Raw genomic sequence first — 72,089 nt, 5'->3', positions numbered from 1 at the left:
GAGAGGGAGTAGACTTTTCTTCTCTTCCAGATTCTTTATGTCAACGCATTCCTTTCAGATTGAAGGAAACATAGGTAGCAAAAGCCTATCAGTACTTCTCCCAAGAATTGTGGAGTACAACAGAAAAAAGACTAAACCTAAATTACACTAGAAACTGAAAAGCAGAACACTGTGAAAGTTCAGTAAAAAGGTCAATTCTTCATTTTGTTTAGTTGTTAGACAGATACAGATAATACCGCCAGATGCTTTAGTGTACTGAATTTCAATGTTTACATTGCAATTGCTTGCTATGAGATTGAAAATATTAATTCATCAAAGTAGGAGGTTTACTTTAATGTGTATCATGAAGTATGCTATATACATGCACATTTTGAAAAGAAGGGGAATTATAAAATTTGTTTTAAAAAATAAAATGGAGAGCTGTTGCATACTTGCTGAAAATTCAGAATTGCACAGGAAATTTGACAGCTGGAACTCTCATTAAGCTTCATTTATTATTTGTTTTAAGTAGGTTTTGTTAAGTAGTCAATAGAATGCCTCTTAGTATGCCACTTGAAATGACTGAGAATGACTTGTGTTGGAAGTCACTATTCCAAAGAAATTGTCTTGGAGATTAACTTCAAATGGAAAGATGATCTTTTCAAAAAGGTAAGTTTGCATTAATGGCATCATCTACTTCTCACTGCATCTTCAGGATAACAACAACAACAACAACAACAAAAACAAAAACAAACAAACAAACAAACAAACAAAACCAAAAAAAAACCCAAAAAGGAAATATCTGAGAAGTGGCGATGTTTCTCAATATTATATGGTAATGACACCTTCAGTAGCAGGTCCATTGTATTTATGTTATTAAAGTCTCTGACCTCAGTATTACATTTGCCAGCTGTTCCTTCTGACTGGGCAGTCCAACATGATGATTAAATGTAGCATCTAATACATGTACCTTTAAAACAGCCAATCTGGTGCATTTATTAGTTTAGTATTAGTGGTTCATTGTAAAATATACAGATTGCTGGTTACCCTCCCAAACCTTGACACCTTCCTTTTCAAGAGTGGTGTGGTGGGCTACAAAAGCATGAAGTATGGTGTTCCGTTCAATTCCCCATGTTGCGTGTTCCTTACCTATTCTTTTAAAAGAATTCATTGTAACATTTTCCATCTTGAGAAGTTCTGAATTTTTATTGAAACCAACTCAGCTCATCTGATATACCCATGACTAAGTGGGAAATCCTTGGACTTCTAGATCCTGTGCCAATATCCAAAACCTGCTTTGCTGTCTTTCAATTAGAGTATCTCAGTCCATCAGACATCAGTGGAAAAAGTGCAAGTCCCTGTGGAAAGTCAGAGTTTCCCCTTTAGATTAGTCACAAAATCTGACAAGTATGAGTGTCCTGAGGATATTACTTTTCCATTGCTATCCAGGATCTTAGCAGAAGGTTAACTTTCATGTTCACCCAGACACAGATTTTTTACTCTTCTTCCAGTACTGTCTGAATGCCCCAAAACCTGGACTAAACTACTAACAGTGATCAAATCAGAAATTTGCTGCTCCTTTGTGAATTTCTGTTGCTTGTATTTCTAATGAATAAATTCATCTCTAGGCATTGGAAAATCTCCTAATAGGTAATAATCTGATCTGAGTAGGATTTGAGTTATAGTCTTACAAGAAAGATAAATGTGCCATTCAATAGGTATTATATCAGTAAAGCTTTGATGATGAAAAGACCAATTCCAAGGTCTTCTGGAGCAGCTTGGGCTGGAAGGTTATTCTACACCCAAAGTCACTGCAACCACCTCTTAGTCCAAGGCCAAGAGCATTGGGTAGTGGCGTGATGAAGCATGCATGCAAAAAGCATGCTCCTCTGGGCTAGATAGTCACATCTGGAAGCATTTTCTTCTCTAGCATTTTCCAGTTAATCTTTTTGCTCCCCAATCATTCTAGCAATTAGACTCTCCAGGTTGTTTTTGACATTGCCTCTAAGCATATTTTTGAAATTCTTGTAACCTGAGGTAGCTGTTCAGCTTGTACTTGACATGTAAGTATACTTCAGAAACTTCTGACTTAGAGTACTAATGAAGAAAACAGCTATAATCTTCTACTCCAGCAGCAATGTTTCTGGAACTTTAAATCAGTGATCTCTTCTACACAGATAGTTCAGAGCTTAGCTGATTATATAAGGGAAGAACTGACTTTGGAAAAGCACCTTACCTTGGCCATGACAAACTACTGAATCCCCAGTCATGAGCTCAACTACTCTCTTAATTTGAAGCCCTCCCCTTTGTCCTATCACTACATGCTTTTGAAAAGATGCTCTCTTGTAGGACCCCTCCAGGTACTGGAGGGCTGCCATCTCTTCTTCAGGCTGAACAAGCCCAGTCCTCTTAGCCTTTCCTCACAGGAGACGTGCTCTATCCTTATGATAGCTTCATGACCCTAGGAGACAAGGGACAAAATAATCTCGTCCCTTCCATGTAATCATTGTTTAATTTCTCATGGTAGTTTGGCTTATTGATTTAAAAGAAGTTCAAAGCATTATTTCCATGTATGTAACACTCAGCTGCAGGATCATTGAAAGAAATTTCTCCCATTATATAAGGGGTATTGTCATGGACATACACGAAAAGAACTTCACACAGGTAATGCACTCAAACTAATATAAATTTGCAACCAAAAACCAATGGCTAAAACTGATAAATGGAAGGGTAACTATGGTTATATTGGTGCTAAAATGCCCGACATCTGGGAAGAATGATGTGCAGAAGTCCATTATATCAGAAGGCAAATTAATTACTTTATTATACTATATTATACTATAACTAAATTACAGAATATTACATTAACAAGAACTATCACTAATAACTAGAAAACACGTGACTCTCTGCTCCAGAGTCCCGACACACACATGTGGATCCAATTGGTCAATGAATCAAAACACCATCACCAGAATCCAGTCAAGAAACCACCTTGGGTAAACAATCTCCAGAACACATTCCGCATGGACACAAACACAGGAGCAGCAAATGAGATAAGAATTGTTTTGATCATTCTTTTCTCCTCTCACAGTTTCTCTCTGTCCAGAGGGCATGTGAATACCACATGGTTACACTCCATAGCAGTTATAAGTTCAGTGTTACCAGTCAGAGATGTTGTTCCTGTAAGGACAAGAAGGATGACCTAAAGTGCACTTGCACTCATACATGCTTGTGAGGCCTCTTCCTCAGGGTTACCCAGAAGGTGGGTTCACTTCATTGGAAAGGTCAAAGGATCACTCACAGATGCCCATTAGCTATAGCCACTCACCAGGCAAAGGGATGAAGGCCCTCTGTCCCTGGAAGTCTTCTTGAGTGCATCCCAGCCTCAAGGGGAGGTTTTGCACCACAGAACTGCTATTCCAAGGAAAACTGCCATGGTTTCTGTCAGAGGTCCCATCTATAACCTGGTTGGTTTGGAGCTCATTATTGTACACAGCATGGTCCGGAAACTTCTCTGGGCCAAGGCCTCTCATTAGGAGGAGGTACAACCTGCTGACTGAGGGTATTTGCACTTATTCCCCCCACTGTAGGAGGCAGGAAAGGGGAGGAAGAGAGGCAATTGTGTACCACCAGGTATCAGCCAAGGTGGGACAGGTATTCTTGCCATAGGGGTAGAAAAAATATTTTAAAAATTTAAAAGTATAGGACTTTATAGTTGAACTAACTTTTTTTTTTTTACCTTTCATTTTTGTGTATGTCAAGATAGCACAAGGCAATCTACAGGAAAACATTCAGTCAAATCAGCTTTGCCTTGAGCCAGCAAAAGTCTTTTGCAGTAGAACATTAAAAGCATGACCAATTATTCAGAGTAATATTCCAAATTTCTTGGTGTATCTTTCTTTCTAAATTTTGATTTGCTTAGCAATCTCTTGTTTGAGTCAAACTGTTGATATCTAAATGTTTGGTGGTTTTTTTTTTTTTTTTTTTTTTTTAATCTGCTTCTTATTGTGATACAGTGATTTTTCTATCAAAAATTAGGAAATTATAAAGTTAATAATATTCAGCATCTTCCTTGAGAATAGTCTTTCAAGTGGATGACCTAGGACAGACAGGAAGCACCTACAAATAACAAGGAATTGCATCAATTCATAATAAAAATTTACATCAGAGAAACTAACTAAAGAGTCAGGCAAGATTTAGGCTTATATTCAGAGCCATTCCCTAACATCCTTAGGTTGTTATACTTATAGATGGATTCTCAAGAAGAGCAAATCAATCTTGTTCCCCTGAGGTAAGCTAAACTATGCATATTTGTATTCATCATGATTTTGATAGAACTCGAGTAATAATCTTCCTGTAACTTAGTTTTGTGGTTATTAATATTTAATGGATAGGAGTATATTTACTTATCTTGCAATTGACACTCCAAAATTTCACAGTTGTCAGTATTTTTCCCCACATTTTTCTGCACTGCAAATCTTTTCTGTAATTGACACAGCACAGACACTGACTTTTTCAAAGAATCTTTCATGGAAATGTACTAGACATTGGTCTTTAAACATGTGATGGTAAGTGAAGATGTCAAAGGCAAACAAAACAGAGTTCTTAAAAGGTAGCTGAAAATCCTGTGCCTTTCAAATTGTTTGCATTTCATTTTCTTGAATGCTTTGATGTCAGTTTCACGGCTGTCACACTTCTAAGCTGGCCAATTCTAAATTTATCATACAAAATCCAAGCAGGAAAACCCCACAGTATTTTGTTGGTTTTGAAAAAAAAATCCATACTGATCTCATGCATAATGAGGCCACAAAAACCACAGGTAACATCAATAGCAATTTAGGTTGGCCTTCTCTGTCCATAGTGATAGAGCTCCTTCACAGGAAAATAAACAAGAGCTCATAAGAAAAGATGATTACCTCAAGTGAAGTTTCTTCCAACCCATTTCAGATGGTAATTATTTTGTGCTTTCAGAAGAAATTTGAAAAATAAATAATAGTATCATCTGTTGTAGTTTTGAATTATTGAATCCTTTTCTGTCTCACTACGATAGCAACCTCCTTAAATTTATCCAGTGCTGTGTAGCAGAACATACAGGTCGTTTTGATTGCACTTCCTCATACTGTTCTTTATAAACAGTAAAAAAGTGTTAAACAGTAAAATACTGTTCTTTATAAACGTAAAAAACATAAAAATGGGTGAGTCAGAGTGAGCAATTTCATGCCTGTGTTTCTTGTTTAGTCTCTCAGTGACAGATAAATAATAAGTAAGAGACACTGAGACAACCTTATCTTCTTGACAACTAGTGTTTCTTGCCTTTCATCTGAAACCTAATTTTTTTTGGTGACTTTTAGAAAAAGAAGGGTGGGGACTAGGAGGGAGCACAAGTTGATCTTATTCTTTAAAAACAATGAGTACCAAGAATGAGGTGTGAAGACTATGCAACCCAATTTTCTAAGATTTTTAACATAGGAAAAGCAAATGAAACCTGATTGTATGATTTTTATCCTGCTGGCTCTGAACTCAAAGTTGTCCAGCATAATTCTGAAATGTGGGTAGGCTTTTTCTTTTGCTAGGTGTGGAGTTCCCTTGTCCATGTAACTTTCTCATCAAGAGACCTATTAGAGTAAAGCAGTTGCATAACTTTGTAAGATAGTTTTCAGACAGTCTTACAGAAAAAAAATCTCAGCCCAGAAACTGACAATTTGAGAAGAACAGGAATTAAAAAGAAGAATTTTATCTATGCTGTAAGAATTCTAATTTGGTCTTATGAAGTTTTATCAGACCTTATGCCAGTCTGAATGGCTTTTTTTGACAGACAGGTGTTTTCTGCTGATATGACTGCATTACCTTTCCATGTGATGTGCACTAAGATGTCAAAACTTTTCTTCCTGGGAGGCTGTCTAGATCTGTTTGAGACCTATTTATTGATAGCGAGAGGCAATAGGGAGAGGAAAGAGGGAGAGGTTTTTTTGACTACCTTCTGGCAGTCTGCCTGCAGTACTTTGTGGTTCATATACGCTGCAACCATGAACACAAGCAAAGAAAAAACCTAAGTATTCTTAGTCATATTTACTCTTACTATTCATAGCAATAAATACGGGATGTTTATAGACACTGTGGAGGTTAAAAGATTCACTATATGATCCATTGTAATCTATTTTACATGGGATGGTTCTCAGACAGACTGGAGTAAGAGCCTTGATTTTTATGAGCTTACTTTGGATTTGTACCAGAATTACATGTTTCTCTTTTTTTTTTTTTTCTTTCTTTTTTTCACACCATATACGTCATCCCATTGTTCTCCAATGCTGCATTCCTGCTACTGTGTACCATTTTTTTGATGAAAGATTTATTGCCTGATGAAACTAATTGCTAGGGATTATGCAATGCTGAATGGCTGTTGGAGAAATCCAGCAGTTTTACATGACTATAAAATTAGCCTTTTACAATATAATTAAAATAATAATGTCTTTGTCCTAATTACTTTATAGGTTTACTGATATGCACACGTGCATACATAAAATTGTCAGCACATATAAAAATGAAAGCTGATCTGCCAGCCTTGGCCATCCAGAAATTACATACAGCGAGGGAAAAATCACATACAGTCTAGTGATTTAGAGAGAGGCAATTAAACAGCAGACAGAATTTACAGAGCTTAGCCCTTCTTATGGATGTAGCAGGGAATTTTTAAGCCACTCTGTTTTTTCTCCTGTGTGTAAACATATATAACAGAACAGTGATTTTTTTCTGTGACTGTTTGAAGATGGAAATTATGCCTTGGAGTGTAAATTTATCAACATTATGTAAGGTCTTTGCTCCAATGACATGGGTTACTGGAAAAATATAAGTATGTGTGTATATATATATATGTATATATATTTATGCAATAAATATATTTACAAATATGTATGTTTGTATATCAATGGATCTTCCTTTCATGGTCTTCCAGAGCTCTGATCAGCTGTGTTACAATGGAAGAGTTAAGACCAACTGAATTTCAGGCCAACAAGATGGCCTTCTTTTCTGGGTGTTATAGCTGCCTCTGAAGCAGAACCTACATTACTGACAGGTTTCCCCTTCCATTTGGCAAGAACAAAATCTTCTTCTGGCATAGGAGTACAAGTACCAGCGGTAGAAGGTGCTGATGGTAACCCCCTCCATTCATAGGATTGTCATGAAAGGGATAAACGTCCTCTTTAGAAAATACGAGCTGCTGCAATAACCACTGCTTTTCATGACTGCTTCCTTTTCTCTTCCTCCAGTCCCTGTCATCATCTTTGAGGTGCTTAAATAGGTTTATTCTTCCTACTGTTCACTTTTAAGAGGCTTTTGGGGATGTTTGTTTGTTTTTCTTGGGTTTATTTTTATTTTCTTCATCTCTGTCACATTTTCCAATTTCCTTTTAGGGAAGGAAGTGTCTTGTGCCATAATTTTCAGTGTTATCTTGTCTGGAATCAACGTGTATTGTGAGAAACTGCTTATATATTTGTTATTGAAACCCTCACCCTCAAGGTTGCTAAAGTAAATGCAATGCAGTGAGAAATTCCAAATTCCTTTATATTGGAGATATTTTACTTCATGCTAGTGTAACTTTTATTTTTTTTAATAACTTTTGGTGCCTGTAGTCTTAAGGTACAACTTTCATGAAACTACATCTTCTGGAGACAGAGAAAACCCAAAGCCCCACAAAGTAGTTTGAGCTCCTTAAAGAACACCTTGTTACTAAATTAATTGTGTTCGTAACTGAGGAGGCTCCAAATTGTAGTTTTGGGGGTTTTTTTTGTCTTAGACATTTTAGTCCAAGCTTTCAAAATCTAATGCTTTGAATTAATTTGAAACATGGAAGTGTCCTCTGAATGCCTATCAGTAGTGTGACAGTAAAAATCATTCTGTCTGAAGGGGGGAGCAGAAAGAGTGTTGCTTGTTTTTACTTCAACACAGATGAAATGGACCAGAGAGCAAAGACCTCATAGCGTGAGCTCAGAGCAGTAGGGGAGAAGTGAGTCAATGTGGCTGTCTTTTATGTTATGATGATCATAGCTAAAATAACTTTGGACAGATAACTGAATACTGTTGGGCTCTGTGGAGAGGTTTAAAAGCTATAATAGATTAGTGAGACTTACTTGGTTTTAAGCTTCACCAACAATTATTAAGATAGAGGAAAACAAACTAGTCACTCGGTAGATTTGAAGCAATTTTCTTGTTTTGTCTCTTCTAGGTTATGGGATGTCTTTTCCTGATAACTGCCCTAGACTTGTGAGGATTCTTCTATACTTTAATGTGTTGCTGCTCCAAAGAAATCTTATTAGTCAGAATAGCTGAAACAGCTCAGGAAATAGGAGAGGAGTTTCCTCTGAAGTGTACTCATCTGAAGTTCATCCGATATCAACCATATCTCACTATTCCAAAGTCCAGAAAGAAAGAAATCTATGACCCACATTTTCCTTCACTGTTTGAAAGTTGCATATGCACTTTTGTTTACACAGCCTATCATTCCTAGTTGTCTTTGAAAACTGAGGACTGAGCTCTTTGGTAGTAAATATAAAGCATGGATATGTTAATATTTTCACAATTAAAATAAAGCATAACATACCATTAAATTTTTGAACAGAATTGATAGCATTTAGACAATTTCAATCCCAGAATTTCTACTCAGCTTTTCTTTGAAACAGCTGTGGTGTGAATACTTGGTTGACTACCAGAATCATAATGCCAGAATGAGTTTAGAAGTATTACAAAATTCTTCTAGTTTTTTTTTTTATTTAGTAACCGCAGGGTTAAAAGTGCTTATAAAAAATACTTGGAGTTTCAGATAGGAAAATCTGCCAGTCTTTAATTCAGTCTGTTATAGGATGGAATAATTTTGTTCATAATCTTCATAATGATTTAAAAAGAAGTCATCAAAAAGCGGAGGGAAATAGGACAGGTACTGGGTAGTCTTTGTGTCCTTATTTTAGTTGATAAACACATGCATCATCTGTTAGTATCAGGTGGATCTGGAGTGGTTTGTTATGATTTAAATTGGGGCAGCTGTGAGTGAGAGATTGTCATCAGAGTGTTTGTTCATTTTGATATTTAGGTCAATGAACTTCAAAGAGAAAAAGGGTCATTAATTTTCTAGTTCTCAGCAATGTAAGTTTGAGCTTCCCCTTTCCTGTCAGAATGAAGGACTGCTCAGCTTTTTTTTTTCCTCTTCTTATGAGGAATATTCTATTTCTCTTCCTTCCAGTTTCCCCGATTAGTACAGAAATAAAAATAAGCTTCAGTTCTGTCTCTTGGAGACACACAAATGTGTCATAAAGAGACAAGGTGCCCAAGAAAGAAGGATGGAAACTGAAAATGTCCATTTGCATACAGTATGTAGGTCATAGCAAATCTCTTCTCAATTACTTTTGTTGCATAAAATTGCACAGATCTTAAAGTGGGAAGAGAAATAATTATTCAAGCCTTTTCCCAGTTGAATGTGAGCATGGAGTATGGTTCACTAGTTACCCAGGAAAGGAAGATCAGCTTATTTTGACACCTGCTGGAGGCTTAGCTTATACCTCAAAACTTATATTTACAACATGATTAGCTGCATGTGCCTGTGTAAACTTGGAAGTGTTGGTGTGTGTGGATTATTGCCATTCTGCCACTACACAAAGTAGATTGGATTTTTGACTGGATTGGATTGCGTTTTGTATGGAGCCACGTAGTACACATTTACGGGAGCATATATCAATATAAATGTGTGGAACAAAGATAGCTTCAACTCTATTGCTTCGCACATCATTTGAAAGCTAAACTCAAGGGTCATATTACTAGACTTTGTTGACATCTAGTGGCCACTCTAGCACTAGCAAGCTGTTTAATTTTATATATACAGAAAGGAAGATTGCAGGTAGAGCAAAAATATTATGGTCCTCTGTAATTTTTATTTCTTTTTTTTTTTCCCAATGTACAATAGTCTTGAAAATACTTCTGCTATTTTAACACTCCTTGTGATTGCTTGAGACCTTCTATTACACAGTTTGAATAGTTCTATTCTCCAAACTTGTAACATTTTGAGAACTGAAAGATGAATCTTTATGAATCAAAGCTTCTCTCAAACTGAATGCCCAGTAGTATTTCATCCTTCACTGTGTTTAGCTTTACTGAGATTTTTCATTGATATATTTTTCGCTTCAGAGAAGATTGCATTAAACCTCAGTTTTATTTTACCCCATTTCATTTTAATTATTCAACAAAAATTATTATCCAGAATTTTCATTAGATTACCTGCAAGGCCATTTGAAAGGATATACAGAGAAACTACAGTTTATTCGATGGCAGTCAGAGATGTTGAGGTGGTTTCTGTCAATAGCTCCGAAACTACACCTAAAATTTTGAATGGTGAGTGTGATGTAATTTTTCTCAAAAAATAACTACAATTGAAAATCCATATTGCCTCTTTTTTGCTTTGTTTTTTGGGTTTTGCTGCAGAAAGAACAGCTGACTTCCTATTTCTCCTATCAACAACTTATGCTGTTAAGCTCATCATGATTTCTAACCCTTAACAGTTTTAACCAGCTGTGATCTTAAAAACTACGCCTGAATTATCATCTCAATATCAATATTTACTGCAGGGTTATATGAGATTTATGTCAAGAACTTCTTTAAAAAATTCAGTTTTTTGTATCATGTGGACTCTCCATTCACTCTTTCATGCTTTCATTTTAAATTAACTTCATAAGAATAAGGGTTATGCTTCTATACTCTTCAATGAGATTGTAACAGCCACGGTAAAAAAGAAGGAAATTGTAAGTTGTTTCTTGTTATCCAACTCTCTTTGAAAAGCTGGGCAAAAATTCCAGTGTGGTTTATGTCTTGCTGTCCTTCTACCTCCATTAAAATGATAATTTATTTTATAATTAATTACTTCTTTTAGTTAAGACTACAGGAAAATCCGGCTTCTATGGGAAACAGCATGTAGCAACCCTTTGTGAGTTATATGTGCTTTTTACTTGAGCGAACAGTTTGATTATTCTGGCACTTCATATATTCATGTAAAACAGTGATGAAGAGTTATGCTCTTTACAGAAATAGAAGCTATAAAACTTCTGTTTATGTACCTCAACCATTTTTGGTTTTGTAACTTGCATTTATCTTAGCTACTATGCTTAGCTGGGTAGTTTACAGTTCCTGTTTATTAAACAATATTTAAATATAAGTAATATCTAAATATGAGTCAAGCAGATAAGTAATACTCGTTTTGTACTGGAAAGGGAGTGATAATACAACTGCATAGAATATTTTGGGGCAGAAAGGGTACTCTATAGTTTCATAAGAAACAATGCTTAAGCAATTAATTGCTAAAGGTTTCATGTTTTTTGTTAGAGTAAGTTAAGCTGTGGTTTCTTGAGTGCTGTTTAGAGGAGTCGATGCTTCTGTAAAGAGTTGAATGACAAAATCACAGAGCTAGTAAGAGAGTTGCTAGTATCAGAAATTGTATTGTTTATTTGCAAGCAATGTAAGGAATATTTGTGAGTGTTATATATTCTGAAAATGATGGTGGTGATGGCCTGGTTCAAAAGGACAAGCCAAGTAAGTACAGTAAAGTGCTCAAAGGTCTGTGCAAGCTACTATTGAAAATTCACAGTGTGTAGAACCTTTGAACTCACATTTTTAATATGCACTGCAAACTCCAGTTTCTATATTGTTTTATAATACAGCCTAAGTACAGCAGTACTTATGCATATTCATACTGAGGTACTAGCCTTCACTACACAAACAAACAAACAAACAACAACAACAACAAAAATCCTGATTTTTTTATGGCTCATAGACAATACTGCTCCAAGTAATCCAGAATGGAAATCCTTCCCACATGTGTCATGGGCTTGAAGAAAGATGAATGTGGTCCTGTTCTCTGGATTAATCTAAGTAATTTGCGTATAATAGCCAAGTTAGGAAATAAAAAAAAAAAAAATATGCATTTTAATAACATGTGCTTTAGTAGATACCAATGAATCATTTAATGACAGAACTCCACTAGTTCAGAAATTTAGAGATTAGTTCTTAGCTTGAAACTATTGAGATTTAATATATTATTTCTTAAGACTACTTAAATAAATCCTTTCTTGCCTAAATAACAATTTTTAAAAATCACATCTTTAGAGGCAATTTAGTAAACCACAGGACTACTCATATGTTTGATATTTTTTTCCTATTATTTTGGAGGAATTTTTTTTCCTATTCTTTTTTGGTCAGGGTTTTCTGAATCCTTGGATGTCTTTTGGAGCCTATAATCTCTGAACTGGAAGGCAAATACTTGAGTCTATTTATATTGTTTTCTGTCATTAAAAAATATATGTTGCTCTCTTGTTTTCTAATTCAGTTCATTTTATGCTTGGGATGTGCACCCACAGGCAACTAGGATCCTTCTCACAAGAAAATGACAGTGATCTAGAATGTTGTCTTAATTTGTATTACATTACAGGGGTTTTTTTTTAGTACATCAATGGACAGAATGCCCTCACCTCATCTAGTAACCACTCTGCCAGCCATTGCCTTTTTATGCTCTAAGGACCCCTCCCAAGCATTTTCTGTAAGAGAGTGGGCTGTGTGTTCTGAATCCAAAGTATTTCAAAATTCTTCAAGCTCAGCATAAACTTCTTTTTTGTTACTATTTCAGTTGCTGGGCTTGCTTTCTCTGTGACCCTCCAGTATTAATATGTTTCATGTGTGAATCACAAGTGGCTTTCTGCTCGTTACCTGCAATCATGCTGTACGAGCTGGCAGAAATTTGCTGCTGTGATGTCCTGGAAATTCAGATCTGGCTTCTGTCAGATAGGTTTTGGGTTTTTTTGTAAATTATCAATTTAATTTGGATCAGTAAACTGGTTTGCTGAACTTAAAACATTTGAAATTAGTTAACAGCATATCCTTTACCATAAGATCACACTTCTTGGTTACTGGGTTTTGGTGGTAAAATCTGATCTGTCGTTTTTCTGACTCTCTTAGTTTTCTGACTTGTCAGACCAACTCTGTTTACTTTCTTTTGTCTTAGCAGACACTTGGTATATTTAGAATATAAATTCTATTTTGATGAGTGTTGTGATGCTGTTTGATGTTGCTATAAGTTGAATGAAATTTCAGAGTAAACTTATCTTGTTATCTTTGCATTTTTAGTTATAGGAGTCATCTCTGTCATTCGTCCATGACTATTCTAAAGCTTCATAAACAAAATTATATGTTTTAATATAAGCTGAAATCATAAAGTTTATCTAGTATTGCTCTGAATCCCATCCCAGTATTCTGGAGATATTGGATCAAAGAAGCAGATGGCATCTAATATAAATACTTCACATGTCTGTTAAGAGATAAAGTAGGAGGATTCATAAGCTCTGAAACGTCACATAGGGCCTTAATATATGAAGAAAGAAATATAAATTATAAAGGGGCACATATAAGGAAAACATGCAGTGGAGGACTGAAATTAGTCTGAAATGACAAATAATGTAAAGCATTTCATGAAATGAACTGCTTTGCTGTAACTCTGATAGTATTTGAATAAGCACTTGATCACTAACTCCTGCAGAGTATGCAGTATATGAAGGAATACACTGAACTATCAACCAACAGGTGCAGTGAAGATGTGTGTAGTCTAACTCTGCCTGATACTTGTACTAAACTTGTACTTAACTGATCAACAAGCCAAACAATTTGTAAAAACATGCATTTCATTTTGGAAGGCAAGGCATAAGAGCATTCTTCTCGAGAATTAATGGAACTTTCAGTGCAGCAAAGTACAGTAATTTTATCTATTGGATGTTAAATACAATAATAAAATTATATAAGAAATGTAATTCTTCCTATATTCCCCTCAGCAATGCTAAAGAAAGGAGTAATGAGTAGGCTGAAATAAGAAAACTATAAGGCAAAATAGGATAGAGTTATCCTTAAAAAACTGTTTTCCAGTCTTGTCTGTGGCAGCGACACTTTATTTCAAATACTTGGGGGCTAGTAGAGTATGGTGTGAAATTTTAACTTTGGAGTACATCTAATGGAGTTTATCAGTGCTTTAGAGATTTGGAATTTTTAATGTTAGGTTATTTTAAGGTGTAATTCCCCTTTATATTTAGTAATGAGGACAAAACCATACAGAAGTATAGTACTGTTTTATTTCTTCATCTTAACTTCTATGGCTGAAAAGACTTTTGTTATATGCTTCATACTCTAACCAGTAGACAGTGATTATGCTTCCAAGTTAAGAGCAAACTTCTGCATCTATCAGAATCCAGGCAGTTTCATGTTAGGTACCCTACACAGTTTTTTTTTTTAACTCATTCCCTTACCTTTTAGACAGTGTTTGTTCAGTTTTACTTAGTGTTTCACTCTTCCTTTCTGGCACCACCATCATCTTTGTGCTCATCAGCTAGTAACTAGTTTGTGCTTAACTTACACAGACTGCCAGCTGAGACATCACATTCTTCTGTAGAAGAAATATTAGGCACCCTGGGATCAGTAAAGACACTTGGAAAACTGGTGGGCTAATCAGCATCAGACAAAATAGCCTTATCCTTGTATACTGTGGTAGTTTTGTTATCAGGGTTTGGGAGGTGTTTTCTGTGTTTTTGAGGTTGGGGGGTGGTGGGGTTTGGGGAGTTTTTATGGAGGGGGAAGGGGATGTAATTTAAGGAACATAAGGATACTTCTTTTCATTATATAAGGTCACTGCTCTTCCTAATGAAATCTCTGATTACATGGTTGATGTCAGATGAGGAAGAAGCATAAGAACTGCTGCATATAGGAACAAGATACATCAGTACTTCTTAGTCTTTGCTGTAACAAGAATGTATACTGATTTACTGAATGGAAGTACAGAAAACTTGCCTAAAATTATATCCTAAGTATGTCAGCATTATGTTGTATTTCAGATTTAGCTAGGATTCCCATTAAAACTGACTGATTACTTCAATAATATGGCATTATCTGTGATTATACCACTACCACAAAAATATAGATCTTCTATTTCTCTTAAATAAAACTACTTTGGCATTTCTGTACCCAGATACCTTGGTCATATTTAACAATGGAAGACATTTTTACCTTAAGTCTAAGGGCTAGTTTGATCTTCTGCAAATGAAAGCCTGACTTGTCATGGTTTAACCTCAGCCTGCCAAGTCGCCAAGCCCCAAGCGGCTGCTTGCTCACTCCCCCAGCAGTAGAACTGGGAGAGAATTAGAAGGGTAAAAGCAAGAGAACTCTTGGGTGGATGTATAAATAGTTTAAGAGGGAAATCAAAAGCCATGCACACAAGCAAAGCAAAACAAGGAGTTAATTCACTGCATCCCATGGGCAGGCAGATGTTCTGCTGTCTCCCATAGAGCAGGGTCCCATCATGTGTAACAGTGATTTAGGAAGACAAACGCCATCACTCCAACTGTTCCCCCTTTCCTACTTCTTCCCTACACTTTATATACTGAGCATAATATATGATACAGAATCTGCCTTTGTTCAGTTTGGGTCACCAGTCCCAGCTGTGTCTCCTCCCAGCCTCCCAAGGCACCCCCAGATTCCTCAGCAGTGCGGCAGCAGGAAAAGCAGAAAAGGCCTTGACTCTGTGTGAGCCCTGCTGAGCAGTAACAAAAACATCTCTGTATTATCAACCTTGTGTTCAGCACAACTACAAAACACAGCCCCACAGCAGCCGCTGCGAATGAAATTAACACCACTCCCGCCAAAACCACTGACTTTTACACTCTGTTCAGCAAGTGCTGATATGTTACCTGTCCTTCATCTAACTTAATCTCAGATGGAAGAGAGTTATTTAAAATTCCCATCTGAGAATGAGGTAGTTCTCAAAAGGATAAAGTGGAGGAGTTGTTTTTTGGTTTTGTTTTGTTTTTTTTTTTTTCATGAGGAAGTATGTCTCTTACATGTAGACTATTCATCTACTGCAGCAGGATCTGTGGTACAGCTTTAGTGAAGATCCTAAATGGTATTAGACCCTGAGAAATTATAAAGAGGGTCTGCAACTGAAAAACTGTGCTTGGATTTAAATATTCAGTAATATGAGAGGCACATCCTGTTCCCTACAGAAGAGACCTCCTTGTACTCTCAACTAAATGAATTTCAATAGAGTATGATTTTTTCCCTATATGACATGTTCTAAAGTTTCAATGAGATTTGCTTTCAGAACAACTAGACTATACACTGCATGTTTAATGTTAAGAGAAAGGATATATTGTATTCCTTGTAGGATGTTTGCTGTATTACAGGATAGTATTACACATTTGCTTTGTTTTTCAGGTCTTTGTAACTGACACTTTAGAAAAAATTCACTTCATCATATGCATATCAGCCTGTCTTGGGAACCAAGGAACTGCATCACCAAAACACAAGCAGTTAATTAGAGAGCTACAAGACAGAAACATGAGTATTTTCCCCACGCTCCCAGACTTCATGGCAGCAGCCAGGTCCCATGCTGAAACCTGGAGATCAGTAGCTGGTTGTTGCTATTGCTGCAACAACCAGTGGGGTGTGTTTCATTGTTGTTTTGGGGTTTTCTGAGGGTTTTATATTTTTGGTTTTTGGTGGTGGTGGTTTGGTTCCTGGATTTTTGGGGGTACAGGAAAAGGTAAGCCTTCTTATTCTACTTTAGAGTATCTTCTCAGAAGAATTACTGATTATGTGTACCAAAATATTTGACTCTTTGAGGTGTATATGCAACATTGAGCGCACCAACTTTCTGTTTAATTCTCAAAAAGAGGTAATCTGGGATTTGTGTAGTTTTTGCATCTGAATGTCTGCCTTTCTATATACATATCAAAGATCACTTTAGATTGTTTAAAATACTGATAATTCAGGAGAGTTTCAAATTTCAGAACAAAAATAGACTGTCATAAAGTAATAATACATCCTGCTAATAATTAGTTCCTATGCAATATCCATTATTGCCATTCCATATATATAGAACACAATTAGTCCTTTAAGACTTTGTCTACAGTGACATAAGAGTACACTACTTCAGGGAATTGTTGCCATAAAGTTAACTCTGATGGCTGTGGCCGTTGGTGTGTTTAGCTGTGGAGATAAAAGTAATGAGGCTTGAGAGCACGCAATGTGGAAAGTGCTGTGGGCTATTACTTTATTCCCCACCTTTCTAGTTTCATTGCTTAATGTTCCTCAGTTTCCTACAGAGAAAAGTAGGGAGAATCTATCTGCTTCTGACATAGCTCATCTTAATCTTTTTGAAGCAATACTTATTCTGGAGTAATTTGTCAGTCGTTTTCCTCCTCTTCTCTGTAGGGTCATTCTGGCTGCCCCAGACAACTCTCTACAGAATGTTTTACCGCATATCTTTTCATTCATCCTTGATTCTGATCTTGCAGATTTTAGTATGTGCATGTTTTCCTGTACCTTGTTTGCACAACTATCCCACAAGCCCCTGTTTGTTTTTGTGGTTGCCTACTGTTTATACTTAGTGGTGTTACAGTGTTAACAAAAGCTTATGGACTGGATATACATATTTCTGTGCCTTGGTTCAAACAAAGCTGTGTGGGTTAATCTTGGCTGCCTGCCAGATGCCCACCAACCTGCTCTTTTAATGCTCCCTCCTCAACAGGGAGAGAAAATACAGTGAAAAAGTTCATGGATTCTCAGAAGGACGGGGCAATTACTGTTTTGGTTTAAAAAGATTCAGCTTGGGGAATTAATTTAATTATTTCCAGTTAATAATAGAGTCATGAGAAACAAAAACGCAACCAAAACCACCTCTTCCCATCCTCCTTCTTTCCCAGACTCAACTTCACTCCTACTTATCCTATCTTCTCCTCATCCCCAGGCATCACAGGAAGAATAGGAGGTTGTGGTCAGTTCTTTACACTTTGTCCCAATCACTCTTCCCTGCTCACACCGTTTCCCTGCTCCACGTGTTGTCCCTCACACAGAACACAGGGCAGATGTCTGCTCAAACATGGGCCTTCATGCACTGCAGAGGGACAGCTCAACACTGCCATGTTCTCTGGGGTCTGCAGAGGAACCCCTGCTCCGCTGAGAGGATTTTCTTCTCCCCATCCTTCTCCACTCACCTTAGAATCTACCTGGCTGTTTCTGTCATGTTTTTCTCACTCTTCTTTTGTTGCAGCTGTACAGAATTCTTTACTCTTTCATAAAAATATTTTTCTTGGGGACAAATAAAAAAGTGTTACCACTATTCCTGATTAGCTCAGCTTTAGCTGTCCTCCTCTCACAGAAGTCACCCTGCAGCCCTCTTCACTGTCAAAACCTTGCCACATAAACCTAATACAGAAGAAAATGTCAGCTATATCATGCTTAATCTGCTTCTACTTCAGGAGAACACAATGTTTAACTGAGAAGGTAGTCAGGACTCAAGACAGAAAGTCACTATTAAGTAGTTACTGAACATTGCATCAGAGAGCAGTGAGCTGACAGACCTGATTGATTTTCTTTGCCCTGAGCTCAGACAAGAAATGTGAAGAAGTGTGGGAGCTAAGATAAATACTGTGGCCTGCACTTAGTCTTCATTTTATTTCTGCTAAAGATCACTAAACTTGGCTTCTACCTTTGGAAGAACAATAGCCAGTCTGTACAATATTAAAAAAAGAAAAAAATCAAACCCAGACAAACTGGATCATAGAGGATAAAGGGATTTTATTAACATTTTTATTATGTGACGGAAAACATACGGGACTTTCCAAATAGTAGCCAGTAAGATAAGAACTGCATGTAGCATTTGTTTGTACTTCTGCAAAGATCTAAAACTGAAAATAAACTGTAGTAACCTTTTCTGGGCTATTCAGTTTCATTCTATTGGATGTTTCCGGCTAATATTAGTTGAAGTCTTCAAATTATTTGAAAATAAATTGCATTAGGAATCACTGATTTAAAAATAGACTATCGCACAAAATGAGGAATTGGGCTGTACGTTGCAAAGTCTGTGCTTATATTTCATTGTTAGATGTCCAGCCTTTAAGTCAGACTACATGTCTACCTTATCTCTTCAATGCCATCTTAATTAATTTAATCTTTATCATAATTAGCTATGCTAATTATCCTATTTATTCATGAGTCTTCATATGATCTGATTTCATTTGTACTGAAGTGAAATAACTGCGTTTCTTTTCCAGAACTTGGGAAAACAAGAGTTTACATAATCAGGTGTCATACAGCACTCTCTCCCCTTTGATGGCCAAGTGCCTGTACAATCTCTGAAGAATCTGTACCTGTGGGGATTTGTTCTTTTTGATGCAGCTGTTCTTTATTCAACCTTGAATTTGTAACAGATATGCATCCAGGAGCTATATTTTCATGCCACAGAAACAAATCCCTCTAAACTTTTGCTCTTTGATACATTAGTATTTCAATTCTTTTTCCTTCAGGTATTTTCAGACTCAGGAATTATTTGATTACACTCTAATTGATAATTCAGTAGTATCTTCTGATCCTTGTTAACTTTTTTAACACCTTAATGGAACTTGTAGGGAAGAAAATTTTTTCTCTTTGTTTCCTTTAAAGGAAAACAAGTAAGGGTCTCATATGCTTTTATAACTAATTTAGAAGGTAAATTATGTGTGTCTGCTTTTTATGGCATCTTCTTAAATTTTCTTATTTCTATGTAAAACAAGCATACAAACCCAGGGGAAAAAAATGACAGTGCATTAGGCCCATTTTGTGAGGCCTTCACTTAAAATTTAGAGTTCAGTAAGATTTGCTGCAGCTAACCCAGCTAACCTAGTTTTCTTGAATAAATTGTGAGTTTGACCTTTATACTCAAATAGAAATATTTGCATCTGCAAATGAGTACAATCCATTTACTGGTGAGTGTAGCCAGCTGTTCTCTGAAATCTCACTGTCCCATATGCAAATGTAAAATTTACTTGCTTTCCTTTGATGTTGCTATTGTAATCTAGGAGGTGAGATAATCTTGAATCAAAATGCCATGACTGTGGAAAACAGCAAAGTAGCCAAAGCTGTTCTGTAACAGAATAATTAAAGGTAGTGCTTCAAAATGAAAGGTTGAAGAGAAATGTTTGAAATTCCTTCCATGTCTCGAGGGAGGGGGATTGTCTTTAGTTACTGGGATAAAAGATAAGTGTCTCTCATGGTTTTCTGAGTACTGAATGTACTCAGGTAGATACTTAAGCCCCTGGGAGATAGGAGAGGGTAATCCTTAGGGGTTCAAGTTTTAATCTTTTCACATGAGAGCCTGAGTAAAATGTCTTAATATAGTTTTATTGGAGTATAATGGATATCTTTACAAACTCCCACAGAAAGTTTTATAAAAAGTATGCAGGAATATGCTATTTGGCTCATTAAGAGAAATAATGATGTAGAAGCATGCTGTTAGCTACACACAGTGTAACTGTTTGAGTCTTTCCTCAGGATGCATCTTTTAGGGAACAGACACCTGCTCCAGCCTGGGCTCCTCCAGAGGCCACAGCACAGATACCTGTCCCACCAGGGGTCACAGGGACATCCTGCTGGGGATTTAGTCCCAGCTGTTCCACACAGGATCCACCTTGGCAGATCCCCCTCAGTGCTGCCACTGGCGCCTGGGCAATAGCACACGATACAAATACTTTTTCAATATGGAAACCTTTAAAATCCATCTGAAGTTGCAAACTGCCTTTTTAATAAATTTTTAGAAAAGGTTGGACATAGACATCTTGTCATTTCTTCTTCCCTCTTTTCCCTGTTTTTACACACACACCTGCACTATCAAGGTCTATTTCAGAACTTTCCAGAGATAATTTTGGATGTTTTTGCCAAGTATAATAGATTGTTACAGCTTATGCAAGTCTTTGTAGACTCACAGACTTTGTAGTCTGGTGGAAATGTTTCTCCCTGGCTGCTCCAGGCCAGACCACTCCTGTTGTGCTGTCCCTCATTCAAGAGGAACACTGCTCACCAGGGCTGTCACTTAGCCCATGTCACTCACAGGAGAGTTTCAGTGATGTGTGGTGTAAAATGATAAATGTACTAAAACATTCATCAGAAAACATGGGGAGATGACAAGGCAAATGTGGGACAACACAGGGAACAAATTTTTTCTAGCACTGCTACTTTTGGCATGCAGATTAAATTCAAAGGAAACCTGTACTTAGGCCTTCCTTAGCCAAACACTTTTGTGCAGTGTCACAGATTAATGAATGAATGGGGAAAAAAAACCAACAACCTTTTAACAGTTATCAGGTCTCTTTTGTCCGTTAGTTCTGCATCAAATTCAGCTGGATTAAAAAGGACTCTTTTATAGTCATCTGCCTTTTCATTAGTATGTCTTTGTCACATTATTCAGTGTGTGCCTGAAATACTTCTGGGTTTTATCTGTCATTAGAAATGCAGAGAACTTGTACAAATTCCCGAGCACTGTCATTTTAAGTAAGCATTAGTGCTTCATGTTGAGTGATGCCAGTGACTGTGACAAAACATTTTCTTGACATGCTAGTAGAGAACGTATAGTGCTTCTCAACACTTATGATTTCTGTAAATGAAATTTTAGTGTATTCACAAAGGCTCTTCAGAAACCTGAATTCTGCAGGGAGCTCTTAAGGAACGTATAAATTCACTGTATTTTTCTTTTAGTTAAAAATGTCATCATTTGAAATTAAATGTATTTAAATCAAAAATAGACTTGTACTAATAAAAAAAAATTAAGGTACCTAATTATTTTGGGCTGAGAATTTGAAACTATGCATGTTAATGTCTCATTGTCAATTCTGAAGCCTGTCCTGCTTTAGTTGCTTTTGTTGACTACTGTTATAAGTATTTAACAAAATAGCTAGCTTTTGTTGACTCCTGTTCCCACTTTAAAAAGTGTGTTGAATATTCAATGTTTTTATGAAGTTTATAACCAAAATTATGAAATCTACTTTCCACAAGTATTTTGTTGTAATCAGTTTACTTTTCTGTTCTTAGTATAGGTATAGACTATATGGCAATTTTGGCTATAAAGCAGGACCATGTTCCTTCAAGGAAATATGAAAATTTCTGAGCTACTTTTAAAACACTTTTTATATTAAGATATTAATGCATCATTTAAACTAATATTTTTTAAAAAGCTACAAGAGAAAATAACTCTAATAAGCAGTGGTTTGAAGCTCTAACCTTCATGAAACAATGCAATGCCAACTGACTGCTTTTGAAAAATATGCTTATGAAATAAAAAAATCTGTTTCTAAAATGCACTACTTGATCTTCAGAAAAAAAAGTGCAGAGGGCTTTGGTATCAAATCAAGACAGCAAAATGTCTTTTCTGTCCTTGCATCACAGTAATTCCTTTCTCACTGTCTCGATTTTATCTGTGAAATAGAGGGAGAAAACTGGTTGTCGCATCAGTAACCATCAGTTGATTTGATATGATGGAATAAAAGACTTTCTGAGACTAAAGGACGAGACAGATAAATTGAGGCGGAAAGAAATATCAGCATCTAGAAGAGCAAGCATAAAGTTAACACAGAAATTTGGAAGTAAGAATAACTGAAGAGTACTACTGATTGCATGATGAAAAGTGAAGAGCATAACTGCCTACTTCTGCTTCTTGAATCACTGAAGAAGGTTTTTATGCATTGTGTCTTCCTTCTGCTTTCTAGTACCACCGTTTTTTCTGTGAAAATTTGTTAATAATTTGGGGAGAATGCCAACTTTCTTAAGGAAAAAAATATCAGTGTGTGCATGCAAAAATGCAAGGTAATATTTCAGGATTTTTTTTAAGTTTCCCTGTCTTAAAACTACTGTGAAACCTGTAAGAAAATTTATTATTCATTTTTGCATATCTCCCCTTACTGTTTATACGACCCTACAACTTATCCCCCTTCATAAAAAGTCTGACTTCTCAGTAAGTCCTCCTAGATACTAAAAACTGCTCATAGTTTCTGGTATGCCAAGCTGATCATGTCCTAGAGCCTTAGCCACTCCTCACCTGGTGAGTGCTTCAGCTATAAGGTGCTTGGAAGCCAACTGCTAAACCCAGTCCAGTTTGTCAGTCCTTGTATCCAGCTGGGCATAGTATCCAGATGTGCTCTCAAAAGTGCTGAATTGAGGGAGGTAATCCTTTTTCTTGGTGTTTTAGCTGTGCACTAATAGATGAGATGGTTTCCAGAGTGCCATTGACTACTCAGCATCCCTCACTGCGGGCTCACACTCAGCTTGTCTCTGCTGAGGCCCCCAGGTCCCTTCTCTCAGCCATGCTCCCAGGCAGGCAGGCAGACATCACCCTCTGCCTTTGCACCACTGCTTCCTGCCCAGGGGCAGCACCTGGCATTTGATCTTGAAGTTCATGAGATTCCTGTAGGTCCATTTCTCTAGCCTAAGTTCCTCTGCATGGCCTTAAGAGCCTTGACAATTCCCTCTAATTCTATGTCATTGCAAACCTGATGGTTCATTCTGTCATTTCTGTGAGCTTTATAACTATATTAAATAAGTCATTCTAATGTTGCATTTCACCAAAGTAGGTCATAAGTGATTGCTTTTTCATTGTCAATGGTAGTTATCAATATGATGTAGGAATCCCAGCTATGGAGTGGGAATATTTTCTTCAGACATTTTATAAACGGGCAACCTAAAATTTAGTCTTTTCCTATATTTACTTTGTGTTCTTTTTTATTCCCTGCGCTGTGGTCAAGGGGTCACAATTTACCTATAGTATATTTGTTATGATTTTTGCCACTCTAAAAGACCTCTAAATACAATTCTATATCCCTTCTTTGAAGTACTGAGTATATATTTTCACATGCACAACTCAGCTTTATTGTATGATTGACATCTAGTAGTAATACTATGAATTTTACCCTTTCAGGATGACTATGACAAAAAACATTCTTTCAGTCAAAGAAATTTTAAAATAAGACCCAGTTGTGACTACCCTTTTCTGTGTTATTAGGGATTCTAATAATAGTAGGTATATGACAAAAGAATTTCTCAAGGCCGAGAACTGTTTTCCTTATTTACTTAAACACCTTGAAGCATGTTCATTTAAACGTGAACTTATTTAGTAATTTGAGTATGAAAGAAAATAAAACTTGAGATTTTTCAACATGTAAATGTTAAGGGAAGGAGAAGGAAGTGAGAGCATTCACTATTTACAACATTTGCCTTCCAGAGCATTTGCAATGTGCGCAGGAGCCCTGCTTCCCAGGGGGTCAGATATAGCTTGCTGATGGGAAGTGGACAGTAAAACCTTTCATGTCTTTTTCTTTGCTTATGCATATGCCATCTTTCATTTTTGTTCTAGTAAATTTCCTTATCCTAAACCAAGGTTTATTTTTTTTTCCATCTTAATTTCCCTACTGTGTCCAGCTGAGAAGGGGATGTAATAGAGCACCTTGGGGCACATCTGGTTTCCACCTAAGGTCAACCCATCACAGGAAGTATATATGATTTCAATATAAGTCTCAAATCTGTATCTTCCATGGCTTTATGCAATTCAGGATTGGTCATATGGCTTTTTTTGAAGACAGCAGTATATTTGAAGACAGCATCAAAGGCAGGGTGATTGGTATATTTAAGAATGCTTCTAGCTGGTACAAATTTCAGCATGCACTTGCTTGATTAAATGTGGCCTCATTCTTGAATGTTATAAAAATTTTAAAAAGTTTAATTAGAAGTGCATAAATTCCAGCACATGAAGATCTTTTTTTCTTTATTGGAAGTCTATTTGCAGTGTAGTCATGGATCACTGATATCACTGCACAAGGCATATTTGCAAAAGAAGGACTTAAGTAATGAATAAAGTAAGGAGAGTTTTCAAAAAGTACTTGAAAGATTAAATGCATATTTGCAATTATTTATACATTTTCTTTTTTAAATAGGATAAATCAAAGTGAGAGCTAGATATGTAAAGCATGAAGCCCTTAGCTTTAACTGTGGAGGGAAAGAAATATCTATGTGGTGTTGGAAGAAGGGAGTAGTCTGGATTCACTTCTGCAATTCACTTTTCTTAGGTTGTCTGTATAAAAATTAGAAAAAAACCCCAACACTATAGTAGTATATGACTGTCTACACATACATTTTTACTTAATTGAAAAATGTTTACAAGATTCATTCATAAATATCTATTTTGTGAGCAATATTTGAAACACCTTCATTGTTTCTGTTTGAAACCATGCATTGAGAAGTGAGAAGACCCTGTGGAACCTCAGAACCAGCAACCACCCCAAAACACACATGCACCCACCAGGCTCACTCACCCACAAGCCACTGGTTTGAGTTTCCTGCTTGGGGCGACCTTGGAGAAAAACAAATCCTCCAAAAATTGGACCACACCTCTCGGGGTCTCTAGCTGGTCAGAGTGACCCTGAGATAAGTTAGAAAGTCTCTTTTCCCAGCCTGGCAGTTGAAGAAGGAGTCAGAGCTCTTCATTTCTCGGTCTCAAAGTTGTTTGTTGTATTATATCTATAAAATTCTTTCTCCTGTCTAGCTGAGGTCTGCTCAGCAAGACAGTCAGTGGCACTCTGCCTGCCCCAGGGTGGTGTTATCTTTTTATACTAAAAACTACATGTACAATGTTTACAATTACTTTCCAATACCTATCATCTATGTTAGACAGTGAGCTTCTACTCTAAACCAGTCTAAAAGTGCCAACATCACAGCAGATGATGGAGGCCAAGAAGAAGAAGGAGAAAGGCTGAACATGCCAAGATTCCTCCATCTTGCCCCCTGAACCACCATTCTGAAAACCCAAAAAAATCTATTTTTCACCCTGTGATAAATTGGCTATCATTCTACTTAAACTTTCGTGGCTTGTAATTCTTCATGCAAGGTTGGTAATTGTTTTTTCCAAGGGCTAAATCAAAGGCACAGGGGTCTTGGCTCTGTGCCAAGGTCTCTGAGCCCCCTGGGCAGGGGCTCAAGTCCTCCAGGGCAGTCAGAGGAATTTCCTGGGTTCCCACACACACCTCTAGACTAAGAGCAACTCCTCAACATGTTATAGCATCCAGACTCAATATAATTGATCAATGAATCAAGCGACCCAGGGATAGCAGCACAAACTCCTCCGAGAGTCCATATCAATGAGGAGGTTTATGACCTCAATGTTGGATCAGGACATCCTGGTGGTGTAGTCATTACTAAGGGTTCCTTTGTTCAACAATTAACAGTCCTATGTGATCTGAGTTCAGTCCAGAGCAATCCAGGTCGGTTTCTATGATGAACTCTTTCAGAAGAGGGGAAAAAAGGCTAAAAGAAGGGAAGCTCTAGTTTCTGCAGGTCTCAGGGTAGTAGTAGCCTGCCTAACCTTCAGAGAGTTATGAAAACTAGGAGAAATAGTAACATGTCTTTTTATCGCTGTGTACCAGGCAAAAGAAGTATTTCTCTTTAGATGTAAAAAAAAATCATATTTTACTGATGAATTAGTTTCAAAATGGTAGTGATAATTTATTGCCTTAGAAAGCCTGCAGCAGCATTTGTGGTCTGTTTGTTCTGAGCATCCCTGAACACTCCCAATTTGGAGTCAAAAGAAGAATCAGAAAGGTGTGTCAAGCAAAAAGTTTTCCCTCTTTATTTTTTTTCCTTAATAATACATATACACATAGTGTAATTACTTTTCACTGCAATACCCTATAAAGGACATAAAAAACAGGAAAAAAATGGCTGCACAAATGATACATTAAACAAAGTGTTGTATAAAGTATACACCATTTAAAAATTTTTACATCCATGCTGATAGAGGAAGTTTGTGCTTTTGGTTTTTGTGCTTTTGGGGTTTTGAATTTTTAATTTTTTTTTGGTTTATGTAAGATTGCTTTCTGTTAATGGTATCCAGATTTCAGAAGTATCTGATAGGCCAGGCTGAAGATGTAATGCTGAAAAGGTGTTGCTCGCAGAAGAAAAGTTTCAGGAACATATAGGAAGCAGTCTGTACTTACAGCCTTCTTTAGCAGCCTTCCAGGAATTCTCCAGAGATGCAGGACATCTTGGCATGATTAATCTTACAACTTCAGGAGAAGTAGGCCCATGAAAAGGGTTAAATGGTTTATAGAAAAACTTCAATATCACAAAATGAATAATGCCAGGTGCCTTCAGAAGCAGTGTCCCCTCTCCATAAGTGAAGAAAATGCCTTTGTTCTGGGATGAGAGAAGAGGTGCTGAGAGAACCAGAGCATTTAGATTGCTACTTTTTAAATTTACATTTAGTTTTTAGTGGTAGATTCCTGTATGACCAGGTAAAAATTGTTGAGTCCACATAAAAAATGAAGTTGTAGTCAGGAGGTATGGTGTTTTGAGCAATCTCAGTCTTCATGGTATATAGAACTGTCGTGACAGACAAATTGAATTAATCAAAAGCAGGTTAAGTAGAGCAAGCAATACCAAAAATCCTCCTTTTGATGATGGCTCTAGTGCTGGCACAATCTACAGAAAAGTACTCTAGCATGATGTGCAGGGGAGTTTCATGAATCAGAGAAACCTGCAAGAAATAGAGACCCCCTCCAGGAGCCTTCTACTTTCATGAAGAAACTACAGGCCTGTCAGTCTGACCTCATTCAGAAGGTCAGAAAAGGTCACAGAGCATGTTGTCTTGAGTGCCCCTACATGACGCACACAGTACAGCTAGGGGTACAGGCACAACCAGCAGGAATTTAGGAAAGGCAGGTCCTACTTGACCAACCTGTCCTCCTTCTATGACAAGGTGACCAGCTTAGTGAATGAGGGAAAGGCTTTGGATGTTGTCTACTTGGACTTTAGTAAAGCCTTTGACATGGTTTCCCACAGACTTTTCCTGGAGAAATTGGCTTGAACAGATACATTGTTCACTGGGAAAAAAAAAATGGCACAACGGTATATTCCAAAGAATAATGATGAATGGACCAGCTGGTGGATGGTCATAAGTGGTACTCCACAGGTCTCAGTAACTCAGCCAATCATTTAAGTTTAATAGCTTTACTGATGACCTGAATGAAGGGATTGAGCGCATCCTGGGTAAGTTTGAAGATTACACAAAGCTGGCTGGGAGTTTCCTACCCTGCTGGAGGGTAGGAAGTCTCTGCAGAGGGATCTGGACAGGCTGGATCATTGAGGTCCATTTTTCAAGAAGGCAAAGTATGTTTATCACTCTCTACCTGAAAGAAGGTTGTAGCAAGGTGGAGGTTGGTCTCTTCTCCCAAGTAACAAGCAAGGAAATGGCCTCAAGTTGCACTGGGGAGATTTAGACTGCATAGTAGGAAAAAATTTCTTCACCGAAAGGGTTTGGAAGCATTAGAATAGAATGCCCATGGTGACATTGAGTCACCATGTCAAACTGTTTAAATATATGTAGACATGGCCCTCAGTGACACATGGTTTAGTGGTGGACTTGGCAGTGTTGAGTCAAAGGTTGAACATCGATGATCTTAAGGGTCTTTTCCAACCTAAAAGCTTCTATGATGTTACTAGATTAACAGTTCTAGATATCACAAATATATAGTTACTGGTGAAATAATTATGCTGTGTGTATGGTTGCAGATTCTTATACTCTGCTCCTCTGTAGTGTGCTATTTGCACAGAAGGTTTTCAGGATTATAGTCTGTGTCCTAAAACAGCGTAGATGTGTAATGAGATACTGATGCTGACCTAAAACTCTTGTTTCCCACCAATGCAGCTCTGTTCTTTCTTAATAGTAATACATTTGCTTTAAACATGTCAGCCTCTGCCATATTCCATCCTTTCATTTTATTTTAAAAAAATTAACAGCTAATAATTGTTGATTTAAAGTTTTGTTGGATTTTCTACTGATACATAATTTATGTATCAGTGTGTGTATATCTTATTGGTTCAGTATGTGCATACAACCTTTAAATGTCCAATCATGTGATGGTATGTTTTTGATTTTTTTAAATTAAATTAAATTTTTATTATTATATTTTTAAAATTTTTAAATTTTAAATTTTTTAAAATTTTTTAATTTTTTTTTTTTTTTAGGTGGAGGACAATAAGGATAGTATAAGTATTTCTGTACAAGATTGTAAATTGATTTCTGTACCAAAACAATACAAGATGCCTTAAATATTATTGAAGTATAACTGTAAGACATTTGTGCAGGTAATATGGATTCATAAGTAAGATGAATAGAAGTTGGGAAACTTCAGACAACATAGAAACAGAAAACTGCATTAGTGAACATAAAGTCTATTCTACTACTACACAGGATGTGCTCACTTTTGCCCTGATTTAACCAGTGCTCCAAAGCAAAAACTGAAACAGGGGAAAAGTTTAGACTGGGGCTGTGAAGCTGGAAACCAGGCTTTTTTGTCTGGTTACCTAAAATGGCTACAAAGTATAAACGCAATGCAAAAGATTAAGTAAATAGGCCAAGGACTGTGGAATTTAATAAAAATACTGTGATATATCAATGACTGAAGCTGTGTTATTAATTTTATAAAAACATATTTTTATTATAGAAGAATGGATCCTTATCCAGGTCAGATGCAATAAAGAAAAATGATAATTTTCTGGAAAAAGTAGGATGGTCTGACTCAAAGAATTTAATTACAGGGGCAAGACCTTTTAAAATAAGAATGAGAATGAAGACAAACTTTAAATTTCATTACTAAGTGATAAATGACTTATGATTGATTTAGTTTTCACTATTCACACATTTCAAAATGTCACATTTACACTGAAATAACCTTTTCAGGAAGAATCCGTGTGGCATGTATTATTATTTTGCTAAATGGTCTTATGCTTCACTAAGTTCTCTTAATTTGCAATTCATTATTTTGTTCATTTAAATGACAAGGGATGTACTAGCTTTCTTAATAAAAACAAACAAAAGTCCTCTGTCTTTTAAGATATGAAAATAAATTATTGCTATAATATAATGCAAACTATAATTAAAGAAGGATAAAAAATGTAGAATTATGAGTCTGAAATAGTTTTCAAATGGATTTTTCATTTCTTATTCAGACCTCCTATCAAAGGTTGGTTAGGCGTTATTGTTCTATGCTTCTGTGCTTTGGGGGTTTTTTTAACATGAAAGACAACAAAGAATTCTTTAAACGAAATGGTAGATTTAAATATAAAACTATATGTCACCTAAATAAATTTGAGTAACTTTTACAAAGCCTTTCATCTTGCATGCAAATTTCTCACCATCTTGTGGTGTCATGTCACTGAAAGGTCATAGAATCATTTAGTTCTACTTTCTCTGACAATTTTTCAACATTATGTTCCATCAACCTACAATATTCAGCACCACAGGGCACTAAATAGTAATGTAGATTTATGTACTGCACAGGGAGCAGGGAAGCTGGAGAAAAACATGCAAGATACTGCACTATTTTTGTTTCTTCCTGCAATGCTCACTTGCTTGTTAGCAGCAAATCTATCTATGCTATTCTATGTTTGCAAAGAATTTTTAGTATGAAGTTTTAAAAATGGTATTATTGTACAGCAAGCTTCATATTTGCAGTTATGACAGAAATAAACCCATAGATTTTGAGAGAGAAAGAGAAAGGCAAGTTAGGCAAAATGTTCTGCCTGCCCTTCAGGCACTTACCAAAGAAGTGGTGAAGCACTGCATTCTTGAAGGCCTACACATTTTATATTTCAGTATAGAGGTTATGAAGCGACATATACTTAGCTGTTCTTCTTGGTGAGCACCTTAAAGTATTTTAAATGAAGAATTGAGTTCCCAGAAGAAAAAATACACATACTTGAATTAATCACATGTATTTGTCCTACAGTTACGGAAAAGTAAGGTGCTTCCTCAGTGTGATTGATTGCATCATGGAGTAAAGAAGGAAATGAAATATGATGAAACATGTCCTAGAGATGTGGTTTTGATACACTAACTGTAATAGAAGACTGGATGATTGGCTCAGGTAAGCAACCAAAAATAAGTAAAGATAAACTAGAATCCTTTACCTTAGGGTCTTTTAATTGAATACTCCAACAACAACAACAACAACAACAACAACAACAACAAACCAAACCAAAAAACCCCAGCAAAAAAAACAAACCCAAAAGAACCAAATCAACCAAAAAATAACTAAATGTCACTAAAAACCCCTCTAATCCACAAACACCAAGCACCATTTGTAACACTTGGAATCCTTAGAGATGAAGCAATTCCAAGATAAAGAATTGTTGTAATAACAATTTCTTCTCTGCCTTCAGCCAAGGCAAAAGTATTATTTGGGTTTAGGTAGTGTTGTAAAAGAAAATGTCTGAAATAGGACAGATTCTACAAGCAGGTGTAGAAACAGAGCAATGTAGATTTTACGATAAGAAGAAATCTCTTAGAATTAATGGAGAATTATCAAAACATGAGTATTGTGGGGAATACAGTTGTCAGTTACTGTTGCCTTTTAAATTCAGAAGAAGAGACTGTTCTGTACACCTAAGCATGCAATATCTCGTTTGAGCTAAAGGGTGAAGAAATGTTGTTGACCTAAAATTATTTCTTTTTATAAAGAGCATCTCTGTCATCTCAGAATTTGGAGCTGTTAGACTGCTTGCTTAGTATAATGTTACCTATTTATTTACTAAATTATTACAACGAAAAGAGGAATAATTGGTTATTAGAATTTTGATAGCAGCACCGATTGAGACATATCATTAAAAGTATCTGAAACAAAGAAAATCATCCACTTATTGCAGAGCTAAGAACCTGAAACAGAAAAAAGAGAGCTCTCTTACCCTGTCTGAGGGTTATGTTTCTTCAAGAAAAAATACATGCATATCACATAATGAAGGATTCCTGTCCTTTTCTTTGATCTCTTATCTAAGATCAAATTACAAACTCCTGCAAAATATATTTAAAGCATGTATAGAAACCATCCTGTAATCAGTGCATAAAAATTCAGCATTTGGTTATCATATAACAACTGGATATCTCTAAAATTCCAAGACACTAAAAATTATTGCTCTCTTATTTTTCTGTTATTCTTTTTGTATAGAAGTCACATAAATCATTATTTTAGTTTGTTGTATGCTAGTACTAGTACTTCTATAAGTTCTATACATAAAATACAAAGTTTTAAAGCATATACACCTATGAATATCAACATGCAAATCAGAACCTCAACCTTTATTCTCTTTTCAGTGTGTACTGAGACACTAAGCTCTTTAATGCACAAGGGTAATTCCGGAACATTCTCAGCCTTGAGAGTTTTTGTGTTTTGTGCTTCTAATCAACTTACATGCTGATTGCACATTTGGTAGATAGATGGGAATTAATAGTAACCTTACTTGATAGAGTGCATAGGTTAAGCAGACAGAATTTTTCTTTGAATTTTGACTTGCTCTGGTTAGAGACCTGTGGTGGTATTTTGTTCTGAGGAGGAGTTGCCCATGATTTACCTAAATAAAAGCACAAATTCTGAAGTACAGATTCACTCAGCTGTGAAAATCAAAAATATTCTGTCTCACATGACTAAATGTGCATTGCTACTCACCATTTAGATGAGTAATGCAGAGTGTGTAATAAAGATCAATAATGTGATGAGTAATTTCCAGATCTTCCACCTGTTACTTTAGATGGTGACATGTTATATTTGGAGCTATTTTCTAGTAGTCTGTATTGATGTCTTGAATATTTAGTAGATATGTCCATGCAGAATTTCAGTCCTTAATAGAAAGAATATGCTGTCATGCATTATAAATGTCTAGCCCCGTGTTTTCTGTATCTCCCATTACCCTTAGCTCTGTTCCTTCCTGTCCCACCAGATGTGTTTGGCTTTCTTAAATTCTTTCACAAGGACTCAAATCCTCCCTTCTCCTGCAGTCAATATGAATTTCTGCTGGTTTTGAGCTCTTTGTGAAGGCTGGGGAAGTTGAAAAGATGTATCCCTTTAGAGGCATGATTTAGTTTTAGGTTTGCACTGAATAGTTAGAAATAAAATTCAGAAAGAGTTATGTTGTCTGTATATTTTGTATGTATAACAGGAATGAATAAGGTAGGAATTTTGATAAGTTTGTTCAGAAATATCTAAGGGAAAAAAAAAAGTTGTATGGATAAGGGAGCAGTTAAGACATAGACACAAATCACAGAATCACAGAATGAATCAGGTTGGAAGGGACCACAGAAGGCCATCTGGTCCAACCTCCAGCTCAAGCAGAGTCATCCTAGAGCACAGGATTGTGTCCAGATGGTTCTTGAGTATCTCCAGGGAGAGAGACTCCACAACCTCCCTAGGAAATCTGTTCCAGTGCTTGGTCACCTGCACAGTAAAGAAATTCTTCCTCATGTTGAGGTGGAACTTCCTGTGCATCAGTTTCTGCCTGTTGTCTCTTTTCCTATTTCTTGGCCCTCTGAGGAGAACCTGACTCCATCTTTTTGACACCCTGCCTTCAGACATTTTCACACTTGAATGAGGCCCCCTCTCAGTCATCTCTTCTTAAGGTTGAACAGTCCATTTCTGTGCAGGTATGGCATAGAATGGTATCTTCTGTCCTGGGAAAAGGAATGAGAAATATGACACAGCTGTGGGCAAATCCATATAGTGTAGGTCCAACAGAAATAAGGAGTTGGCCAGAACTTACAAATCAATCATTCTAGAGCTTTCCATAGCACTGAGTTCTTCAATGGAGCCCCAAAACATTTTGAGACACAAAACCTGGAAAGATTCAGTTTATAAACCATCAGATTTGCAATTTCCAGTAGGATGATTATATTACATATTAGAACAAAAGGTCTATTTATATATACATCTCCCTGCCAATTTATGGATCACTACAAAGTGAACTGTGCTTCTGGGTCTAATTTCAGTCTGCTCAACATGTGTCTGGGTTACTGCAAATTCTGCAAAATCCTCTCTTGATTTGTTTTTCCTGTCCCCACAGCAGCCTGCCTATGTCTTTGCCTTAACTGCAGCCTGGCTGCCTGTGCAATGAGTGCTTGCTGTAATTGGCAATGTGGAAACTTCTCCTCTGGTGCATATTCATTAACCCAAGCAATATCACTGCCCTCTTTTCACTTCTGCCTTGTCTGGTCACTCTTCTCGAAAGAACAAAGCACACAACAAGAAGCCAACACGTAGAAGAGATACTGGTCATCAGGCTACTGCTCCACATACCAAGTCTGTTACAGTCACGGGTTAGAATTCCAAAGAAACAGCTACATACATTATGAAGAGTAGGGATTCATTGGAAACAAGTAAACATAAACCAGTCAGATATGAATGTCAGGCCAAATCCTGCAGCAGCATTGCTGGAAGGCTTGACTGAATGCTGCTGGATAGCTAGATCTGGCTCTCATGCACTATTACAGTTTGTTTTCTGTGTTGCAGTTTGAGTAATGTCGATAGTATAAGTCTGAAAAAATGTTTGATTTTTAAAATCAATTTTCAGAGGATCTAATCAGTTGTTGCTGCATTAGCACAGAAGATTCATCTTAGAATCCTTGCAAATTTTGCCTGTGTAAGGCCATGAAATTAATAATGCTTTAATGCAAACGCAGAATTGTAGAAAAGGTCAATTCCTTTTTTCCATGCTACAGCAAACCCAGTATAACTAGCAAAATAATTCTGCCAGACAGACAGGCTTGTCTGAAACTTATCCTCCTGCCAATGGAACAGAAACACAATGGTTGTGCTCTTCCTAATATGATTAGTGAGAAACATTCTGTAAATTGCTGAAGAAATCTTCTGTCACAGTAGTGTATATTCAACCTCATAAAACAGGTGGCATTTGGGCTATTTTCTGAGAGATGAATGCGAGCAGATAGACTGATATAGTTTGGATTAATATGCACAATGGTGATGATTTAGCATGTTGTGTTTTTACTGTAATTACTTGGTAGTAGTACTGTGTTGTATCAGGCAAGTGCTACCTTTTTATATTAGTTTGAGAAACTTCTCTTTTTTGTTTTATTTTTTAATTGAGGCTAAAATAAAACTTTCATAAGTGTGTAGTAATGTTGCATTACACAGCTTGGATCCCAAAACGATTGAAAAATATTGGGTTTTGTAATTTACAGTTTAATCTTTGGGGTACCATTGTGTTTATTTAACCATGGGGAAAGGTCATGAAGAAGAAACAGACAAGAGATGATGGCAGCAGTTTTAAAGCAATTTGTGGTTGTGTCAAAAAATAGTAATTGTCATATGGGTCTGTCTAATCACTGATGTTAGTGCATGCATGCATACTGGTTTTATTTTCTGTGAGTGCTGAAAAAGCAGCACAGTCGTCTTTGAAATTTTTATGGGCTTTTCAAAATTACCAGGTTTTCTGGTAAATATATGAATTTACTTTAGATGTCTACCTTTATTCTTCATGAGATTTTGATAGTTTGTTTGGGGTATTTTTCCCCCTGTCCCCCAATTCCCCCCCAAATTTGATGAGTTACAGTGGAAATTATATGGAGAGAGTTGTTTGTTTCTTTATTTCTTTCTATTAAAATTATTTTAGCAGCATTCAAGTAAAATATATCTGAGTCAGACTAAGACTAGAAGTATGGGAGGATGACAGAATGCAATCTTTCATAGAACAATACTAAACAAATATTTCGCATGTTTCACAAAATAAATGAAATGCATATAAAAAGCAATTCTCTTTCATCTACTATTTCACAAACACAGCAATTATAGCCTCATATTTTCCTCATGAAACACATGATGCTTTCCACCACAGATTTTAGTATGCATCAATCAGGCTACAGTTTTGCCTTCAGTTTTCCTATGTTTTTCTGTTAGTTGCAATTACTTTTCTCAGAAGATAAATTTATGTTGTAAATTTATTTTCTTCACTGGAAATAATCTGCTGACCTTAAAAAGACAGGAAGTGATCGTAGGCTTCCCTTTCTGCCTCCAAAAGACAAGTTACTTGATCAATTGATGTCTGTGTCTGTGAGTCTGTAAAACCACTATTTTTTCCCTGAGAAAGAGTGAAAATGTGACAATCTAATATATTTACATAAGTCTCTCTTTATGTTTCATTGTGTGGTTTGTTTGGGTTTTTCTAGGCATATTTGTGCTTTTTGGTTCAGTTGTATTTCCTTTGCAACAGGCATGTATTTTGCTCTAAATTTAAATCCTCAGGATTACTTTCTCTGAAGTCTTCAGGAGCCATTGAAATGCTAAATATTCAGAATAACTGACAGAAGTAGACTTGAGCAAAACATGGTGTGAGACACCCTCATGAACCTGTAACAGTGTCTGAGAGCAGAGCTCATGTCATGGTAAGGCACCACTTGTGTCAGGACCCAGGACATCCCTCTGGCTGTCCTGAGCAGCCAAGACCCCTGCCAGGGGGCTCAGAGACCCTGGCACAGAGCCCAAGATGCCTGTGGTTTTGATTATGACGAGTGGAGCTAGTTACCAACCTTAGATGAAGATCTGCAAGCCACGACAAATTAAGTAGAATGATAGTGAATTTATCATGAGATGAAAAGGTAGATTTTGGGGTTTTTAGAATGGAGGTTTAGGGGGCAAGATGGAGAGATCTGGGCATGTCCTTCCTTTCTCCTTCTTCTTCTTGGCCTCCATCTTCTGCTGTGATGTTGGCACTTTTAGATTGGTTTAGAGTAGAAGCTCACTGTCTAACATAGATGATAGGCATTGGAAAGTAATTGTAAACATTGTATATGTAGTTTTTAGTATAAAGACGTAACACCGCCCCTGGGCAGGCAGTGTGCCTGGACTGTCTTGCTGAGCAGACCTCAGCTAGACAGGAGAAAGAATTTTATAGATAAGACACAATAAACAACCTTGAGACCGAGAAATGAAGAGCCCTGACTCCTTCTTCAAGGGCCGGGCTGGGAAAAGAGACTTTTTAACATTTCTTGGGGTCACTCTGACCAGCTAGAGACCCCGACACACTGGGACTGTGTTTGTGTTTGTGCTTGTAGGGGTGTCCCTCAAGAGCAGAGTGGCAGTGTGCCACTCTCTGCATGCATATAATTTTGTCATCATTAGCAGAATGCTTGTGGTGCCCTGGGACCTGTGGAGCCAGAATCTGACCCTGGTTTGGGTGGTGCTGGCCACCCCAGCTGCTGGGGTGGGTGACTCTCACCTCCCCAGTGTGAGCTGGGTCTGCACAGTACCAGCAGTGGTGTGGGCTGTGTTGAGGGAAAAGTGCAGCTATAAACCCAAACAAGCCCAAGGCTGGGCAGGAAGAAATCACTGACACTCTGCCAGACAACAGGAGGAAGAAACCTTAACCATGAACCTCTTCTGACAAAGACTTTGAGTGTGATCCCCTCTGCTTCCCCTCAGGGCTGTTGTTTTAGGAAGACTGAAGCTGCTCACAGGAGGATGCAGAAGGGCATTGCAAAGGTGATCTTATTACCAACAATAAGAGGTCAGTATTAGCAATTATTCTTGTATGGTGTTTTTAAAGGGGATATTATTAATGAGGATTTACTGTGGCAGCTGTACCGTGAATAATAGTGTTACTGGACCAGTCATAACTGCTGCGGTTTTGTTAATTTACTAATACTTTAAATAGGCTGATGATGGCTTGGGATTTTCTCACTTGTATCTGGTGTTTTCACTTTTGTCAGCAACAAGATTCTGAGTGTACCATTATCTACTCTAGTTGCTTTAGGTTTAACTAAAAAGCTGAGTAATCTGGTTTATATTCTAATGAAATCTGACTTTTGAGTTTGAAAGTGTTTTCTGTGTTCATTATACAATACCAAGTGTCATGGATCTTTTTCAGGCTCCTGAGTCCCATCATTATAATAATGTAAAGATCCAGGGAAACTTTTCCACATATTGATGTGTCCGTTCTTGAAGTGTGATGACTTTTAGAGGAAGAGAAAAACAAAATAGTCTCCTATTTGGTTATTTCAGAGAAATTTTAAATTTCGTATATTTTCATATTCTTCTGTCTAGAAAATATATTAGGGCATCTAGAAAAATGTGTGTGTATGCCTTTAAGTGTTCTTTAACTGTTCTAGGGAACGGAACTGCTTTCAGTATTTTGAAACAAGGAATGGCAGTTACACTTTCCTCTCCCACAACATACAGCAGCATACAATTACATATGTTTGTTTGTTTGTTTGATTGATTATTTGTTTGTTTTGTGGGGAACTTTTTTGTGGGTTTGTTTGCATTTTTGGTTTTTTGTTTTTTTTTTTTTTTTTTACTTCAGTTCTATGATAAGTCACATTTCCAAGCTGTGCAGATCTTTATAATGTTTCTCTTTGGCTTAGCATTTATGATCTCTTAGAGTATACTAGCATTTAGGGTACAGCTGAAGCCACTTTCTGTGGAAAGTTTTTTTTCTTTTCAGTTTTGTATATATTGGATAAATCTTGAAAATAGAGCTCAGAAGAGGTTTTAGCTATCACAGGAAGAGCAATTTTATCACAAATTTATTGATCAGTTAGGGTTTTTTATCAATTTATAGTCATTATTAACACAATATGTTTTTATGCATGTACAGACAGAGGGAAGCTGCCTACTGGGTTTAGGCAAGGGAAGAAATTACTCACCAAAAGCTGGTATGCAACATTTCATTTAAGATGATGATTTTTTGTATTAGAATGTATTAAAGAAGGAAAGGAAAACTATTTTAAAATTTATTTTCTAGCAAGGATAAAATCTTTTGGGGAATTTAATGTATATTACTCTTTTTCTAGTAATTCTGGCCTCAAACTCTTAAAGCATTCTGATAATCCTCAAAAGAATTTTTTTTCCTCTGATTAGGAAATTCCATTCTAGATTATTTTCACTAGAGAACCTCTGCTTAATAATCTCAAAAATAAACTTTGGTAGAGAATCTGTTACTGTGAGAATTTAATGTAGGAGATCTGTCTATAGATAAGCCTACTTTAGATGAAAAAATTAATGAGATAAGTAAGAAAAAAAATTAAAACTGAAACGAGGATTTTTTTTTTGTTTCTATATCATCATATTTCAATTTATTATTTCTTTTTCAGTATTGTAAGTTTTTTTTTCAAATTGCATATTTTTCAGATACTGTTAGGGGCTTTTTTTTTTGTGTTTTTCAGTTTAGGAACTGTTTCTCTCTGTGCATTCCTAAACTCATTAGTCTGAATTTTTACACTCTTGATTGTAGGTGAGTTCATGGTAGTATTGCCTTCAGGAGAACAGTTTACTGTGAGTAAACAACTCAGTATTTATAATAACTTAACATATAAAAACATCATTCCTCCACAAACCCTTGTCAGAATAATTCTAGAAGTATTCCTCAGTTCTAACCAAAACAGTGACTAAGCTTAGGTTTGGGAATGAAAATATACTACAGTTCCTATGACAGCAGCTAAATTAAAAAATAACTCTTACTCCTAAATGTTTGCTTATTGGACAACTAGAAAAGTTTCTCAGGGACTGTCTGAAGATCATTACAAACTTCAGACTCAGAGAAGCCTTGGCATTATAGAAATTCTTCCATACAAAGTGAAGTGATATGCTCTCTTTGTACAAGGATATTAAAAAAAACTGTGAGAGGAATCTTCTGATCTGGGTGGTCTCTTCAGTAAAGGTAACTTTTCAGTGGTACTGAAAATATTAGGAGAGACTACAAAATTGTGAGTTTTCATTGCAGTTTTTCTGCATAAGAAGGCTCTTATAAGCATGTCTACTCTATATGAATCTCTCTGTTCATGTTGCCACTCATTTTCGTGGCATAATTGTTCACATTACACATTTTTAAGTGATCTAAATTTGCCTACAGTGGTTCTACAATGAAACTACTCTACATGGAACAGGCAATAGCTATTTTGAAATTTAAGCCTTAGCTTTTTCTGACCCATAATGTCAAATTCATTTTTCTTGTGACTGGCTTAATGACCTAGAATTTTAACAGGAAAGAGGAACCATTCAGATCCTTATAGATAAATGGTCTTCTGCTGACCTCTAATGGAGAAAATAAATCTGAAAATAACTTGTAACCAATTGCATGTTCATAGCTCAACAGAGCAAGAAGACTGTAGTAACACTGTGACAGTACTGTCATCCAGTTAAAGTAACTATGCTGCATCATGAATGTGAAGAAAATGATGCTAGTTTGCACAACAAGAATTGACTTGTTTTGCAAACTTAAATCTACTTTAGATTGAAAAATCTGTTCCTCCTTTTAAAGTTCAGGAATTTTAGACAGAAACAGAGATTTTACGGGCTTGTGTACCTGGATACTGTGCTAAAAAGTGCTGCACTTTGTGAGCTGTTGCTAGTGTGGAGTTAAAGCAATGTAAGAGTTAGTCTGACAGATTAAGCAAGACATTCTTCATATGGGGTCTTCAACATTTGGTGCAAAGGAACAATGTTCATCTTTGTCATTAATTCATAGGTGTAAAACATGGTGAACAAGATAAAGAACTTGCATGGAGTACCAATTTTCACTTTTAAATGTTTTTTTTAACATCAAAAGGGAATATAGTATTGTAGAGAGTAATCCTGTGGCAAGTCAGCTCCATGTGTAGGTATTTTAGAAACACAGAATAGCTGAGGTACCAGAAGGCCCCTCTGCAGATTATCTCATTGAGGGAGTTTACCCTTGCTGGCAGCTAAGCCCAAATGCCTTTTCTTCCTCATTCGCCCCCAAAAGGGGATGGAAGAAATAATTGAAAGGGCAAAAAGGAGAAAATCTGCATGTTGAGATGAAGATAGCTTAACAGGTGAAGAAACAAAAATTAAAATTATGCAAAGGCCAACTTCCATCAGCATACTGATGCCCAGTCAGTCTCTTAGTGATGGCTACCCTGAAAAAAGCACCCCTACCCCAATAGTTTTATTGATGAATGAAATGTTACATTGCATGGAATATCCCTTTGGTCTGTTTAAGTCTGCAGTCCTGCTGTTCCCTTCCAACCTTTTATTCACCCCCAGGCTACCCAATGTGGGGGAGAGGATAGAGTGAGAAACAGAAAAAGCCTCATTACTGTGCAAGCAGTGCTCAGCAGCAGCTAAAACACTCGTATGTTATCAACACTGTGTTGACCCCAGATCCAAACCTAGCACTGCATAGACTGCTATTAGGAAGTGTAATTCTGTCCCAATCAGTACACAGCTCTGTGTTCAGAGCAAGGGAGCCCAGATCTAGACATAGCACTGCAAATGTGTCTCGCCAGGGCCAAGCAGAGGGGAGGAATCACCTCCATTAACCAGCTGGCAGCAATGCTCCTGCAGTAGCCCAGAATGCTTTCGGCGGATTTTGGTGTATGGATACAGTGCTGGCTCATGACCAGCTTTCTTCCCAGGACCCCAGGTCCTTTTCTGCAAAACTCTTAATTGGTATATCAGCTTTCTTTTTTAATTTAGTAGAGCTTAACTGCTTTATGCCAACTGGTTTTGGACTGATATAACTCCATCAGCCTCAATTTCTTGTTAAACTTCGAGCAGCTTTTTAATTTGTTGGACACTTCCAGCAAAATTTTCAGTCCTTTAAGTGCTCCAAGAAACAGCCCACATTTTGCCAAACAGCATGTGTACCAGTTGACTCCCCGCATAGCTCTGAACAAACCAGAGTGTGAGTAGCAACTACCCTGTGAGAAGAAACCCTTCTTGAAGGAGTTTCTGTGAAGAGAGCTGGATATCACGCTACAGAGAAAGGCAGGCCCTAGTGATGCGGAGAGAGCTGACAAGGACAGGAAAATTTTCTGCTGTGAGACACAGAACAGGAGCCTGCTTCAAACCATGCTCCATTAGTTACTATGCTCACAGAAAATTTGCTAAACTTGTTGCATATATAAACATTTTTTTAACCAAAACTCAATGCTCTGCATTCACTGTGAAGAGTGTCAATGCTTCACTGACTCCAGAAGATGGTGCTCTCTGCCTTTATTTTAGAGTTTGTTATGACAGACACAACTTCTACCCAATTCAGGCTTTGTGTGTTTGTAAATTATTGAGAATATCTTTGCAACAGGATCTGCTAATGCAGCCCTGCTCCTGAGGCTTTCACATTTACAAATAATATGCACAAAATTTTCCACATGGGAGGTTAGAAAATGCACAGCTTTTCAAGTAATCTTACCTTAGTATGACCTGATATGCTAAACTAATCTCAGAACATGCATATTAGATTTTAAAAAGAAAAATAACATTTGATTCAATCAGGAACTTAAAAGCTGAGTTTTTAACAGAAATATTTCTAAATTCCACTTTTATGATGATTCTCCTAAATTCCTAAATCCTCCTAAATTCCACTTTTATGATGATTCTTTATGGAAGATATAGGGATTTTGCTATAAATATTTCTTCAGGGTTACAGAGCAGTGTACAAAATATGCATATAACTCTATATTCTGATGTATTATATCAACTGTAATATTAATATCAGTATGAGAAATTATGCTTATCAGTTCTGAAGTACATTCTCAAATTTGTTTCAAACTTCATATTGCTGTGCTATGTTTCTGTATTTGCAATTGATTTTCTGCTTCTGTACAACTAAAAGCAGTAACATTTTCTAGCTTTTTTGTCATTCTTTTCATCCTGCTTCTAGGGAAGACACTAATACAGCCTTGAAAAAATTTAAGTTATGTGTTCACTTTACATGCATATTACAGTCTATGAAATAATGCAGACAATTCGCTTTTTGGAGAGTGTCAGAACAGATGACAAGATCAGTCTCAGAAAGGCATTGGATTGCTGTCTGCCTGTAGTCAGTAATCACAACAATTTCTGATCAGCCTCTCAGGTACAGGCATCACAGGTTTACTATTTTGTAATACTTTGGTTCCCTGGGGTAACCCAAAAAGTCGTATTCTGCATAGATCTGTGCTCAAAGATTTCTGCTGTGTCTTTAAAGACCTGCAGTGCAGCAGGAAACAGAATAGCGAGGTCAGGGACAGTATCACGGCCTTTTTAAAGTCTGCTCTGGCAGGCAGCTAGAGCTCTTTTGCTGCATGAATTTTGCTTCACTTGTTTTTCGTCTTTGCCTTAGGCAGAGCTCTCTCTGCCCGCTTGGTTTGGGTCTTGTTTTCTTGCTATAGAGTTGCAGGCAGGGGTTTTTCCTTTTTTGGGCTCTCTTTTGGCTTCTTTTTCATCTCAGGGAGACTGCCTTGGGGCAAACTGGGCAGTTTTGTATCTGGTGGTTATTTGCTGTTATTTCTTGACTGTTGCTGTTTCACTTGTTAGTAAACTGTTATGTTTTTCACTTACACGTGCTTGTATTCATTCCTTATTGGTGGAAAGGAGAGGAAATTCATTCCAGAGTGTTCTCCCTTAAATTGGTTCAAACCAAGGCGTTTGACCATTTTGATACAACTAGTGCTGCGGCTTCATGTCTGGAGTTTCTGTGAGAAAGCAGAAAGATGTGGGAGTAGTATTCAGAGAAGTTGAGTAAGGAATGCAGGGAGTGGAAAGAGAGATGTGTGTATTACAGACTGGAATTAAAGAGTAGATGAAATTGGAATGTATCTCCCGAAATCATCGAGTCAGACCTACTGTTCAGAATAAGGTTGACTTTGATGCTGGATATGGCTTTTTTAGTTCGGTCAAGTGGCTCAAGTTTCTTCAGATCTCCCTGAGTAACCTGTTCTAGTGTTTGACAGACATTGTCAATTACTTTTTTAAACATCCCACAGTGATATCAGCCATTGCAGTTTTACCCATTGTCCTTCTTTGCCAAGGATAAAATTGTGTATTGCCAAGAAAATGTTAATGCCAACTTCTCTGCAGCCATACACTGATGTTGAACACAACAGTAAGATCCTCCTTTAGCCTTTCCTTCTTTGGGTTGAGCAAAACCCAAAGCTCTCCTAATCAATACTTTTGAGTCCCATATTGCAGCCCCAATCTTGGTGGCTGTTATCTATTGGGAATGATTGAAGTGTGAACCTCCAAGACTGTCCTGTGATGTTCCACATTTCCCATATGGCTCTGTTGCTATTCTTCTGAAATACACAGCTGATGCTTAATTTTAATATATCTGTGTAAAATATTGCTCTATCCCATACATGTAGGTTCTCTCCACTGTGTAGACCATAGCATTGTTTTATTGAGTTCTTGAGTGATAAAATGAAAATCCAAATGAATATTTCTTGTCAGAATTCTCTTTAGGACTTGAGTTGCATGAAATTAAAACATGCTTTATCATTACCAAGCAATGTTTTTAGTTACTGCTTTAAAATTCAAAAAGACAGCATGCATGTTTAAGAAAAAAACAAAAACGAGAGAAGTCTCCTTAGATATATAAAAGAGGAGTCTTTAATTTTCTCTGTATATATATATCTCTGTTTAGAGATGTATAAAAAATCAGCTATGCCAACTTGTTTACTTAGAGGATTTCTAAATAACTGTGGGTAGCCCACGCTAACAGCTATAATCTGAAAACTTCTATTCTTGATTCACAGGATATAAATGAATATTGAAACATCTAGGTGCTGTTTTGACAGGAAGGATATGCTTATCACTTTTGAATAATGGTAGGAATGGCTTTCAGAGAGGCTTAGTACATAGAAGAGCTTATTCCTGCCCCCCCCTTTTTTATTCAAGATTATTTCATTTCATATTGTGACCAAAAATCATAAATTCAGAATATAGAAATTATAAAAATGTTTGCACCAGAAATTGCTATGCACTTTCCAGTGGCTCAAGGTACCCTCTGAGTTGAGAAACATCAGCGTACTTAAAAGATTGTTTTTTTCCAAATCACCTTTAAAAACAAGGTAATACCTGATGCAAATTGAGTCTCACACTCTAATAGAAACTGATTTCTCTGCTTCTTAACTCTCAATATGTATATTTTATTTTAAAATCTTTCAAAGTTTTCAGTAGATTAAAAAGACTACTTTTCCTTATTTTTTTTTACTCCTCAACTTTCCCCAGGCTTTTTTGTGTTTCCCACAGTTCAGGTGCATAACATCAAACTCACGATCCAAGTAAACTTGACCTCTCATCAGGTAAAATTTGGATTGACATGCCATAGAGTGTATAATAAAAGGCCAGATAAGAAAATCTTCAGAAAAGAATATCATCATGTATAACAAGAGTTTAGAGAATTAGAAATGGAGTGAGCAGGTTTTAAGTTATGCCTGGTATTTGAGAAACTGGAGACAAACAATGCTGAAAATTGTAGATCATTGTAGAAATCCAGAAGAAGATTTAGGATGGTTTGAATGAAGTGTGTAATTAATTTTGAAGCACTTTACCTTTCGACCTCTTTCAAAGCTGCAAATTCTCATTGAGCTGTGGCAACACAGTCATTATTACTTTAGAAATCACCTTCTTTGGGAAAAAAAATGACTTCCAAAAGAAGTCCTAAGTGTGCCATTTCATGGTCCAGCAACTTAAAATTACTCAAAGATTTGTGTTAATACAATAGGAAGCAAACATTTTTTTTTGATCCACAAGATTGATTTGTTTGAAAAATTAACACCTTATAAACATTTATTAAGAATTTGTGTGGAAGAACTTTGCAAATTTTAGTCTTATCAGTAATAATTCAGATTCAGAAGGAGGGGTATCAGAACATCCCTTCTGTTTATTTTGACAAGAACTAGGAATATTTATTTTATATATATATAATATACAGGACAGAGTTTTCCCAGTTTGGAAAGAAAAAATGTATCTGTGACTCTTAATTATTCTAACTCAAAAAATAAGTCTTGAGAACTGAAAGAATCATGAATATAATAAATGTAGTAACTGGCATAATCTATCTGTTGGCATAATCTATTTAGTTTCTCTTTTCATTCAGTGAAAGAAAGCCTGATAATTCAGTATGAATTGAAAGAGCCCTATAATTGTTAAGAATAAGTTTTTGTAACTGATTTTGGATAGTGAAAAAAAATCAATTAAATGTTTGTTATTAATCATAACAATGTTTCACTTATCTGAATAATTAAAACGAATAGTCTTGATTTTGAAAAGAAAAACAAAACCAAAATCACATCGCATTAAAAAGATCAATGACAATTCATGAATATCACTTGGTCTCCCACATTAGCATAAATACCTCAGTTCTTTCAAGATATGTATGTTTTAACTCTTATAAAATGAAGATAGGTGTTTATAAAATATCATTGTCTGAAATGTACAATTAGGAACTACTGAGTTCTGTCTTTAGAAACTTCAATATTGTGAAAGAATGTTCAAAAATATTTCTGCAGTTTGCTTAGAGAAATAAATACTTCTGAACCCATGTCTGGGGTTGGCAAATTTGCCTAGGAAAATCTCTTTTTTTACATAAAAAACGGTGAAAATAACAATGAGATAAGATTAAGTATTGTTTAAATGACCTTCTTAATTAATGCTTTTTTTTAATTCAAATTACCCACAGACAGAATAACAGGGCAAATGAATCACAGAGACTATTGCATACATCTTCCTTTATTTTATTTAACTCTTTAGTGAAGCATAGAGAAGTATTTTGAAAAAAGCATAGAAATTATTTAATATGCTGCATTTAAATCTGATTAAAATGTTCTTTAAAAGCTACCAGGTACCGTGAAAGAGTACCACAGAAATTTCTCATAATGATTTCATGAACAAATATTGACATTTAATTTTCTTTCTCTTATTCATCCAGTCTGCAAGTCTTGGACACCCAATATTATTAAGTTTTCTCATGCTTACTTCAGAGATTAATCTGGTAGTCTGAGCATTATGCAAATGGAGCTAGGTGATGGCTCCCAAAATGGCATGTTTACAAGGACCTGTCAGACCAATACCTGACCATTAAAGTTATGTATCTTTTAGCCCTAGAAAAAACATCTTGCATGTGATATGCTAGATTTTTGCTGAAGTTTAGTATCTAGGGAAATAAGTCCTTCTACAAACTGGAAAATGGGAAAATTATTCTCTCTGAAGATGTTTTTGTGGTGTGTGTGGTTTTTTGGGGGTTTTTTTTGGTTTTTTTTCTGGTGCTATGAAAAAGTTCTCATTTTATCTTTATATAAATTTGCAGACACTCCAATCTCATATCCTATATCCCAGCTGAATTTTGAAAATTAGTTCCTTTTTACATGAAGCAGTCTAAAAAACTTTTTTGAAACTAAAGCGCATCATTAACTTAGGGAGGGGATGATAGATTTCAGCAGATTATTTATTTGACCAACACTGCTCTGAGGATGATCCTTTAAAGCTTCTCTAAGGGAATGGGATACTCACCTGACATTCTGACGACTTTCCCATTCCTTCTGAGAGAATCCTAGTTTTTAAACTTCCACCATTAAAATGGAGATAATTAAAGATGAAAAACTTTGGAGTAGACCTTAACATAGTCAATTGTTTGTCCTCTGAACTTTACATAAATTTCTTGAAAGATGGTTGTTCAGACAACTTGTTCTATAACATTGTATTTTATGTATGGTAATATGATTTAATTCTATATCTTGATTCAGGATGAGTTTGAGTAATTAATTTCAAACTCTGATCCTATTAAAAAAAAAACAAAACTAGCCATCTACTTCACAGAATTGCTAATTAATGATCATTTCCTCTTAGCTACATATAGTTGAATCCTATTTTAAACAAAGAGTGTTCCATTTTGATCCTTTTTTTCAAATTTAGGAATTTCCATCTGCAAATGTAAATATTTTCTGTTCCTTTCTCCTTTTCATTAGTAAATTGAATACCAGAGGTTAAAAGTCCTGTGCTGGCAAAACTTTGCCTGGTACAACCATACAAGTTAAGAAAGGTTATTTATCAGAATTTTGAGTGTTTCCATACTTAATTTTGTTCCCACAAGATATATATTTTCATTTAAAATGTACCACCCCATTACCCTTGAGAGATTCGCATAAGATAGATGTCTGTCTTGTATTTGAAATACACTGCACCTATTTCTTCCCAAACCACCAATATTTTTCTATATTAGTTTACCAGTAATTAGTTTTGTTAAGCTGCCTGGTTTATAGTGCCTTGTCCTTTTCTCTTTCTCCTGTAAATATTTCTCTTCTTCTGGTCTTACTCTTTGTTGGTTCTAAAGCTTAACTGATGAGAGCTGTGAGAGAGTCTCATAGGTTTACAAAGTAATTTTTGAAAAATTTTTATGGTTTCCAGCTGATCAGAGAAAATCTACTTTATGTAAACAGTCTATACACCATTCTTTTAATACTGTGGTTTATGTTCTTTCTCCTTTATTCCTTTCAGTTATGTCAATCATCTGTTCTAAATGTCTGTGATTTAGATTCAGACACAGATAAAAGACTGATGCAATAGAGGACACTTCTAAATATATTTCCTTCAACCACTGGATGAAGCTTATTATTCCAGAGACAAGCTCTTTATCACAGTTTCCCAAAACAGAATATTTGATTTTAGAAGATTTTTAAGTAAAAAGTTGTTCATTGCAAGGCTATTGGTCATGCCCTTTTGTTCCAGCCTTTGCACATATTTTTCCAATCCTGTACTGTCCCATTAGGAGCCATAGTCTGCATTGTCAAGACCTTTTCTTTCTCTCTCTGAGACACTTGTTTATGACATACCATGAAATTATGTCTCCTAAAATTTACATATTTCTAAAGTGGAGATGAACTCAAGTCCATGATTTCCTTTGGACTCTTGGCTTCTCCTGCTGATTCTTTGCCATTAGAAGTTTGAAGGAGCTTAGAGTAATTCTGGAGATCTAGTTTTTGGGCAGTACAAATGCTAATGACCAGCTATCTCTTCAGATGAACTCCTTTCAGTTGACTGTTCATCTCCGCTGTAAATCCGTTTTGTGAATCTTTAGAAGGCAGATCCATGCATCGAAGTTCTATTGCTTCTGCTTGTTTATTTATTTTTTTAAACAATTTTCCACATGGGGAAAAAAAGAAAGGCTGGAATCAGTAATTCACTGAGAAGGCACCACCCATCCTTTATCCAGGCAACTTCATCTGGTCATCAGGGGAAGAAGTCCTTCAGCTGTGCGGATAATATTAATTTTTATTCATGTAATTAGTCTTTTTCAAAACTAAAATAAAAGACATACTGAGTGCTTCACATTTTACTTTTAGACAGCTTATAATCAGATTTTTGCTACCATTGAATAATATACCCCTGTTTCCTTTGGATTCCCTCTTCGTGCTTAGGACTTTTAGAATGTTTTGTCACCCTGCATCTTTCAAGGAACACAAATGGTTAATGATATAACTTTATCTTGTAGGGTTATGTGAAAGTAGATGTAAATGGAGAATTCTCAAGGTATAGTAATAATATTATGCAAATATTTAGAATATATTTTATGCTTTTTGTGTTCAGTGAAATACTTCTAATAAGACTTAGAGATGGACAGTGATTGTGGAAGATAGAAAAAAACTGAACAAAATGGAATAAGGCAGAAGCCTTTAAAAAAACCAAACACAAACTGTCACATATCAGATAATGAATACTACAGGAAAATATGCATGCAGTAGGAATAAGTTAACATTTCTGGACTTTTTAGTGCTTGACTTAGAATCTTTCCATACAATATTTTTTTAATATATGTGTTTTAAAAGTTAGTACACTTCTACATTGTGGACTTTTCATTCATATTTGAAGCAATTTTGATTCTGTAAATGCCAATCTAGCTTCCGATTCCAGCATAACTTTTGCCATTATTACAGTTTTGGATTTCAGTACAAATTAGTTACAAGCCAATTACCTTGAGAAAGAAGGAAATTTAATGGAGAAATACATCATATATTAATTTAAGAAGAAGGTTTTAGAAAAAAGTATTAATATTTTAAAGGAGTAAGAGTAGATAAACTGGCCAGAAATGATTGATTTATACACAGGATAAATAATTAGAAGCTTCAATAAAGAATACAGCTCTTTGACCCAATATGTAATCATGTATTTGGGAAGAGTCAGTAAATTGTGAATGCCAAAACTTCCATTGTCATTGGAAGTTCAATTAGATACTGAGAAGATTATTTAAAAAAATACGAATTTTTTGAGTATGTGTTTATTATGCTTATCAACCTCTTTTACTTAGGACGGTATGTTTTCTTATGGATTTATACCATAATGAAAGACAGGTGAAAAAGATATTAAGAACTCTTGGTCCCCTTCCACAAAGATGTAGGGTAGCCATGTGTAGTAAAGGGTATTGTGAAGTTGAGTATATTCACAAGTAATAGAAATTAAAAGCCGGAATAAAATCTTATAGAAAGGTATCATGATACTAAGTGACTGGCTATACCAAATAATAGGTGGAATTCAGTTTTGCTGACTATACTTCAGAGCACATGGATAAAAAATTCCTAATGTTCAACATGCAGATTGCTGCTATTATTATGAAAGAAATGTGGAAAAGGCTATGAAAACACTGTAGTGCTAACACTGTTTCCTGTTAGCAAAGATGAAAAACACAAGCAGTATTATGAATAATGAGAGAAAAGTTGGGTAACAGACAAAAAGCATAATCTGACTGCATTACGTCAAAAAATGAAGTGCCCATTCCCCTCATATCGTATATACAGACTGCCATTTTGTGACTAAACATCAGCAAAAAAAGGACAGCTGGGGAAAGAAAAGAATTTCAGAAGGGCAGCTAAAAGAAGAGCTTGTGTGTGAGAATGCTTGGGCTTGGCTGCCAAAAATTTAGAGAATCTCAGAAGTTAGGAATGAAAAGGAGCTAACAGGTTACTGGGAATCAGACTCCCAAGTATTTAATGTTCCAGACATGATAGTTTACAGCTACAGCTGATGCTTCTTCTCTAAATGAGAGCAGCTGGTTTTCAAGGGAGAAAAAGGCAATATTTTGTCAGCCAGGATTGTCTTTGTAGGGAATATTTCTCTGAGCCAGAGGCTAGATATCTACAGAAACACACTGCTACATGTGCTATACAGATTCCACTATGTAGATGTTGCTTCCAGTACCATTCCCATACAGCTTCTGTGCCACTAATAATTCTTACATAGCATTTCTCAGACACACATAATGCAGATACATAAGCTTCCAGGTGGCCTATAAATTCATCAGTATCAAACAGCAGTCAAATAACTGTTTTATATTTTCCCTATTTGATTGTCATGTCAAACCTTTTGGGGTCCACCTCAGAACTAAGAAAATAATTCAGGAATCTAGTTTGATTTCCAAGTATATGATATATGTCTTACAAGTAGGAACTATGCCTTCATGAACACAGAAAATAATATTTCTAGCTGACATAAATAAAATGAAGTAAATCTGCAGATACCTATGAGTGTACAATGCCAGTTCTGAAAGCGCAATTTAACTAAAATTAGAGGAAACCTTTTAAAAATTTGCTCTGGACTTATTTTTAGTAATAAGGCTATAGCAATTAAAATAAGCATAATCCTATGGGTTCTAATTATATACAGGATACTTTGTCCTAAAGGTTCATATCTTGAACAATCAGATAGAATACATTGATAAGCAAATCTTATTACTCCCTTGGTATAGAGAAGGCAAAAAATCCATTCAATGACTACACAGTGAATTACTACTTTGAAATTTCTATATAACTGTTATTGGATGGGTACAATATAAGGTTTTGTAAATGGCCTGAGTTGTCTTTCTTTTAAGGCCTTGTATATTTTAGGATTATGTTGTTACCTATTCTGATATCTTGAACTAACAAGACAGAGGCATTTCAGGCATATATGGTATGGCTTCATCATTTTTACAGTGAAAGAATGTAATGATTCTTAGAAATTACAGAGAGAATTGTACAGAATTATATTCATTTAAAAAGGGTTAATTTGGGACAATTCCTGTGGCAAAGGAAATTCATAGGCAGTTCTGGCTGAAGAGTATTATCAGGGAGGAAAAGGGGGCAGAGGGTGCTCACAGCTGTCTCAGAACTCCCCAATATCTCCCTGTGTACATGTGGGACCACCTGCCTTGGGTTTAGTCATAATTCATATGAAGATATTTGAAGAAGTTTGTCTCTCTTTTCTATTTTTCTGATGACAAAGCAGGACTATTTGGTGATTTTTCAATAAAAAGCTGAAAATGTGAAGAACCTGTGACTCAACTCTCACATGACAGCCCAGCACCACTTAATGTAAGCATATCCATGAATAACAGTGGCAATCTTCTCTTTATTGCTTTCCTAAAATACAAAGCTTTGTTCCAAATCCCCAATATATATTGCCAATATTACATCTTTCAATATATTAACTATTCTATTTAAAAGGTCTAAAAATTTATTGTGAATAGAACCAGCATTAACCTCATCTCCCCAATGAGAAAGAAATGCATTTTACCTATCTTGATGTCTTCATTCCATTTTCCACGATGCATTTAATGCGATTGTCATGACTTTGAACATAAAGTCTTTGTGGAAGGACAGGATTTTGTCATAAACTGGTATTGCTTTCTTTTATTGATCTTTATTTGCTGGGATGGGGATGAGGAATACCACATTTGGCCTAGGACATGATATGGGATATCATATGATCATTAAGTATAAATCTGTTTTTACACACAAATATACATATTGGGACAGAGAGAATAACTCAGACACAGATGTTTTAAATAATCTTCAAGAATTAGGAGAAAGAAAAATAGTTAAGTCAACAGACTGCACTAAAATGCATATTATATTGATTAACTTCATATATGTTTGAAAATAAGAAAAACTCTTGGATGCTCTCTGTAGGATATTTGATAGAGATGTTTAACTCAGTGAGATAATTCAGATTACTCTGTATTAGTTAGCAATGATTTTCCCTGAAGTCTGTATTCTTCTGTTAGACAGTTAGAACACCCTTGCTGAATGTTAAGATTCTGAAATAAAGCTAATTATTCTGTCTAATGAGTACTGCAAAGGCCTAACACAAACCTGCATGAAAGTCTTGTAAGTGTGGCTGGGGTTGTATTTGTTTATTTAATTCTCCCGGGGCATTTTCTGCTATATGTTTTTTAAAGGGACACAACATCTGGACATAGGTAGCAGACAGACTTCCTGCTGCCCTGACCCAACTGCTGTCTTCTGACTCACCCTGAAAACTCAGGAGAGGGCGCAAAAGGGGATTAATGAGCTGTTTTCAGGGAAAGGAAATGCTCCAGGGAAGGTAAGCGACTTGGTAAGCAGTAACACCACAGTGTAAGTACAATCTGATGATGCCTGGAAATCAAAATAGACCGCCAACTTTCCAGAGCGATGTTAGAATGATAATATAAAAGCAAACCTTTATTTGAAAGCCTTCAGGTACACAATGTGGCAAAAACCACACCCCAGATAAGATTGCTCAGTTTTAAAGGATTGGGAAATTATAATATGTAGCCAATATTGTCCAGTAAGAGGAGCAGTTGGTCAAATAATTTCCCCCCTGGGTTCTGGCCTATTGGAGCTCTCCACTCAATCTCTTACCTTACCTTTATTATGTCTATGACTACATGGTGCAAAATAAAAAGTCCTTGGTGAACTAACAAGATACAACTAAATTTTAGGAATGCAGCAATATGTGTCTATTTACTGTGGGAAAAAAAGCTGAAAAAGCACTAAAAGTTATACATAGTTAACTGTGTACAAAGCTACAAATACATGAAGAATACATAAAAGCTAAAAACTTTAGGCACACTGAGACATTTGTGAAAAAGCGTAGAGAGTGGAGTAATTTTATCATGGATGGATCTAAAAAGGAAGACATCTTACACCAGGGCACACTGAGATTAAATTTTAAATACTGTTATTTTGCAATTCAACAAAGATATGTAATTATACTTACTCTGAGGCATCTTCATTTGGAGGGATTTTGGTTTTGATGTCTTTAATTAAAGTTATTTCCTGGAGTCCTGAGAATAGGTCAAAACCAAGAGTTCTTTAGGTTCATCATAAAACACAACTTTCTGAATGACCATTAAAACAATTGAGAAAAGATTCATTTGAAGTGTAATTCTAATCTGATGCTAATTCTGGAAAATTCTGAATTTTTATATTCTATATAGACCAAAGGTAAAGCACAGATTTACTTCTTTTGTAAATCTGTGATTTTGTTTCAGATAAAAATTTTCTCCTCAGTGAATGATACTGGATTTGAAGTTTAGTTCCAGTCTGGACTATTACAGTTGTAATGGCATAAATAAAATTTATTAAGGGGGAATTTAGGAACTACCTACTGTTCTATACTCACCTGTCTTAGGGGGAAGCAAAATTACATTTCAGGAAAATGTGTGTATAACCTTGAACAGAAAAAATGCATGAAGAGTTTTCGTTTGTGTATAAAGAAATGGATTTAGATGGCCTGAAGTAGTATATATGAAATTAAATCTGATTTCTAGAAATGTCATACAAAAATGGAACCCTGTATATCAAGACTATTCATGTCATAGATCGAGTATGTTCACAAAAATTATGCAAGCAAGAAACTAAAGGCTATTTTTTTCATTTGTAATAAAAAATGACCTAATATAAGTTTTTATGTAAAAGCTGTAGGCTAGTTAACTCTTTCAAAATGTTTTGCTAACAGCATAAATCTATAAAATAATAACTGCCAGCTGTGCATTTTTTTCTCAGATTATTGCATATATACCTTTCATGGGTAAGCATATGAATGTGTCTTTTGAAAGTGCTCTTAGCAATGTCATTTGATCAAGCATTCATAATTCCTTTTGTAAGGTGTTGCCTATTATAAGAATCCATGTTAATACATTCCACTGATTGGTGGAGTCTGGTAAAATATGACTTTCAGTATAGGCTCAGCTGTTTTGGTTTTCTCCCTTCTAGCCATATGTTTACTTCATATAATTAAGAAAAACAGAGGTAAAGATTACAGACATAATTTTGTATGAGTGGATGAAAGAATGCCTTTAACCTAAAGTCAGTCCAGGAAAATGAGCTGCTTGACACCTAGTTAGGAGGGCTGATCAAAGAGTGCAGGAATGTTCAAATGCAAATGACATTTGCTTCTCTAAACTTTTATTAATCAATGTGGTCATAAGGATATATTCTTCATCTCCAAATTCCTTGCTGAGTAACTATTCATATATAATTGTGCCAATATTCAATGACAATTTGGAGTTGTATGGAGATTTTGCAAGTGCCAAAGGCTTTCTGGGAGACAATAAATGTATGGGGAAAATGTAGCCTCTCTTTAGTGAAGAGGAAATAATTGGAAAAATAAGATTTTTAAAAAAACCTTGTAAGGTGTAGAATAAATTAAGAAACTAGCACAATATTCAAAGACCGAAATGACAAAATTGAAAAGTATAGTCCAAGGCAAAAATGGCCAGATCTCCAGGTACTTTGTAGATCTCTGAATTTGTGTATATTCTGTGAAGATCTCTCTTTTTAGTGGACAACAAAACAAAACATTATGTTTGTGTGAAGTAAAGTATAACAATCTATTTTTATTTACTGATGTATTTAATGGGAAATTCATGTCCAGTTCCTTGCCTATTGGCCCAGTATTAGTGATTTTCATTTTTTACAGAGAAGAAAGAAAATTTTGACTTATTCCTAAATCTTCCAACTGAGTAGTATATATATTTCACTAATAAATGTAATAATCTATTTATTTATACATCTATTATAAATCCTTAATATATCTTCTTTGACAGGGTCACACCTCCCCCATAAAATCCAAATTGTTACAATATTGGAAATGCATATTCCCCTACTGTTTTCACAAGACCATAAAACAAATCCCATCCATGCTATAGTTGTAGCAACAAAAGGGAATAAAGGTAATGGAAGTTTCAGTACTCAGCCCATGTTTGGCTCTTTGTTCCATGATATTCCCCGATCTACTTTTGCCTTCCTTATTTGATATTAAAGTGATATCTAACTCCAGCAATTCTTTTACTTATTCTCATTCAACATACTATGCAAAACTCATTCTTTTGTTTATTATTGGTTCAATAAGAAAAAAATGATATTTGGATGATCTTTGGACAGTTACAGTAGAATTGCCATATTGATTTCATTGAATGAGGATACTCCAATCCCTAAAAGCTTTGAAAATTCCATACCCAGAGAATCACATACACCTTAATTCTGCAGAGATCAACATATAATTAATGTTTGGGCTTTCTTCAAATTTTTTGTGTGACAGAAGGAAGATGTGAACTGTGATCAAAGTGATTGCTGCCTTGGGCATTTTCCTGGTACCCCTGCCTTCAGAATTCACCACATCTTTCTGTTCATGGCAGGGCTTGTGTACTCTCAGCTAAAAAGAAACATGAAGGTTCAAAAGATACAGAAACAAACCTGGGACCTGAAGAGTTCATGCATGCACAATGTATGTAGTGGATACAACAGTATCCACTATTGCTGCATCTGGAAGAACAAAAGTTACTTCAGCAAGATGAATTTTTTTTATCCTATCATCAGCGACAATTCCTTCCAATCATAGCAGTCTGTGGATTATTTTTATAAAGATTTTTATGTATTTATGTGCTTTTAAGATATTCCACAAAAGTAGATTTGGCAAAGTTCTCACTATTTCTTTCCCAAACCCCAATTTGTTATTGCAAACTTACTTCAGTTTGATTTTCTAATGTGATTTATTTATTGGTTTTGTGTCCATGACATCTATAATTTACAGTCATTCTGCAGGCTGGCAGATCTCATGGCAATATTACATTGAAGTCAGTTTGAATTAATTAATTAGTTAAAGAATCTATTGTAATTTGATTTCTTTTCAACAGTTGTCAGTGATAGTGTCTGCTGCCAGCTAATCTTGATTATTTAAAACAACAATAAAAACCAAAAGCTAATGGCTAGTTGAGTAGAATTTTATTGCTTAAGGCTTGCAGCTGATCTTACAGCTAATAATATGAGTGTGTTGCAATTAGTTCTGATAGATGTTCAGATTGCATTTCTCTGATAAGGGAGGAAAAAAAAGAAACAGAAATTTGGCTTTATGGGCTATTACTTATTATTCAGGAAATGACAATGGTTCCTTTAAATTAAGTAGTCAGGTTCTGCATTGGGATTTATATAATATGATCTTTGATTATATATGAACAAATCAAACAGCTGAAACCTCAAGACAGTAATGTCAGGAACAAATCCCAAGACATCTAGAAAAAGGATGGTTTTTATTTAACAAAATAAACTATTCAAATCCCAAAGCAATGTCTTTGAATATTTTTGGTGTTTAAGATTCTGATTAGCCTTATATTTTCCTTTGCCAACTAGTATTTTTCTTTGTTTCAGAAAAGCTTGTTCTTTGTCTCTTCCCTTTGTGACATTGTTTTCTCCAATCAAAGAGTTCAGATGTTTAATTATTCAAGGACATTTTCTCCAGACAGATATGGAATTGCAAGTTTTCTGCAATAATATACATGCAGGGCTGACTTCTGGTCATGAAAAATTAGTGTAATTTTGAAATGCCTAAGTAAGAATAAATTATATTCAAATAAGAAGCAGTAGAACTTTTAGAACATTAATCCCTTTCCCACTACCTATCAACCCCAAAGCAAAGCAAAAATCATGAATAACTTTACTGGGAGAGGTTTTTGTTTATCCAACAGCAATTTTCATGTGGCACAAATATTACATTTTAGTGGTTTGTACAATTACATGGTGTCTGCTAGCATTATGTTGGATGCAAACATCCTTATCCACAGCTTACTTTTTCTAATGAAAAGTCTTGGCAACCGAACTGTCTCATCTACATTTTCTATGACTATACAAACTGTCATAACATAAAATAAAACCAAAATAATTCTAGTGAACCAAAGGATTTTATATGAAAAATACTTAAGTCTAGCTCTAAGCTGAAGAAAATTCAATTCAAATTTTATCACCATTTCTATAACAAACAGATTTTGCGTTTAAGATATTCATGCTGTACCATCTACTTTTTTCTCCATGGTATGCAAATGGCACAGACATTTCAGATATTCAACAGACCAGCTTCTGCACACTCTCTGTTGAAAGTTTCCCAAGTTTAACAACTGAGGATCCATTTTGCTTAATCTGACTCTCAAGGTAAATGGTAGGATTTTTTTTTCTACTAATTTACATTTTATGCTTTTCTTATCTCTATTTTTCTGTGCTGAATTTGGAAATTATTCTGAAGTTAATTCTAAAATTCACTTCATTTTTGGGGATAGGTTCATAATCATACAGTTTAGCTTATATGAAACTTATACGTTGAATGATGTGCTTTGGCTAATATTTCCAGATTTTGCTGCCTAAGTCATTTCACCTGCATTTAAGGACTCCATGTTTTTTTCTAACACGGAAGGAAGGACCACCTGTTTTTATGTTTAGGTTCAAACTTTTTATCTTGAAATAATAAACTAAGAATAATATAAACAAACAAACAAACATAAAATATTCGTGTTACTGGCCAGAGTGAGCCACCCCCCCTTTTACTGAGGTGTGGAACATAGTTACCAAAGGAAACTCATTTAATGTATTTCACGTATCTTTCAGGGACAGACACGTTTGAGTAAAGTTTTCTTCATTTAGAGGTGATGTCGTGTAAAATTATAATGTTCTGAAGGTTAATTTATCGCTGTAAGCAGTACCAATCTGCTCACAACAGGATTGAGTACATTTAATTCACCATAATGAGCAAAATTCCTAGATGTGTTATCTTTTCATATTACCGTAAATGTGGATCTTATATCAATTTTTTCTGTACTTCCCCCCTAGATTGCCATTTATGTTATAAAACATATATGCATTTCTATATGCATACATGTACATGACACCCTGTCCTCAAATTACCCATATATTTAATTTTGATGACAATATTCTTTGTATAAAATATCTACTGGGATGGTGTGTGAATGACATGGTTTGGATCTGGGAAATATGTCTTTTTACCACAAGAAAAACAAATATGTGAAACAGTAGTAACAAATCAAAAGTTTCCATGCCCAATTTCCAGTAACTGATTATTAAAAAATATTGTTTACCCATGGTATTTGCTTCCAGCAGGTGACCAACTTACTTCCAACAGCCTGAGCAGATGCAGGTATGTAATGATAAAGATACTCCACCTGAGCAGACATTCTTTTTCCTTTTGGAATGACAGACCACATGGCTTGGCTTACAAGACTGACTCAGACAGCAATAGCTGCAGTAGATCTTCCTGTATTAGATACACATTTTGACTCTCTGCTAACTTGGTATTTGAAATCTTGCTATGATATTCAGAAATATATCATAAAGTAATTCAAGTGTATCATTGGAGAGGTTTTTTTGGCCTCATTTTTCTTCTCTTCATTCAAGCTAATTTTATCCTACTTGTTCTCCACCACCATAGGTTTTTTTCTTCTCTTTGTACCCCAAGACTGAAAAATCAGATGCCAAACTTGACAGAGGAAAGACACTAATGAAACATATTATTACACTGTATTTCAAAAAGGAATTAAAAATGTGAAGAATGATTGCATAAAATTTATTTTGCTTGCACTAATAATGTCAACTGAGTTGGATAAACACAGCTTCCAAACTTTATTTGAAAGAAGAACATCAATGATTATAGTGTTGGCAAGAGAATGCATGATGTTACTAGTCCTTGGTTTTTTCCCAATTACAGAATGCTTAGGTTTTGGAAGAATAAAAAAATAGGTGTGCTTATCTTGGTACATAGGGAACATAAGGTAAATAATGTGGGAAATAGTAATAGAAAAATTGTGAAGACTACATTTTATCACTCTGTGCACCATCACCAATGATTATGCCTCTGGAGGACAGTCTGACTCAATGGCAGGAGGACAACTTGTGATTATTTCCTTTTCCCCTTTGAAAACAAGGGATTGATTCTGGAATTTTAAATTTGGGTTTACTACAGTTGATACATTTTAGAATGCTAATGCAGTTTAGATTTAGAGAGTTCAGTATCTATCTCGATCACTACAGATACATCTGCATTTCAGGTCCTTGAAAACTCCTAACTAACCACTTCTTTTAGTAGTGCCAATTGCTGCCTTTTTCCCAACCTGGAAATGAAGCTCTAGATAATTTTAGTAAGGAGGTAATATAAAAGAGGATCTTTAATGAAGGCCTTCAGGGGCAGTTGTGGAAAAATGTCCACAAAAGCCCACCCCTACAGGGATGAGTACACACTTATAAGTTTTAGGGAATTAGCATAATTGATAAAAATTATGCTAATTTGTGCAACTGGGGAGCACAAGGAATGAAGCAGTTCCCCCCCAGATCAAGCCCCTTCTTTGGAGTCCCCCACTCAGCACTAGCTGTACTTCGTCCATGAAATGTATCTCAAAGAGTTGTTCTTGGCCTTGGTTGCCAGGAAGAGCCAAGATAGCACTGGGGCCTTGTACACTCCGGGGCTTGGAGCTTTGGAATTTTTGTCTTTCTGCCTAGGGAAAGGCCATGGAAAAACACTGGGAAAACTAGCCACTTATACAATAGGCTACACAGCTACAAATATATGCGTGAAGAATATAGAAAACATATAAAAGGAAAAAAAATGCAAAACCCAAACCAGTATCACAGTCATTGCCTATCTGTAAAGACTGGTAATGCTCCTTAGCTTGGGCTGGTAAAATACTGCTAGTTAGATCCATCTTTATAATTTAATTCTATTTTTTCTGCTAAAATAGCTTTTCCTCTCCCATAACCAATGTGGCTGTATATTACCCACTTGAAGCTGTAGCAGTTCCAGTGCATGATTATGTTCTTCAGAATAATCCTGATAATGTCCGTGTTTATCTTTTTAAGTTGTTTTTGTTTGTTTCTTTGTTTTTCTTTCTTGCATGTAATCTAAAACTGTAGCTTGGAGTTCTGTATATGACAGGAAAAAAACTTCTACTCAGTTTAATATTCTCTCTTGTGTGTGATTTCCAATCCTCCATTACTAGTCAATAGTTTTATCACAATACATTTCCTTAAGTCTCTCAAAGATAAGAAAGTAAAGTTTTGGGAAGTTTTGCTTTTGTTATCTGAGAGGAGAAGATCTCGAGGTATTTAAAATACTAAATAAACTGTTACTTATGTGCAATTTTGGTCCATTGCTTCTAAGAACTTCTTTTATGTAGCATTTTATGTATTCCTTCATGTGCTAATGGTTCTGTAAAGAAACTAATTAGTTGAAATATACATCTAGTTGTAAATCTCTTGCCATGTTTGGGGTGGGGAGGAACACCAATGAAAAGCATACTGTCTCAATGGACTAGCAGTTTGACTATTAAATCTATTGACTCACAAAATTGTACTGCTATGAAGAGACTCCATTATCTCAAATTTCCATGGAGATATTGACCTGATTGTCATCCTGAACAGCAATTGCTACTGCTACATCACAGTAAAGAAATTTTAGTAGTACGCTGTTTAAATGAGGAAAGGGGAAATAAAGCTTTCATGACAAAGATTAAAATGTCCTACTATGCAGCTAGAATTGTATATGTGCAACCTGATATAAATGCACAATATGGAACAGAAATTAGTACTAGTATAAGCGTTTGAAGTTTTGAGATTTCTTCTGACCTACATGTAGCTCAATCAAGTATTGTGTGTAGAGCAATTATCATGTCAGAGTCATTAAATCTTCAAATTAAGGCTTTTGCTTCTTTGAACAGAAGAATGAAATCTTTCAACTGATGAATTCATAAAGTGACAGTTACCTCCACACATCTTTCTTTAGAGAGTATCTTTTATTTGAGGAAAGCAAAGCTTATTAATTATATGAATGTCCTGGGGTGACTTTATGATGCTGGTATCCCTCCCAAATCTGTCCCAAATCAGAGCAATGGATATAAAGGAAGAGAAGGCCTTGTGGTGGTCTTCCAGTGGTCTTCCGGTACCTGAAGAAAGCCTGCAAGAAAGATGGAGAGAGATTATTTACAAGGAAAAGTAGTGACAGGACAGTGACAAAGGGGAATGGCTTCACACTGAAAGAGAGTAGGATTAGATCAGATATTGGAATACAATTCTTTACTGTGAGGGTGGTGAGGCACTGGAATAGTTTGTCCAGAGAAGCTGTGGATGCCCCATGCCTGAGAGTGTTTAAGTATAGACTGGATGGGGTTTTGACCAACCTTGTCTAATGGAAGTTCCCTGCTCATGGCAGGGAGGTTGGAACTAGATGAACATTAAGGTCTCTTCCAATCCCAGCCATTCTACAATTTTATGATTCTATGAAAAGAAATTTAAACATGACAAAACAACTACTGAATCAGGAAAAAATGTGAGAAACAGTTGAAGAGAGGTAGTATTGAACATATTGCGCTAAGAAAAGCTGATTAAGGATGTTTTAAATGAATGATTGGTGAACTGAGGTCCCAGAAGTAGAATGTGGACAACATTATGATAAGATTTTTAAAAGAGTGTATGACAAGATCTTCACACTGATTTAAACAGTATGTGAATTTCCTCTCTACATTTCACCCTCTGAGACTTCATCTCTTGTGGAAGACTAACACCTTCCCACCAGTAATACCAGCTGTTTTCTTACATTCTGCATTTTGATTTTCTGTCATTTTCCCCCACCACTTTCTTTTTCTTCAAGTTTCATAGCCTTTGGACTGCCAGTGTTGCTGAATAAGAAAAAATAATTGCTTTAAGATCTGACAGTTTCACTTTAGGCAAATGCAGCAGAATTTGAATAGGAGAAAACCAATGGTGTTATCTATAACAAAAAGCTTTTCTGAAATCTCTAATCCCCTTATGAAAGTTACTATATTCTTGAATCTTCAATTTTGGTATACTTGTTAAGTCTATGATTATGGGAACATATCCATGAAAAATTCACTTAAGAATTGTCTAGGGATGAAATATATCTACTGCATTAAATAGTCTGCATCATATTGAAATAATTACAGGACTATCTAATGACCTCATTTTAGATGAACTTTTTTCCCAATCTGATTATAACTTACACAGAAATTCGACCAGTTTGCAGAGACTATGTATTATACTACATGAAATGAAGTTATGTAATTGATCTTAAATTTTACATAGCTTATCCCTACCATCAACTTTCCTTGTATTTCTGTTCTTCACAATGTTCTGATCACCAGTCAGCAGATTCAATCAAGAAGTTTAAATGGAATTCAGAACTACAATGCTTAAGAAAACCTGAAACAGTATGTCTGTCTAGAGGAACAACCTACTTGTATCACATGTCTATGGAATTCTGTCATTGATTTAGGCATGCAGCTTTCCCCAGAGAAGTTGAGTTGTACACTTGACTGTTTTATACCTCAAATACTGCATTTTAGAAAGGTTCCCCATGAAACTTTTATTGAATTTTCAGCTTCCAAAAAGCACTGTTTCCAATATTCTTTGTATTATTATGAGAGTAGCTCAGATTTCATAATTGTCTAGCTCTCCTTCAAAAAAGCAAAACCAACCAAACAAAAATCCCCAAACAAAGAAAAGAAAAAGCAACCCAAAAAAACCCTCCCACTTTCAAAAACCACTAGGAAGAAGACAGTGGACACAGTGTACAGTGATAATGAAACTGTAAAGATGAGGTGTTGCATCTGAAATGAAAGACTCAGGCTTCACATTTTGTTTTGAAGATAGACTAGGTTAGCGCAGCTCTTTGTGCTGGGTTCTGAATTTTTAGCCTAATTCTCATGAGAACTCTATTTTCCCCAGATGACAGAAAATGCTTGCCCTTACCTTCTAGTTTTCAATGGAGCAACGAAATTGCAGGAGAGGTAGCAAGGACTTTCAAACAGTCAAGATTCAAAGCATGTAGCGCTTTGAAAATCAATACAGCAACCTTGAACATGGGATCTTTGTGCAAAGAGCTAGTCCAAACAGTTCAGTAGGGAACAGAAAATGATAGGTAACGATTTCTAAACCAGGCATACCCTACATTCCTTTATATAACATGATATTTGGGTAAGCTGCACAAAAAAATGCTCTCAAGCAAATAGATAAAAAGCATGAGAAAAGCACAGAAACAGGAGAGTTGTCATGAGGAAAAGCAAATACAAAAACTGTACCATTGCATCTGGCATATGTTTCAACCCTGCTACCCCAAAATTGAGACAATAAGGAATGTATGTGTTCCTACTGCCAATTCATATTCCCCCCTTTGATCAAATAAGAACAACTCAATAGAACAGTGGGAGGAAGAAGTTCTAACTTCTTTACATTACAGCACTGACTGCTCACCTGTACTACTATTCTTTTTCTTGAAAGCAGCAATTTTTTACTAAAAAATTGAAGTTATTTAACATATCATTTTTTTCCTGTGATTCTCAAAAATCAAACATGTTTATCTCTGAAAGTAGATTCCTATGTACTTTCCTCTGTTCCTTTATTAGAGATGGACTTCAACAGAATTTATTAGAGATGAATTTTCATTTTCATCATTGGTAGTGTATCTATGGCAAACATAATGAAGAAAAATAATTTAAAATTAGCCTCTGTATCTGACAGAGAAAAATGGCATTAGAAACCATAAGTTTTCTAGTGTTTTCAGAATGCCAGTATTTTACTCATATTATTAATTCTTTATAATCTCTCTTGTAACTCATTCTAGGACATGAGTTTGGTATTTGATCACAAACTGAACAGAAGGCTGTAATATAGCACATCATGTACATTTTAAAACTACTCAATGCAGCAGTTGATGAGTTATACATTAATATTCACAAGGATGTATCTCCTTATGAAAATTAAATTTTCCTAAGGAAAAGTTGATGTTTTTAAATGCTTAATTAATTTAATTTAAATGCAATATTTTTATTATTTTTTCACAAAATTTTCATTTATTAATATTTATAAGAGCAGGATGGTATTTTGATTTAATTATTTTATGTTAGAACATTTTGAAGACATGTAAATTTATTTTATAGATGAAAGTTTAAAATTTGGAAAAGTTTTTTAAAAGTTTGAAATATTTGTTTTTCTAGCTGAATGCAGGAAGAAAAAAATAAAATGATGTCAACATAGTGTAAGCATAATTTAGCAACATTATTCTCCTACTAATTGAAAACACAACACCGTACCAGCTGCTAGGAAGTAAAATAACTATGCCAGTTGAAATCAGAACAATATTCATCCTTTATTCTATACCATTTACATCATGCCCACACCCATTTCTTCTCTACATCCCTGTTAATGATCATCACATTTCCAGTCTTTTCACATATACACACAATATAGTTCCCTTAATCTGTGCATTATCCTGCTAAACTCTGTTGAGTTCTATTAGTCCATGACTTTGGGCTTCATCAGACATAAAATTTCAGGGCAGGAAAGACGGCCCGTGATGTTGGATTGTTGCAAGATATAGTCAGCTCTGATTCCAACACTGTTGCACTTGTCCAGCTCCATCACAATTTGTTTTTCATTAATCTGGGTTATTTTTACTGCAATACTCTTAATATGGCATATAGTCACCATGGAAGTAATGATATACAATGTTATATGGCATAAAAATGTACAGCTTAATTAATTGTTTCTTGTTACTCAGAATCAAATTCCCTAGACGTACACTCTGGACTCCTCCACTATTCACAAAGTGCACCCAGGCCCTTGAGCAAAAGTGATCCCACAGATGGATTTACCTTTGTCTGAGGCAGGAATAACCCAAACAGTTTTCCCCAGCCTATATTTTAGTATGTATTAGAGGAACTTCGTCCCTCTCAGTTTTGATTGGGCATGGCCAGCCCAATTGGCAGATTCTCTAGTGCTGACTAACCAAGTGGCCTTTGCTAAATGTGTTTGAAGGTCCTACAACCCATTGCTCCCAGTGGAGTTTTTAACAGCCCACTTCATTGTTGGATTTGGCCAGAGGATGTGATATATATAGATTATTCTTCCAGCTTCTGTCAAAATTTACACATTTGAAAGCATTCATCTAGAGAGAGTTATGCATCTATATAGTTGCCTGCCTGTCAGACTGAGTAATATGTTTAATGGCTAGGGCTGAAATATTCCCAATTAATTGCTTTGAAGATAAGCAGAATCTGTTACATGTAACAAAATGCGTGTTTGGGGCCAGACATCATCTCAAAACCAATTTGAATTTGCAACATCTATAAAAATTAGCACCAATCATGTACACCTGAAATTTAAGTTCTGAAATTGTATCTGCATTCATCAAATATTTTCAGTTGAGGGGAATAAAAAAGTTTCTGTCAGATATAACAAAAGAAAACAAGGCTATGTTCTTTTCATGTCTGTCATTATCCACACTAGTGCTTCTTCTGACTCTTGCAGCAGAATCACGTAATCACAGAATACTCTGTGTTGGATGGGACGCATAAGGATCACTGAGTCCAACTCCTGGCCCTGCACATCACCCAAGAGTCACATCATGTGCCTGAGAGCATTGTCCAAACATTTCTTGAGCTCTGTAAGGGTTGGTGCTGTGACCAGCTTCCCTGGGGAGCCTGTTCCACTGCCCAAACACCCTCTGGGTGAAGAATCTCTTCTAATATCCAGCCTGAATCTCTCCTGACACAACCTCATACCATTCCCTTGGGTCCTGTCACTGGTCATGAAGTGATCAGTGTCTGCCCCTCCTCTTCCCCTCACAAGGAATTTGTAACTGCAATGGGGTCTCCCCTCTGTCTCCTCTTGTCCAGGCTGAACAGACCAAGTGACCTAAGCTTCATCTCATCAGGCTTCCCCTCTAGGTCCTTCACCATATTCATTGATATTCATGAATATTCACCTTCCTTTGGATCCTCTCTAAGAGCTTAATATCTTACATTGCAGCACCCAAAACTGCCCCCAGCACTCGAGCTAAGGCTGCCTCAGTGAAGAGCAGAGGGGCTCAATCCCCTCCCTTGCCCGGCTGGTGATGCTGCGCCTGAAGCCCCTCAGGACAGGGTTGGCCCTCCTGGCTGCCAGGGCACCGCTGGCTCCTGTTCAACTTGCCATCAACCAGGACCCCCAAGTTCCTTTCTGCAGTGTTGCTTTCCAGACTCTCATTCCCCACTCTTCAGGGTTGCTCCATTCCAGATGCAGAATCCGGCACTTTCCCTTGTTGAACTTTATACAGTTGGTGGTTGTCCAGCCCTCTGATTTGTCAAGGTCACTCAGCAGGGCCCCACTGCTTCCAAGGGAGTCAAGGTTTCCTCCCAGTTTTGTATTGTCTGCCAACTTGATTAGTATCCCTTTCAGACCTGTGTCCAAGATATTTTTGAAGATGTCGAAGGGCACAGGACTGAGGATGAACGCCTTGTGTCCAACCCATGCGCCAGTTGCTCACCCAACACACGATGTGTTTATCCAGCTGTGTGCTGGGCACTGTGTCTGGAAGAATACTGTGAGAGATGGTACTGAAATCTTTACTGAAATCCAAGATTACTTCAGCTAGCTTCCCTTGGTCAGCTAGGTGGGTTACCTTGTCATAAAAGAATTCAGGATTGATAAGCAGGACTTTCCCCTCTTGAAGCCATGCTGGCTGTGACCAATGACTGTATTGTCTTTCATGTGTTTTCAATATCCCACAGAACAATCTCCTTCAAAACTTTACGAGGAACTGAAGTGAGATGGACAGGCCTGTAGTTTCCATGCTCCTCCTTGTCCTTCTTCAAAATAGAAACAATGTTCTATTAGTATCTATGTCCTGCTAGCTGGGACCACTTTGAAGTGTGCAGGTTCAAACCTGGCCTCAGAGCCAATTTGCTCAGCCAGTTGATCAGGCCTTTTCTAGCTTCATTCCAGATATGCCAGAAAAATCTGGGTGGTGCCAGAACATCCCTTCTTGGATGTTCAGGGTTGGTAGGATACACCAACCTTGGTTTTTGCTGGCATATAGTCACTGCAAAAACTTGCATTTATTTTCAGGAAGGAGCAAAAAATTCATGGAAGACAGACTGCTTTCATACCTGATCATTTGATAAAATAAAGAAGCAGTGATGCACAATTCTTTTTTTTGCTGCTAATAAATAATTTCTGATGTATAATACTGAAAACTTGACACCAAAGCAAGTACTATCAACATGCAGTTTCAAACCAATATATTTGGATAAGGTTGTGCTGTTAATTTCAAAATACAGATTTTAATATTTCTCAGATACATTCTGGGAGAAAGAGAGCTCTCCATTTCTTTGTGTCCATAAGCTAAGTCTGCCATGTAGAAGGCTGTGGTCTCAGGAGTAGAGTGATGCAATTGCCAAGGTGAGGAAAGCTGACAACAATCAGAAATTTTACACTGGCATGTGATCTCGACTGACAGGTGATCATAGTCTGCATTAAATAATTTTTTAAAACATTTTACATGAAAGCCTTTATGGAGAAAAGAGAATTAGATGAAAGAGGGGACTAGAATGGTTGAGAGGTGTTGAAGACAGTTGTAAGATGACAGGTGGCTGCAAAAAAAGTAAAGAGGTTTGGGGACACCCATCTGATCAGCTGGAGAAGAGGAGGATTTGAAAACATGAGTGCAGCTATGGAAACACCCCAGAGACAGAGAGATGAAGGACCAGGAACTAAGATCTGTCAGAATGATTCTGCTGAATATGTTCCTTCCTCCTGGAAACTGAGCAATGAGGGATTTTCTTCTGCTGTGGGAAGGGGAAGATTCAGGTTTACGCTTTATCCACTACTAAGAATTGTAGATGTTCAGGCAGTATTCCATCATTATGTGGTGCAAAGATCTGAGCTCATTGTTTCTCTAATGATAGGATGTTTTGGCTGTATGAGACATTTTTTTCTGTCCCCCATGTGAGCCACCATTTAGGAAAACTTTTCTGTTTTAAGTTAACAATAACCGCACCACAGATGCCTACCTGAATGCTGACAAAATGTTAGCCTTGCATTATATGGATTAAGTAGGCAAATGCAGATCCTTTGCCCTTGCAACAAGCATTGCATAACAAGAACAAAGAAAAGCTGAAAAGACAAAATATATTTATCGAGTAATCATTATCGGTCATAGTAAATTTCTTGTGTGAGGCAGTTAATACATCAAATAATGACATGAGACAATTTTACTAACACTAAGATCTAGAGATATTCTAAGTTCTGGTATTTCTTTTCTGTGAAAAGTAAATGAAGATCATATGCAGAGAAAAACAACAGTGTTTCTACAATGAAAGAAAGGTAATACAAACAGGAAAATTCAAATGGCAAATAGCAGTTAAAAGGTCAGGTTGGAGTACATAAAACAACACAGGGTCACATTGCAAGAGAACATGTGAGAGGACAGAGAGGAGGAAGGGGAAATCAGAAACAAGAGAGTGATAAAGAACAAAAAATTGTTTAATGGAAAACAAAGGGAACATCCAAGGAGATTTGCAGTGTAAAGAATGAGGAATGAAAATGTGTTGTTATTGGAAAATTATTGAAGCAATGAAAAAACAGAGAAGCAAAATATGTGATAGGCAGTACAGCAGTACTGCTGTGGCTCATAACTGAATGGAATTCAGAACATCTGCTAATTGTTGTAGAATTTGCCTTAACATTTTCTTACAGGACAAGTGGAGAAGCTAATTACCCACACGCTGAAGGGAGTAATCTGAGGCGTAATTTTGGAATACCTGCCTCATTAATACATGGAAACCCAAGATAAATGGTGCACATTGAATTAAGAACACAGTTTTGAGTTAGATCGTGGAAGCAAGTAGAATATGCTAGCAGAAGACCAGAGCCAGTGAAGGAAAAGGTGGAATTGATACCCATTGTTGCACCAGCTGTTGAAACTGGAGTCTTTCGGCAGGCAGTAAGAGTGGAAACAATGAGGTTACAGTGCTGTGGTCTCTTCCACAGCCCCTACACCCTCGCCCATTTCTGCTGACTGCTCTCTAATATTTAGTTCAAATACCTTAAATTTAGTGCATTTTGAACCAAACCACACCAAAACTAAAAGTTTCAACTTAGTCTTATTATTTGTGGTTGATATGTATTCTCACAATATTTGGAATCCAGAAACTTTGTCAGTCTGATATTGAGACTTTGAGTTTTGGTCCACAGCTACATCACAGATATAGTAAATAACATTTATAAATGGAAAAAAAAAGGAAATAAATGGCATGTTATTTAAAAACAGTCTATGTTTTCTGTAAACTATGTATCTGTAAACAAAGCCAGCACTATCAGTTGTATCCTTACTTCAAATAAAACCTTTAATGCAAAGATTTTTTTGAGTATTTTGAGAATGAGAGTCTGAAACAAAGTAGGTGTCTATTTCCAGGTCTCTTTATCTTCCCAAAGTTCTATAGCATAGTATTTTATCTTACAGCTAATTATGAGTAAATGCATTTCAGGTTTAGCAATAAGGAATTTCTTTGAGAGCATTCTGAGCTTAAAAGCACCAAAATCAGAAATATCCTGCTGTTTCTGTATTTTGTAGGAATCTATTTCTGTATCCAGATGATTTTCATTTCTGATAGGTATTAGAAGGTGATACATATGCCAAACACATTGTATTCATATTCTTGGGAGTTAATGAGGAGCATTATGTAACAATGTGTCATACTGCCACAATTTAAATTTTTTGAGTATTTTTTCACTGCATAAACTGCTAATTTCTAGGCAAACAGCTGCATTCTGAATTATTTAGAACACTTGTTCTTTAGCTAATTGACAGTTAATTGATGCTTTGAGAGACCATCAGCTAAACAGTATGCAAATTGATTCGGGCCTTGCTTCTCATGGAGACAAGAGACAGCTTATGACCTACTTCCACCAGGGCAGCTACTCTCTTCTCTTGCCAGAAATATGCTGGAGAAGTTACTGCATGTAGAGCTACTTCCCTAAAATATTCTCCCTTCTACTAGGAATTTGCAGTTCTTCTTCCAGAGATGGTGACTTTGAAGAAATTACTGAAGTAATAAGAGAGCAGCACATCTATTTATGAAATGCCTTGCTTTACTTACTATTGTTTTATCTCTCTCACTTCAAATCTCATATATATATATATAGAGAGAGAGAGAGAGAGAGAGAGAGAGAGAGTTATGTCTTTGGATCAAATGATACAGCACACAAAAACAGCGAATTGCAGATTCTTACCTTTATTTTGGACTTGTAAATAAAGTAATTGATTTTATACTTCTAATGTATAACATTTTTTCTCTATTTACTTCTGAATATTTTTTTTTTAATTGGAAATACCTCACCCAGCTTGAAACACCACCTTGCCTCTTATAGAGCTATAATTGTTGTGTTTTTCTATTTCAATACTGGTTTTCACTACAGTGCCCATCTGAATCCCAGACTTTATTCCCTTGAGTTGTTACACTGCTGGTTTCCTTAGTCACTCCTTGCTAAGGTGTTGCACAGGACAGTGAGGTTTATTGACCAGAAGCAGAAAAAGTAGAATCAGGGACTTGTAACTCAAAGAGAAAATACAATGCATTCAATTTCATGGAGTATAAAGAAGCTACAGTAGTTATGCAGAATTTTTGTAGCCTTGAAGATTTGGTCTGAATGGGACAAGAGTGTGAATATTTTCCTCTAGATGGCAGGTTTTGGCAAGGTTTGTTTTAGACATTTACGTAAATAGAAGGTCTTTCAGGACAAATTACCTAGTTTAATCTTTAACTTTATTCTACTAAATTCTTCCACTAACCCAGGTGTGTATGCATGTGTGATGTGTAGTCCATGTTTATTCATGAAAATAAGGTAGTAATTAAATATTTTGTAGACAAAGATCTTAAAAGCCTCTGCTAAAACTTTATTTTATGAAACAGATCAGTAATATCTTTCTTTGAAATATGTATATAGCTTAGAGGAAAATTCAGAGGAAATCCTAGTTTTCTATCATTTTCTGAAACTGTTTAGCTGCTTATTAACTTTTGAAAGATAGTTAAGCCATATATCATAATCTCCAAATAAATCACTTTTTTGCAATTGCATCCCAGAGAATGACAGAACGAAACAGGATGAAGCAATTGCTTTGGAGTCTTCAGATATTGCTTCTCAATTCGCATATCTTTGACATAAAAATTCTAAGTTTTAGGGGTTTGTCTAGTCTAAAAACATATTTGCATATAATGGGGAAAAATGTATTTAATTTCTTAAGCAATGTTAATGTTTTCTTTTTAATAAAATGAAAATGTACTACCTATTTACTCCTTTGCTTGACACTTTTCTTGTGCATAACTATGTTTGTCTGAATAAAGGTATGTGTGTGTGAGGAAAAGACAATAAGTGAGGCAGAGCTTGGGACACAGAACAACTGGGGTTTTTTTTTGTTTTTTTTTTTTTTTTTTTCCTGAAAGGAAACTAAAACCTGACATTAAGATTTATCTTTTTGTGACGCTTCTGTGACATTATCTTCATAGATTATTTAAGTAATATATCGCCAGCATTTCAAAATCAGTTTTTGGCAATATTCATTCCACACACAGTAATGAAAATTCAATCATATAGTTTGCAATGCTCTTTGAATTAGACATAATATTCACATCAGCTTGTAAAACAGGGCAGCCAAGGAATATATTTTCTAGAATCTCTTCAGCTACAGAAATGCGTTGTGACTGAAATGTTGGAATGGATATTGATTGCTACACTTGCCACCATTTCGAGCAGTAATATCCCATGCAAACTCCTTTGTACTTGTATGTACTTGAAGTATAAT

The sequence above is a fragment of the Camarhynchus parvulus genome, chromosome 2, assembly GCF_901933205.1.
Source record: "Camarhynchus parvulus chromosome 2, STF_HiC, whole genome shotgun sequence".
NCBI classification, from domain to species: Eukaryota; Metazoa; Chordata; class Aves; order Passeriformes; family Thraupidae; genus Camarhynchus; species Camarhynchus parvulus.
The sequence above is the reverse complement of the archived record's forward strand: the minus strand, read 5'-3'. Positions refer to the sequence as shown.